This window comes from Hydra vulgaris, chromosome 11, assembly GCF_038396675.1.
Source record: "Hydra vulgaris chromosome 11, alternate assembly HydraT2T_AEP".
In the NCBI taxonomy this organism is placed as follows: domain Eukaryota; kingdom Metazoa; phylum Cnidaria; class Hydrozoa; order Anthoathecata; family Hydridae; genus Hydra; species Hydra vulgaris.
This window is the reverse complement of record NC_088930.1, coordinates 20,297,838-20,369,926: the sequence shown is the minus strand read 5'-3', so window position 1 is coordinate 20,369,926 and position 72,089 is coordinate 20,297,838. Positions and strand designations below refer to the sequence as shown.

The 72,089-nt window shown below is 27.9% G+C and overlaps 2 protein-coding genes and 1 long non-coding RNA gene across 5 annotated transcripts; 2 read left to right on the top strand and 1 right to left on the bottom strand.

The window, feature by feature from the left end:
• Positions 1-23,480: 23,480 nt before the first annotated feature.
• LOC136087509 (uncharacterized) lies at positions 23,481-46,846 on the top strand. Its single transcript, XM_065810400.1, has 3 exons — positions 23,481-23,879; positions 23,961-24,218; positions 46,477-46,846. Exons 1-3 carry the CDS (start codon positions 23,652-23,654, stop codon positions 46,789-46,791), a joined length of 801 nt encoding a protein of 266 aa, XP_065666472.1. The 5' UTR covers positions 23,481-23,651; the 3' UTR covers positions 46,792-46,846.
• A 1,055-nt stretch (positions 46,847-47,901) lies between these two features.
• On the top strand, positions 47,902-54,282 carry LOC136087510 (uncharacterized). Its single transcript, XM_065810401.1, has 2 exons — positions 47,902-48,170; positions 53,916-54,282. Exons 1-2 carry the CDS (start codon positions 48,000-48,002, stop codon positions 54,144-54,146), a joined length of 402 nt encoding a protein of 133 aa, XP_065666473.1. The 5' UTR covers positions 47,902-47,999; the 3' UTR covers positions 54,147-54,282.
• A 7,342-nt stretch (positions 54,283-61,624) lies between these two features.
• Positions 61,625-65,218, bottom strand: LOC136087504 (uncharacterized). Of its 3 annotated transcripts, XR_010641837.1 has the most exons (7): positions 65,067-65,218; positions 64,300-64,357; positions 64,085-64,214; positions 63,184-63,282; positions 62,372-62,528; positions 62,005-62,067; positions 61,625-61,917 (listed from the first exon to the last, which is right to left on the bottom strand). It is a non-coding gene; the product is annotated as an uncharacterized LOC136087504 (long non-coding RNA). The 3 variants fall into 3 exon arrangements; XR_010641838.1 differs by lacking the exon at positions 64,085-64,214 and having other exon boundaries at positions 65,067-65,217; XR_010641839.1 differs by lacking the exons at positions 64,085-64,214; positions 64,300-64,357 and having other exon boundaries at positions 65,067-65,191.
• Positions 65,219-72,089: the final 6,871 nt, after the last annotated feature.

Below are 72,089 nucleotides of genomic sequence, written 5' to 3'. Positions count from 1 at the left end.
TTGCACTACAACAACCAACCGCATTTTTGCCATGTAAATTTAATAAATGAGAAAAGCAGGGTGTGTAAATAGGACATTCACAAACAGATAAAATATGAGTCTAAACACCATTGTAACATCCAGACATACTTGATGCATTATCATACATCTGACAATACAATTGCCAATGTCAACATTACTTTTCAATGCATTTGATAATCCAATTTCAGTATGACTTTTAAACTTAATGAATGTTTAAACGCGCTCAACTTGTTCACCTGTATTTACATAACGAGGTGTCGCAGATAACTGATCAACGTGCAATAAGTCAGGTGTTGAATCAATTGACACACTATAGTACTTTGCTTTTTGTATTCCATCAACAATAAAAAAAAGTATTTTTTGACCCATCAAATTATTTAGTTTATCACAGACAAAAGAAGAAAAGTATGATGTTTCGCCGCGATCTGGGCTGCCATTTTTATTAATTTGTGAAGCTTAAGTTGGATCATAAAAGAGCTTATAGCTCGAGGATGCCCATAAAGTTACCATTGCGTACTGAACCAAATTTCTCTTTATGTCCACAAAGTGGCAAACCATGCTCAGCTATTTTTCTAAAAACTTTACCATATCTACAGTCCGTCAAAGAACAGATAACTAGTACTTAGATTCATTTTAGATTGCTTTTTCCTGTTTCTTATCAACACAACCAATTATACCACGTCGATGTGCAAACGTTAAACAAGCTGATATATGACTTTCACTATTTTTAAGTAGCTCGACATCATATTGTCCATTTTTCAAATGATTAATCCCTTATGTAAAAGGAGAATTATTTTTTATATCCGATAATAAAAGCTTACACTTGAAACAATAAACATGTCCATTTGATGGTGAGTAGCAAAGCAAGGTATGTTCAGAGTTCTCACCAGTTAATTTATGATGTTGAGTGAATAATGAGAGAGTACGATACCGGTTTCAATTTATATCATTGTCCGATAGTTTCGAATGCAAGAGTACTTCGTCTTTGTTGGCATTTAATACCACTGGTGTTGATGAAATAAGATTGCATGTTTGATGAAATTTTATCCCATGAACTTGATTGGTTTAATATTGACAGGTCTACCACTGCTTGTTCTTGTACGTGTTCAGTGTCAACTTCTGTTTCAACTGTAGCTTGGGCTTGTTTTCATTATACAAAGCCTGAGAGGGCTTTTTTTCGCTTTACAATCCCATTCTCATACCTTTCAGATATTGTACAATCAAATCAACAGATATTGTACAATATATTTTAGATATTGTACAATTACAATGTAGAGAGAGACAGTCTACATAAAAAATTATTGCTCTCATTCAATCAATATATACTTCTGAAAACAAAAGTTGTTGCAATTCAAGGTCATTTATAAATAGTAATAAACTAATCTGAAGTAAACACCTGATGTAGATACCTGATATATGATAATGCCAATAATATAGCAATAGATTAAAATGAAAATAATAATAACAATAATAATACCAAGTTTATTATACATAATTAAAGATACTTACTTAATAAGAGTTATGTAACACTAAATAATAATAATTACAAACATACAAATGAAAATTATATATACAACAAATACATAATAGCAGTATTAAATAAATAGTTAACGACAAGAATAATAATTAAATAGTAGTAATACTATAATAATAGTAATTACTAAAATAATAAGATAAATCATAATAATTAAAATAAAACAAAATTAACTTCCATACAATAATTGTTTATACATATATAGTTACAGTTCCGAACAGTAGAAAAAAAAGACAAAATGCAATGATATATAAATATTCCCTTGATAGCGAACTTCGCCATTTTTAATGGAGCCAATTTAATATTACGTAATCCGTTTGAAGGTACTATTAAATCGGGCAGAAAATTTTCAGCGATTCTTGTCAAGTAAAAGAAGATTAGCAATTTTAAAGTCTAAATCAAGGTTAGAATTGAAAATGATTTGTTTAGAGATGATAAATTTGGTGGCCTACAGCCAATATAAATTTGTTTTGGTCAAAGAGGATTGTATAAGCTGAAAAACTAAAACAAACGGCTGTTTTTAAAGCCACAAATTTTAAAAACATATATTTTTAAAAACATGTTTGCATTTAGAACTTTAAACAAAAAAATTGTAATATATTTTAATATGTGATATGAAAAAAATTAAATTCATAAACCCTTGAATAATAGTAACTGATTCGTTTATTGTCTTAAACCTTTCTTAGCAGTTTACTAAAGTCTTAAGTAGTATATTTCTGGGTATATTTAATCAGAATTCTGAAATACACTTATCTTTCTATGTAACTAACATTATTTTTTTTAAATTTTTTTCGCAAATTAACTTTCATGAAAACTAATGCCTCTGTAGCTGGATTATTAGGTTCGCATACAGTAAAATCCTTAGCAAAATCATAAAAACCAATGCAGCGATTCGAACTTTTTTTCGAGGTTAGACTGTTTTTGATTGTTATAGCATCAATTATAAGGGTACAGTATTTAAAATTAACATCAGTTTTCTGTTTATCACCATAATATGAAAAAATATTATGATATAAACCAAAACAAACCGTATCAATTTATAAATGAAGTCTATTGTTCCAATGAACTGATAGCATCAATACATAACATTGGTTGAATTAAGTTATATGCATTTGTCTATCATAAAAAAAGAGGTAAAGTATATGTAAAACAAGTTTTTTTAATTTATCGTTTTAACTGTGACCTTTAAATTTAACATTTTGATAGAAAAATTATATATATATATATATATATATATATATATATATATATATATATATATATATATATATATATATATATATATATATATATATATATATATATATATATATATATATATATATATGTATATATGTATATATTATATATTTATATATATATATATATATATATATATATATATATATGCATTACAAAAAGGTAATAAATGTTGCTAATAAAAAAAATAGACTCAAAAAATGTACTTATTTCTTAATGTTGAAAAATTCAACATCAAAAATTTTCAATTATACAAATTTTTTCAACAACAAGTTCAAATTCTTTTTACTGTTGCTTTATTTGTGAAGTTGCTTTTTAAATAAATATGTTTTGATTTGATTTTTATTTAACTTTTTTTGAAACAGACTCATAAATTAGCCAACTTTTCAAAACTTGGACTGGTCAATTGAATCTAAAAAAAAGTGATAAAAAGTAAATGTAACAAAGTACTTGAATCTATAGTTCTGCAACTTTTTTGATGTATCATAAAGAGGTAAACAAAGTGGAAAAGCTCAAAGATTGTTTATTTTTTGTATTGACTTGTTGAAATTCGTTCAACACGATGTTGACTAAAATCTTTCACTAGATGAATGCATGGTTAAGATATTGATGAAGAAGTACGATGGATAGCACGATTTTAGATTTCTAAATTCCTATAAATCTGTCGAATAGTCAAAGGAACAAACAAGTTTCTAATTCAAATAATTCATAATATTAATTCATAATTATAAAAATAATTCATAAAGCAACTTTCATGATTTATGTTTTAGAGTTATTTTATCTTAGAAGTGTTGCACGCAAGTAGTGTACTTGAAGTTTGCAAGCATTTTTCTCGGATAAGACTTCTGCGCATTAAGATAAGTTTGATTTTATCTTACATTAAGAATACGTTAATTTATGATTATTCGATTTTTCTTAATATTTTTAATTTTTTGAAAATGCAGAATAAATAATTTTGTTTTTTTAAACTTTTACTAAAAATAATTATCTATTTTATTCAAAATAATAAACTCAATTATTATACTTTAAGTATGTTACAAGTTATAGAAGTTTTATCTATACATATAACTGAAAGCAAGTCAATGCTCTCAGCAAACTGACATTCGATTAAAATTAATGTAGATTAAAATTAATTTGTAGGTTATAGACAACTCAGGAAACATTATGTTAATTATTTCTCTATTAAAAATGTACGTATTTCATTTTTAATAAAGAAATAAATTCAAAAAAATGCATACACATAATTGGATGTAAGGCGGGCGCAACTAGGTTTCAATTGGGGAGGGGGTTTCATGCAGCTTTTTGCCGAAAACATTTTTAATACGTAAAAATAAATCTAAATTGCTTCATAATTTTTAAATCAGTTAATTTATAATCTTTTCTTTTTTTTTCTTTAAAACTAAGTTTTTTACCGTTTGCAAAGTCTTTGTAGTTTTATGAACATCTCGACGCGTTGGTTTGACAAGTTAGCGGGAAAAGTCCTTATCATTATTAATATATTATTCAAATAAATCCACAAAACTACAAGGACTATTGTTTAACAGCAAAGCTATTTAATTACAAGTTAGAACCTTTTTTTAACATTGCTGTGGTAGAAATAATTATTCATGATTGAAATGAACCTATAACTTGTGCTAATGCCAAATTTAATGAAAAAACCTAACAGAAAAAATGCTAGCCCTAACCCATCTTCAAGAGTTTTGAATGTTAAACTTCCACAATTTAAGACTGTATTTTCTTTTGTGCTTCTCCAGGACCGAAATTACTAACCAGTGGTTCTTCACCTATAAAATGACAGGATGCAATGAAAAGTTTTTAGGTTTTAGGCTATAATGTAATGGTTATTAAGTATAATACAACGGTAGAATCTTGTTAGATAATATGGTAATTACCTTTTATTATACTATTGTTTTAGTTACAAAATTTAAAAGTAGTTAACTACTTCAATCACAAAACTTTTAAGTAGCTAAAATGTGAAAAATATGAAAATATGACTATTTCACTATGACAAGGTTCAAACTGCATTTTAGGGTATTTATTTTTCAATTAAAGTAAACTTTTTTTAGTTACAACGCACAGTGACTCAGGACGATCAAAAAACGGCAAAAATTAAATAAAATTTGACATAAATTGTAAATAAATAGTGTTAAATATCAAAATAATATTTTTTGGGTCAAAGATTTCAAATTTGTTGATAAATTTTTTTTTTACGCGCAGCTTCAACGCGTATAATACGCATATGCGCGCATTAAAGGTGACTATACGCGTACAAAAAAATTTTTCCTTCAAGTTTTAGAATCTTCAAGACAAACACATTATCTTGATATATTACTCTACTTGATATTAAAAAAGAAAAGGTTTATAATGGATGTTGATACATAGAGAAAATTTAATAAAACCATATTTTGTTTATTTTATTATTTACATTACATTTAATTTAATAACTTCGTCTGGTAACGGTTTTCCTCGATAGGTCTTATGTTTTCTAAAAGATATGCTTGATACTTTTGGATCTGATCTTACTAGAAGGTAGTGCATCTGATTCATCATTGTGTTTAATCTTGATATTTTTGCCGTGTGCTTAAGTCTAGAATTTCTTATCTGTTTATTTAAACTCTCCAATGCATCTTCCGAATATACCCCAATTAGCAAAGGTAATTTATGTGATATAGAAGAACTATGCAGTAGCAGTTTATGTCCAGTAGGAGGCATAACATACCAGTCGTGCAAACTCACTATACGTTTAGCTGTTTCAGTACAGTATAAATCTAATTCATTGATATTAATAGGATACCCACAATATATGGTTATGAGAAAATATGCAATCTTTCAATTATATCACAATCAACTTTAGTAATTTCAGAAAAAACTTCACTATTTTGAAATGCTTTTCTGGCAGTATTGCCGTCATTGGTATTTCCAGACCCAGTTTTAGGCATGTCAACATATAGGCTTAACCGTTCTCTAAAGAGTACCTGAATCTCTTTTTTTTTTAAGTCTACAGATAATTTTTCCTCAATTGTTTTTGGCTTATATTTTTTAATTTCAATTTTATAACTCAAATGGAGAATAAATTCCAAGCATTTTATCCAGCAATGCAAAGCTGAAATTCCGAGCCCAAAGGCTGACTCATTCTCAGTTTTTGCTTTTAATAAATCAATATTGTTCATTTCGTTGGGTTTAGCATCGCACACATTGCAGGATTGAGTGGATTTTGTCTCTGTAAGTGCGTCAACTACTTTATTATCAAACATTGTAAGATCAACTCTATAGCTGATATTAAAGGTCACCTTTCTTCCTGCAATATCAAAAACTTTGCGAAACGTCTTTAAGGTGTTTATTTGATTTTTTAGATCTGATTCTTTTTCTCTTGATAAAGTTGAACTCTCTTTTTTATATTGTAGATAAAGAGGTCTACAAAAGTGACAACTTGAAGGATTTCCATTTTTCCAAATTTCGACATCTTCTACTTTGAGCAATAGAGGCACAAAAGCTGTACTAAAAAGATTTTCTTCACTTTTAAGTTATACACTTTGTGTTGCTTGTCTCGTATTTGTGTTTATAAATACTTTGGCTTGATGCTCCATCAAAACCAATCTTTCCATATAAAACTCCAAATATTTCGTTACCTTGACCACAACTAGCCATATCAATCATTTCAGTTATTCTACTCACAGTGTGATCTAACATGCTTTGAAGAGTACACTTTGCAGAAATTTTAGAAAAGTGTATATTCTCAGGATAGCATTTCAATTTTTCCTCGAAAATATCGTGCAAGGTAGGATAAATATGCACATTGTGTACAAGAGCTGAGTTTTTGATCATTTAATATTGTTTATTGCTGAGATCAGTGTTCATTTTTAACGCAAGAGCTTCCTCTACGCTCATATTAATGGGAAAGGTTTTATTCAAAGTTTCATCGACTTTTTCTATCTCTAAAACATTAGAAATATTGTTTTTTAAAATAGAGGTTTTTTTTTTCTTTCTCCAGCAGCATTTACAATTTTTGCAGAAGCTAAAAACAGAGCTTCATGATGTTCAGTGGCTAGTTCTTTCATTTTTGTTTTTTTGCTGCGCTCTCCAAGAAAACTCCATTGTTAATGGGGCCTTCCAGAACCAAAATGGCTATTTTTATTGTTCATAAAAATATCATAATTTCGTTTACATTGTTTTAGTTTTTTCTTCTCCTTAGAAATATAACTAAAGCAACCTTTACTTTATTTAAGTTTTCTTTGCGAATTTCTTTAGTAATTTTTATTTCATTAAGTAAATCTTTCCATAATCTTAATTTATCCGCTCCTAATTCACGTATATTTGGGATAAGATCTAATCTTTTCATTGCTATTGTTTTTAAGAACCATTAATATAATAAAACTAATATATCAGAAACATTTTAAATTACATTATATATTCTTATACTTTACACTGTTTAAAATTTTATTTTGTTATGGCTTTAACAATTGTCACATTGTTACATCCTGTAAAAACACTCTATTACTAAATTAACTTTATATTACAGGAAATAATAAAGTTGTTCAGTTAAGTTTTTTCAAACATGCTGTACTTATCGAATAATAAATCGATCTTTAAAATTGTCAATAAATATTTTAACAAACTTTTAAATAGTATATAATGACAAAAGCGCGTTTTTTAAAACTATATTTAATATTTATGATTAAAAACTATATTAGAGCAAGTAATACAAGTAAAAAATTAAAATTTAAGTTTCCCGCCATTTTCATTTGTTTGGTTATATAAAAATACTTTCAAAAATGGCGGAAAACAAGGTTTTTAAGTGTTTAACAACACTTGTATTTCTTTAATAACTTCCAATGCCGCAGGAGACCGCAGTAATCCCTTTATATTTTAAAAGTAGATATGTTAATTAACTAGAAAAATATATATATTTTTGGAACTCTGTGGAACATTTCTTTAGCTGATATATAAACCAAAAAAATACAATTACTTTATGCCATTTTTTTCAAAAAGTCTTTAAACTTAAACAAAAAAATCAGACTTTTTTTTTCTTTTTAGTAAATTTTAAATATATAGAGCCAAAAGATTATCTTCGAAATAAATATAAACTTTTATTTAAATTAAAACTACTCTTTTTTAGTTAAATAAGAATCTCACATTTTTCAGATTTTCTTGAAAATAATAACAAATTTTTTCACTTTTTTTACTATAAAATACAATATAAAAGTTTTGTATTTTATAGTAAAAAATTATGTATACTTTTGAAATAAAAAATTATTGCAATTTAATATTATTTAAAAAAGGGCACTTAATTTAGAGAAAAGTAGTGAGGGGTTTATTACCATTTTTTTGTTGTTTTGAGTCACTGTGCAACGTGACTCAAAACAACAAAAATTAAAATTAGGAGGCTCGAGCTATAGCCCCCTTGAGCCCCCGTCTTAAGCCAGCGTACAGACACAGTAGTTTTGATGCACCGAACTATGTTATAAATCCATTAACTGTTTACGTGATGATCCATTAACTGTTTACATGATGATGATTAAAAAAGTATATATTTTAAACAAAACATCTCTGTTTTGTTTTCTGCTATAAATGCTTACAAATTTGTAAACCAGGTTTGTTTGTACATGTTTATAAACAATAAAAATGGAGACCAAAATATATTTTTAACTTTTAGTACTAAGAATGACTCAATATTTTATCTAATGAAAAAATGAGGTTTTTTAGTTTAGTATTAAAAAAACAAAAAGTATTAGGTAATTCAAAATTAAAATTCGGTAAAACAACTTTATTCAAAAGGTGTGGCCATCGATAGGTAATACAAAATTGATTTAAGTTTGTTTGGCGAAAAGGTTCATTCAGTTACTATTTCTCAAAATATTTTTACTGATTAGTTTAAAATTTTATTACCTGATTTTTAATTTTCGCTTAAAATAAACGCAGAACTTTGTAATGAGAAACTTAAATTTTTATAAGCGCCAGTTAACTGAATTAGTTAGCGCGAGCACCCCACACCCTATGCTGAATCCGCCACTGCTAATGAAAATTTATTAAATCTAAAACTTTTCGCTTTCGTTGAACTGAATTTCATGGCCGCCTCCAACTCTACCAAAAAACTAAAGAGTAATAAGCTCGATGTTAGTAACTTCATTTTGAAAAAAACGAAGTTTGTCTTTGTAATCTAATGTAATTATAGAACAAATATAGAAACAAAACTTGAGACGCTTTCCTGTTTTAAAATTTCTCTCAGATTTTTCAAATGAAATTAATATATATTTAGTGTGATCTTGCTTTTAATTAAAAATTTGATAAAGTTTTTCAAAATTTTTGTAGTATTTCAATTATAGAGAAAAATAAACAAGTTTTAAAACTCATTTTAAAGAAATTTTTTTTAAATGTTAAACTTTTTATGTATATAACACTACTTAACATTAGCTTTATATATTTACATTTATAAAAATGCGTCTGTAGAAAAATAGCTGAGACAAGTCTTTTTCCTGTTGTTGCCGTCTTTTTTTTTTAAAACACAAATTTTGTAAGTATTTATGTACAAATAAAAAGTTTATTATAAAAAATGATTTAATCCCATGAATAAAAATTTTAAAAATTTCAATGTTGTTTTAAAAAAAAAAAACTTTATTTCAAATAGATTTTTACAAGATAGTTTTAACATTAAAACTACTTTAAATCAACACACTTACTGTATAGACAGTACACACACACACACACACACACACACACACACAAACACACACACACACACACACACACACACACACACACACACACACACACACACACACACAAACACACACACACATAAACTTCATGAAAATATTACAATTGTTTCAATAAAAAAAAACGTCATGAAAATTTACAATTGTTTCAATCGAAAAAAAAAAGTTGTAATAATACAATACTTGCTAAAGTTATGCCAGTATAAAATAAAACAAAATTTTAAAAACTACAAATTTTGCAAACGCAATTATTACCATACCAATTCCTAATATGTTTTTTGAACATCTTATGATTTTTTGTTGATATTTTTTTTTAATGTTATGCATTTGCCAGTTAGTAAAAAAATTTTACAATCGTAATTAATAAAAGAAAAAATTTACATGACTGGGGCTAGAAGAAGACAAAATTAGTCTTATCATTAAGCCCCGAAAAATTCATCATTATAAAATAACATTTTCCAAGAAAATGCAAAAAATATATAAAATATAAAATGTTTCACAATATTTAGCTTTTAAAATTTCAAAATATTTAGTAATTTAAAGAGTTAAATTTAAGAATTGGTTAGTAAAGTAAGAAATTATAAACTAAAAAATATAATTTTAGCAGGTTCAATTTACAAATAATTATATTTGAGTTAATCTCAATTCTTTATGTTGATGTTGTTTTAATAAGAGTTAACAAGCAGTTATACGTGGAACTCTAAGATTAATAAACACAACAAAAGATAAAAAAATTACAATAATTACAAATTAATCTAAAGTTTGAAAAACTGCAATAACATTTAATTACAAGTTCATTAATTGTTAGTATTGTTCGTAAATAATATAGTAAAAAATATATATAAATATAGTAAAATATAGTAAAAAATTAAAAATTTTAGAAGAAATTTGATTCATTTTCAATTGCCATCAGCAATTGCTTAAGTTTTGTTTTGAATTGGTTTAGAGAATAATTTGTTTTCAGCTTGTTATTTAATATAGTATTCCACAGTTTAGGACCTCGGTTTGCAATTGAGAATTTAGTAACTGAATAATATATTTTGGATTGAATATAATTGTTTTTTGAAAATCTGGTAGGGTATATGTGTCTTATTTTTTTTTAAATCGAATTAAATAAAATTGGGGATATTTTTTTATCAAGTTTGAACATGAAGATAAGAACATGATAGAGGTTTAATTTATATACATTTAGAATATTGAGTTCATTAAATATTGTTCGAGTGTGAGTGAAACGATCTACGTTTAAGATTATCCTTATAGCATGTTTTTGTTTACTCAGCAATTTTTTTACTTTCATTGAGTTAGTGCTGCACCAAGCAATGTTTGCGTAATTTAAGTAGCAGTGAATTAAAGAAAAGTTTAGGTTTTTCAAACAAGATAAATTTAAAAACTGTTTGGCTTTGTACAATATACCCAAATTTTTTGATATTTTATTTTCAATTAGTCTTCTGTGGTCTTTACAGGTTAAATTTTCATCTAATAACACGCCTAAAAACTTTATTGATTGTTCTTTTTTATTAGTTTATTATCAATAAACAGATCCGGTAGTTTTAGAGGAATATATACTTTTTTATGAAGACGATGGAACAAAGTGTATTTAGTTTTATTGATGTTTAAAGACAGTTTGTTTGACTTAAACCATTGGGTTAATTTTTGTAGTTCCTTATTTACAGTTTGAAACAGCTAACTTACATCTTTACTGGAATAAAATAAGTTGGTATCATCAGCAAACAAAATGGAGCTTAAGATCTTAAAATGTTATAGAATTTATTTTAATCGTTTATATAAACAAGAAATAAAAGTGGTCTTAAAATTGATCCTTGAGAGACACCACAGGTAATTGTTTGATAATCAGTTTTTCCTCCGTCATATAATATGTACTGCTTCCTATTAGTCAAATAACTCTCAAACCAGGACAAACTACTATTTATAATACCATAACTTTTGAGATTTGATAGAAGGATTTGAGGATTGACTGTATCATAAGCTTAACTTAAATCAATGAACACCCCTAGGGTATACTTGTCTTCATTAAATGCTTAATACATATCATGAACAAGATGAGTGATTGCATGCTCTGTGGAATGATCAGATTTAAACCCAAACTGTTTATTATAAAGAATATTATTAACTTTTAAAAAAGAATATAGTCTATTATACATAACCCGCTCTAATATTTTAGAAAAACAAGAAAGTATTGAGATTGGTCTATAATTGGCAACATCAGAAGGATCACCTAATTTTAATATTGGAATGACTTTTTCAATTTTTAGGTTATCAGGAAAAACACCTTGCTGTAAAGATAAATTAAAAATGTGCAATAGTGGAATTGTGATATATTTAATTGATTTGATAATGACATTACTACTTATATCATCAAATCCTAAACTTTTATTAGGCTTTAATAAAGAGACTGCGTCTAATAATTCTTTTTCTGTAAATTTGTAATTAGACATAGATCTAGTGTTGGTTGAGGTTAAGTATGAATCAAAACTTACTTGAGTAGTTTTATATTTGATGATAAAGAAGGCCCTATATTTACAAAAAACTGATTTAGAGCTTCAGCTACTAAGGATTTATTTATAATACGATTATTATTTATTTTAAGATTTTCAGGAAGTAAATTTCTGTATAATTTTTTTTTTCCGATTACCTCATTAATAATATTCCACGTTTTTTTGGAATCATTTTTGTGTTTTAATAATTGATCAGAATAGTAATGTTTTTTTGAGCGCTTTAAAATAGATTCAAACAGTCGTTTATAATTTTTATAATTGTTTTCATTTTTAAGAGTTCTTTTTTTAAGATACTTATTAGATAAACGTATATGGTCTTGTTATTTAAAGTGTTCCATAGCGAGGTAGCTTTGTATAACGTAGAGCATGTATTATTATATATGGAGCCTTTAGGTGGTAGAATCAGATTTTTTCCAAAACAAAGTGTGTACGTAAGATTTTTTATAGTGAAAAGATTCTTCATAAATTCTGGATTTAGATAATTAATGGATTTAAAAGTTTTATTCATAAGAAATTGCAAATTTCTTAGATGGATCATTGGGCTGTTTAAAATTTAATAATTCATTTAAAGACAAATCAAATCTTTTATAAACTATGCTCAGAGCTTTTTTATGAATTCTATTAATTAGTTTGCCATCTTTTTTTGAATAAAACATTCAAATTAGAGACAGTAAGAGAAGTTAGACAAATCAGGGTCGACAACACGGGTTTCGAAGTGGAGGAGGGTGTAAGGTAGGGTGGGGGGGGGATAGATTGCTATGGTAAATTGCTAAAAAAAGTCCTCTATATCTAAAAATTTCTAAAAATAAATAAGTTTAGAAAAAAAGTGTGTATATGAGGGGTGAGAAGGAGTGCCCCTGGCCCTCTCCTCCCTCCGATACCACCGTCCCTGAAAATAAAAGCATTAAACAGCAAAATAAATTTATCACGGGATAAAAAATTTTTATGCGTAAAAGAGCAAAACATTTACCATTAGCTTTACTGCATAGCTGTTTAATGTGTTCCCCAAACTTTAGATCTTTATCAATTGTTATTGCAATTAGTTTTACCTTATCAGAGGCAAAAATAAAGAAATTGGAACTTATCTAGATTAACAACCTTAGATAAAGATAGCAAGAGATTAGAACTTTCTTTAGTAAAACCATAGGTATCTAATTTAGCAATTAGTAAGTCATGCAGGATAAAGTTGTACGCTTTTGAGAGCTCCATAAATATTGATCCACCAACATCTCCATTATTAATACATTCATGTCACTTATTAAGTAATGAAAAAAGTGCATGCTGAGTACTATAAAATAATAAACATCATAGTTTGTTCATATAAAATTGTTTCAAAAACTTTAGAGAAGGGCTGGTAGAACACTCATTCGACGGTAGTTCGACTTATCTGTTTGGTCGTTTTTCGTAAAACAAGGTATAACATCAGCCATTTTTAGAAACGACGGGAAATTGTCATTACGAATACTGTTATTTATGAAATCTGTAAGATTGTCCCTAAAGTAAATAATATAAGATTTTAACATTGAAGTTGGTACATCACCACTTGTATTTTTATTATTACTCATAGACTTTATAAATTTTGTAATATCAAGAGGTGTGATTTGACGAAGCTGGAAACTGTGTGTACACATTCTAAATTTTTTCTTTATGTTTATTAAACTGGGATGATCAATAGGGCAGGTCGAATTACAACTTTTTTTGGATTTAAGTGTTTGACATTATGGAGATATTTTCTAAATAGTCCAAAAACACATCCTGGAAAAATTTATGAAATTAAAATAATATCTTCATGAGCGTTTTTAGATTTGAAGTTGGGTCCAAAGGCTTTCTGCTCAACATTTACTGCGGCATTGTATTATAAATTCAGAATCTAACTAATTTATATATAAAATAAAATAAATAAAAAGCAAAAGGACTAACTGTTACTTAGAAATAAAGAAAAACAAAATAAAGTACTTTATATCAAAAAAATATATTTTTTCTAAGTTAGATATTAATACTTTAACATAGTTCTTTTGTAAATTTTGGCCCGAATTTTATAAAAAACGCATATTTTAAAAGAAAATTTGTAATGGTTATATCGGGGGTCAGCAACAAGCGGATCGCGAGTCTCATGCTACTCAGTCATTTAAATTCCGTCTCTCCAGTCTGTCCAAATTACATAATATTTTGATTTAAAACTATGCTTAAAACATCCTGCGGCTCTTTTTTAAATTATTTAAGGAAGATTTATTTTAATTATTTAAGGAAAAATTTCTCTACTTAAAATAGGTTGCCAACGCCTGGGTTATATAATAGAATATTTGTAAAATAGAAAACTATCCTAATTACTTACAGATAAGTTAAATTTACCCAATAAGTTAAATTTTAATAAAGATTATTAAAAACCTTTAAAATAACTGTCAAAAGTTGAAATTATATAATTGAAAGATTCCATTAAAAAAAAAAAATTGCATTAGAAATAAAATCTTTTTATTTATTTAGAAATTTTTTTAAAAATGTTTAACCATGCGAGGTAATGACTAACTCAAAAATTATTATACATTTTTATTAAATTTTATTTTAACATGTATAAGTAGCAATAAATTAGTTTTTAAATTAACAAAAAATATCATCATATGTATCACTGTAATAAAACTCTACTTTCAGTGCTTTCTGCATAGAATATTTGCTAAAATATGCTTATGACGTGCTTCTTTTCTAAAAAAAGTATGAGAAGCCATAGAAACAAGTACAGACCTCTCAACACTCTGTGAATGTGAAGAAAGATCTGGGAGGTCAATTTTTTCTACAGACAATAATTTTTCTACAATCTCTTTATCAGTAAAAGCTTAAGTTGTTGCTGGTTCATCTATGTCTTCATCAAAAATATTAATAGGCTCATACCATATATGAGCTTCAATGGTAATTTATGGAATTTTATTGATTCTGTTTATAGCCTGGCTATCATTTTTACGATTTCTTATACCAATTAATCTCTGCACTGCAAAATATTCTCAGGCAGTAGGCAAAAGGTATTGAACCTTAAGTTTGCTAAGCAAATTTCTTGCACCTCTTTTCCTTGGAGCTTGATTTGGTTAATCAAGCTCCAAGGAAGTTATATTAAAGTATATAATTGACGGAACTTCGTGTAACTTATTACTCTTTTTATGGAGGAACCATGTAGGAACATAGACTTGGATAATATAGATTACCAAAATAATCAATTCAGAATCAGGAACTAGTACTCGGACATATAAAGACATCAACTGTGTTGCCAATGTTAACCAACGGGAATGATTAAGGGACCAATTTTCCAACTTTAATAATAGGCACTCATATTTCCAGTGGCAATTCCAATGCAATATTCATATAAAAGCTCTGGTTACTAATTAAATCATCAAAAATTCCTTTTTATAAAACAATAATTGGAGACTCAATAACATCAAAATTAACGACTAAAATAAGTTCATTATTAGTATTTAAAAATGCTAAACCAATAATGAACTTAAAGTTGATGAAGCAGCTAATTCACCAGCAAAATGGTTTGGTGAATAGTTGCTCCATCAATTTTTTTAAACAAAGATTTAAAGGCAAGCTCATTCTGATGAAGATTGCAGCTTATAGTTTGAATTTTTTGTCCAAGTTTTTTCTCTAACTTCACAACCATTCCTGCTTTATGACCTGTGTTTGTTAAAGTATTGTCTACCAAAACTGCTTTTAAAGTGTTTAAAGAATCATACTCTTCAAAGTATTTTGTATAGACACTGAGCTTGCCTTTATGCCGGTACTCCAACAAGAGGTAAAACTTTGTGAGTAAGATACTCCCCCGTGTAAAGGTCAGGGAGAAGTTCTTTAGTCACAGTCATGTGATGTTCTTTCTCTGTTGATCTCTTTAACACAACCTCACCATCTTCTTTTTTTATTTCTCTTATAATTAAAGTTTCACTATCAATTTTACCATCAACATCATTTTGGAAACTTCCAAAGATTGTAAATTTCTGATGGATTTTTTTCAGGTTCCCATATTTAAAAAATTTCATTAACAAAAAATTTTCATATCAAAAAAGTAATATGTTAAAAAAAGAGAGTAAATTTAAATAATGTAATATAATGAACCAAATTTCAATTTATTAGTGAATTACCTCACTAGAGCTAGAAATGACAGATTCTGAATCAGATTCTGATAACACTATTTCTGGAAGTAAATTAAATTTTTCTTGTTGTAATGATTGTTCCACATTTTTATATTCAGTTTTATGTTTCTTTAAAGATTCTTTTCTAGACCATTCACGATCAACCGAGTCAAGTTAAAATAATCCTTTTGGACCTGACTTTTCTCTCTGGTCATATAAATATAACGTTTCTTCTACAGGAATCTAAATATTATTTGATAATATTGAGCAATTGCGTATGAAATTCATAGTATTAAACTTTATCATACAAGTAATATACAAATGTTCATTTTATTTATCTATTATTAAAAAATAACAGTACTTTTTTATCTGAGCTACATGTACATTAAATAGAAGTGTTGTTTTCTGTTAATACTTTGCATTTACTTTGGTTAATTAACCTGGATATATTTAGAAGTACTCCAACTTATTTTTCTACACAATAAGTGGACAATATGGGTATTCGAGTGTTAACTTTTTTCCATATCATGATTATTTTTTCAGCTATAAGTTTTCCAATTATGCTGAAGCAATAACTCGGATAAGTATTGTTAAGAAAATAAAAACCTTAAATAATCTGTTTGTTTGTAGGTGGTTCTGTATTTGCAAGAGTTAGGACTTCCAGAAATATATTTTGTATTTTTATATTATATTACTGCTTTTTGTGCAATTTTGTGTTTTACGCTAAAAATTGATCGGCCTTCCGACCAATTTTTAGCGGCAAAATGGTCTTTTTTCTGCCTCCAGTGGCTTCCGCCTTTCTATTAGCGGCCGCAGCCAGAGTTCTTTTTTGGAGGCAAAATGTTTTGGAGGCCGACGCCAAAAGAGCGGCGGAAGCCAATGGTGGCCGCATCTAGAAGAAATTTTGGAGGCGAAGCTATTTGGAAGCCGCCTCCAATGGCTTCTGCCTCCTAACTGGCTGCGGTTGTCAAATTGGAGGCGGAAATATTTGCCTCCCGCCGCACAGTGGGACAGAGTGTGTCCAAATACCAAAAAATCAATATCAGCATTGCACGGTGTAAATTTGTCATAATGGTGAAGAAATATTCATTAGAGGAAATATCTAGTTAAAAAAATACTAAATATTAATTTAAGCGTAATTTTATGCGGTTATTTACACGTTAATTTGACATGTGTTCCAATACACTATTTTGCATTTTTTATTTATCAACTTTCTTACGCTACTATTGTTTTAAATTAACTTTATTAACTTTCATTTTTAACTATATTATTTTAATTAAGAATGTTTTTTTCGTTCAGGCTTTTAAAAATAATTTAACGTAAATGTAATCATTAGTTTTTAAGCATCAAAAACAAACAGTTTTCGATATTTTTTTTACTATTAACCTTTACTATTAGGTATCAGATAAACTATCCTCCAATATCCTCCAAACATTTGAAATCTGTAAATATCATGCTAAATGTGTGTAAATAGCCATGCATCATAAATATTTTGCAACTTTTTGCAATAAAAAAAGTTATAACCAAAAATTGGTCTTCTGTTTATGGTCAGTTGATGAGAAATACTGAACATGTAAAAAAGATGTTTTGTACACAAAGAATACCTACAAAATCTTTCATTACTGTTATAATATATAAGTTTTGTAACAGTTTTGTAAATATAAGTTTAAAAATGTTATTTTATGGCAAATATGTATTGAAAAAGTAAAAATATCGAAAAGTAATTATTTAAAAAAATATATTTAATATTATATAAAATATTTTTAATGTTGACACTGATAAAAGTTGTCTTGTCCATTAAAAATATTTCGTATTTTTCACCAAAATAATTAATTTTTTTAATATTATTTTTTATATTATATAATTACATGTTTATTACTTTATTTATGCATTTTATATATAAATATAGCTATTCTAATAAAAAAAACTACGAAAATAATTTTGGCACAAAAAACTCGTTTTTGTCCCACTGTGCGCCGGCGGATGTAATGAAAAATAATTGCTCGTTTGCTTTAAATCAATTAAATATTAACTAGAAACAAATGTTTTAACATTTGTACTGGACATCAATACTCAACATCAAGTTTCATTTTATATGATTGATTTGCAAAAGTTTTGAATATTTAAAATGTTCTATTTTTTTTTTTAAACTAATGCTTTTTTTTTTTAATCAACAAGAATAAATAAGTATTTAAATTATACAAAACAAAAGTTAAATGTTGGAAATTTTACTTCTATGCTATTGGCGAATAAATCTTTTTGACAAAAAAATAAATAATAAAAAGTAATTAAATTGACTGATTTTGGTAAAAGTTTTTTAGAAGTCAGCATGCTTAAATTTTTATCTAATTTATCATTTACCATAACGTTAAATACTCATTTTTAATAATTGTATATTGTAAAAGTTATTAAAAAATATCTGCAAATGTTTATTAAAAATTTGCGACCACGCTGTATTACGCTAATAGTTTTGCCAAATTACAACAACAACAACAAGAAAAAATTATTAACTGACTAATAAAATTCCTAAATTGACTCTATTCTTTTAAAACGTTTAAAAATTTAAAACGTTTAATTGTTTAAAAAGGTAGAATTGAAAATTAAATTTATAAAGTTTTAAAATATTTAAATTGAGTTTATTAAGTATTTTTTTTTTTTTTTTTTTTTGTTATTCACCTCCTCAAGGCCGAGAAGGTCACTACAGATGAGGAGGCTACTTAATAGTGGTTATAACCCTCTCTCAAACTCTATAACTCCGAAACACGAACCTTGACGAACAAGGCCGCTGCGCGCAGAAACAAGTTGAGCGCGGTACTACCAGGGGCGTGGTGGGGATCGAACTCAAAATCTCTCGCTTATGAAGCAAGGGCTTTACCACAACACCACTACCGCATTTTAATTTTAAATAAAAATTTTAATTGCTTCAGCGATGTTTCTTGTTGTACGTTAAAAACTATAAAATGTCTGCAAGCATTATTTGTATATTTGCGCGTTGAATAAATTTTTCTTATTTGTGTACGCTTATTATTACGTACATAAATTATAACCATTTATTTAGGATATTTCATCAAAAAATCTTCTGTAATTTAACTTGGTAACTTTTTTTATAAATTAGATTAATTTATTAACCACAAACCAAATCCTATTTAAATAAAGATTGGAATGCTTTTAGTTTAAAGATGCCTGTCAAAGCCTAAACCCTCTATTTATGTCAGTCAATCTATGTACTACACTGTGACGATATTATTAATATAAAGATATAAATATTAAATTCAATTTAAAATATGAAAATTACTTTAAAAAAATTTTTATAGGAGATTTGTTACCTGGAAGTGAAAGTTTAATATAAGTGGCCGTGGCGCAGTGGTTAGATCGCTTGCTTTATAATATATATATATATATATATATATATATATATATATATATATATATATATATATATATATATATATATATATATATATATATATATATATATATATATATATATATATATATGTTAGTCGATGTATGCATGTGTATGTATTCTGAGAAACTTTGAAAAATAAAAGCTAAGAAATTTTTAATAAACATTAACTATAGGAAAAACAGAAATGTTAAAGTTAAGACGCAAAAAGTAATTTTATTTTTTGTTTTTTAAGGAAGTTGAGTGTAAAAAACACATATCCATAACATATTGATAATTATTATTTATAATGATAATTTATATATTTATAATACAAATAATAACTATTATTATTAATGTTAATAATAATTATAATATGCACAACAGTTATAATAGTTATAATATTTCTCCTGCTTATAAAGCAAGCGCTCTAACCACTGCGCCACGGCCACTTATTTTAAACTTTCATTTCCAGGTAAAAAATCTCCTATAAATTTTTTTAAAGTAAATTTCCTATTTTAAATTGAATTTAATATTTATATCTTTATATAAATTTTGTGCGAGCCATTATTTATAATTTTATGGAACACACACACACACACACACATACACACACACACACATATATATATATATATATATATATATATATATATATATATATATATATATATATATATATATATATATATATATATATATATTCTTTCCGGCCACACGCGCCCTTATTGTTCTTGTCCTGTACAAGTCAACATGTCTTGTACAGGACAACAACCTAGATAAAGTCATTATTCTGTTATTGATTGGACTCTTTAGAATCTTAAGAAATTAGAATTAATTCGAAACAAAAATTTGAACGTAATATTAATGGGTCAAACATAAAACATTTTTTTAAAGAAAAAGTTTTATTTTTCAATTGACATATACTCAAAAGTTTTTTCAAATGACTGTTCCTTAAACGGCGGTTACAAATATATATATATATATTTTAAATGACGGTTACTCGTCATTTAATAATGCTACCGACAGTGACCAATGGGTCACTGTCGGTAGTATTATTAAATGACACTTATATATAAGTTTACAGCTCGCGTTTGACCGACTAACGAAAATTTAATTGAAATTGTGCATTAGTTGCTAACCTTTGACTATTGTAAAAAAAGTTGGGATTTTGTCGCATGTCCAATGATTTTTTTCTGAAACAGTCGAATAAACTAGCATTTTTACATTTACAGCAAACTTTAATGAATATTTATTTAAGTAAAAATGAACTTTATAATTAAAAAATTTTAGAATTCTCTTACGTAACTTTTTTCATTTTATTTTACATTGAATTAATTAAAAATCAATTTGATTAACATTAAAGAAGTTAATTTTACTGGATTTGAAATCAACTTCCGTTAATTAAAGACAAGACTTGTTTTATTATTTAGAAAAAGTAATTGTTTGTTTTACATTTTAGATTAAATAGCGTTACGTACATTCATTTTTTTTTTATTAGGGTAACGTTGTTAAAAGAATTTTATTTTGTTAAGCAAATCCAAATTTTGTCTCGCGGCTAATATCGCGTTTAATGTTTCATCCAAAAGTCGAGTTCTCAAATGAGTGTAGACTATTGCAAAACTACTAAAATCTCGTTCAACTTTAACCTGAGAAAATGCAGCTCCAAAAACAACTTGATAAACCGTATAAAGTTCCTTCCAATTATAATCATCACGTTTTACGATGCGAATATTCAAGAATATTAAAATTTTCAAATCAAAAATTTTTTAATAATTTAATGGTCCAAAAATAGAAGTTTTAGCGTGACCTAAGGGCGACAAAACATGAAACATTGATCAAAAACTGACAATTTAATAATTTGTCAAAAACTTTTTTATTTGACTTTTTTGCTAAAGGCATATTTATATAATATATAAAGGCATATTTATATAATATATAAAGGCATATTTATATTATATATAAAGGCATATTATATAAGGCATACAAAATTTTTTAATTTTTAACATTTGTTTTAAAATAAAAATTACTAATTTATTAGATAGTCCTAGAAAATCAAAATTATTTTTTCAAAAATTTTTTAAATTGTTAAATAAATTATATAAAACAAACTTTTATGTTAAGTATTTAACATTTGTTTCTAGTTAATATTTAATTGCTTAAAAGCAAACGAGCAATTATTCTTCATTACATCCGTTACATGGAGGCGAAAGGCAAATATTCCCACCTCCAATTTGACGGCGGAGGTGAGAAGATTTACGCCGTTTATCACCACTGCATTAGAATTACCTGATTTATCTCAAAGACAAGGATTAGTTAAAATCCAGAGAGATGTATCTGAAATCGAGAGTGTTATGCTTCCCAAAGTAAATTTTCTGTAGTTTACAGTTCAAATTAACCACCCTATTTCTTTGTTTTTTGTACATTGGCGCCGAAATATCAGATTTATCACTGAGCAATTTTTTACATAATGTAGAGCGGAACATAATAAAGATTCAAATCGAAAAAATTTATAGACGTTTCAAGTTTCCAAAGAAGGTTCTGTGTCCACTGGGTAAAGATAAGATAAGACACTGTAAGATAAGTGTCATTGGAATTTTATAGAGTATTATGTTTACAAGTTTAAAGTAAAATAAAATTGTTAAAAATATTAAAATTGATTTTAAAATTAAATTAAATATTAAATTAAAATTAAATATTAAAAATGTTGAACTTCATTATAGTATAATGTTTTGAATTTTAAAAAGTAAAAAAGAACTGTCAAATAATTATTTATTAAATACTTTTACTAGCCGTCAGAAAGTTTCCCTGTAAAATATTGTTTTAAATCGAAGATAAAAGCAAGACGGTAATAAAGTTGAAAACTTGAGAAAGAGTTTTAATTAAAACACTCCCTTCCCAAATGAACCCCCCTCATTCGATGTGTGTACATTTAAGATAATAAAAATGATAAATAAATTGATGATGTATCTATTTTTATTTCAAATTTATCAGTTATATCACAATGCTTTCTATTTATTTATATATCTATTTAGTGGAACAGTTAAAAATAACGTTGCCCGACGAGAAAATTTGATGCGAATCTTATGTCTCTGAATTATAGCCAGACTTGATTTATAGGAAAGCGTTAGTGTAGGCCGTGTCTGGCTATAAGACCCAGATAACGGGTATAAACAGTACCTAAGTACTGTTTATACGCGTTATCTGGGTATAAACAGTACTTAGGTAGTAGCCAGATACGATCCGGATGTAGCTTTATTACTTTTACAACCTCAGTATTAAAAATACCCTACCAAAACCAATACTGCAAATAATACCGTAATCATAGATGGTCCACATCTAAGCCATTCTAGAAATTGAATAAATTGAATTGTGGCCATCACACTTGACTTATCGGATGGCAAGTGATTAATGTATACACCTCACTTTTCTTATTAATTAAACAATTACAATTTTTGCTAACTCCATCTTAAGTAAACAGTTGAAGGTAACATTTTATAAAATTGTCTAAAAAATTCTTTTAAAGAATACTTTATGTTTTTAAAACTTTACTTTGCACCCTACCGTAATAATCACACGGTTCAAGATGGAAAACATAAACCGCTTAAATTATTATTAAATTATTACAGACACTTTTACTTTTATTTTATTTAAAAATAAATTTGTTTGCTTTTGTATATCTGAGAATTAAAGTTGTTCAGAATTAAATCTTCCATAAAATTAAAAAAAACAACTTTTTTTTTATCTAATAATACTCTTGATTAGTAAACATAGGTGTGTAATGACTCAAAAATTTATAAACAGTATAAAAATATATATAAAAAAAAACAGTATTAACAGTATTTGATTTTCTTTGCTATACGAACTGTCGCAGAACAAACAAAATTTTACATTTTGACATCCTGTCATTACAGATTTAAATAACATGAAATAGCATAAAAATATATTTTAAAATGTAAACAGCACAAATAATGATAATTTACAATACGTGTTAAAATAGTTATTTTTGCTTTTTTTATTTTGTTAAGGATTTCATATTTTGGTTTTGTCGCCCACATCTCAATATTATTTTCTACAAGCAGTCTCCGAATCTTTATTATTAAATTTGACTCTAAAACTTTATCGGAGATGTTGCTTAAAGGAACAGTTTTAGTTTTGCTTATCCACGAACTTGTTATTGCAATCGAAATACCGCTTGATTATAAATACAACGAATGTAGTCCCAAAAAGAATGAATGCGAGTTCTGGTTACAGATAAAAGAGAAACTAACAATGATATATAAGAAAGATTTAATTTATTCTTCTGGTGGTTCTTTATTTCTATATAACGAATCTCCTGGCCCGAACGCAACAAAAGTCTATAGTTATAGTTATAAATATATTATAAAGACATATTTATCAAAACCAAAGTCTAATGTTTTGATTTTTGTCATGTAGATACCCCTAGATGATGTGATTTCAGCAGATGGAGAAAACCGAATGGTAATTGTAATTAATGGTACACTACCGGGCCCACCAATTGTTGTTTATGAGCATCAAAATTTAATCATTCACGTTAAAAATATGCTACTAAGTGATGTTACCACCTTGCATTGGCACGGATTGCATCAAAAAGGAACCCCTTTTATGGATGGCGTAGGATGGATATCTCAATGTCCTATTTCTGCTGGCCAAACATTCACCTACAAATTCAAGGTAATAAGTAATAAATTTAATTGGTTTACTCGATCCTTTTTGTTTTTATTTTTTTTTAATATTTTGTTGTTATTACATTTTAAAAAAGCAAGCCGTTATACAATATAAAATATCAAAATATAACAAGAATTTATGAGACTGTTATTAAGAAATAAACGAACGCGGTGACTCGTCAAAAACCTAAGGTCTTGTTGTCAAGGACCACTAAAAAATTTACTTTTAAAAAATTTCATATAATAAAATTTTTGTAGTAAAGCTTCTTTTAAATATCTTCAAACTGTTAACAAAAAAATATTTTAATAGAATTAAATATGATCATTAAATTGTTAACAACAAAATATTTAAATAGAATTAAACATGATCATGAAAACACCAATAAAACACCAGTAGAGTTTTTCTTTGTAAAGAATGCTTTGACTTGTTGACACAAGATTTAAAAAAAAATTACATTTTTGTAAAATGCATTTCAATATTTTAATAAAGACCGTTTATTTTTAAGTAAAGAAGTTGAACTCCTTTTTTAAAGATATGAAAACGAAATTTTAGGATAAATAAAAAGATTGAATACAATACGTTACATTAAAAACTTGAGAAAGACTTTTAACTCGTGCTCGCTTCATAAGCGAGAGGTTCTAAGTTCGATCCCCACGAAGTCCCTGGTAGTACCGCACTCAACTTGTTTCTCCGCGCAGCGGCCTTGTTCGTCAAGGTTCGTGTTTCGGAGTTATTGAGTTGAGGGAGGGTTATAACCACAATTAAGCAGCTTTTTCGTCTGTAGTGGCCTTCTGGGTCTTGGGGAGTTGAATTAACAAAAAAAAAAACAAAAAAAAACTGATAGACTGCCTGCCTAAAATGCGTTTATTAAATAGCGTTTATTATATACCTAACACATAAGCGTGTATTATTTATTGTAAAATCAAAGAAATAATTTTTATTTTGAGCTCATTGAAAACTGTATCAATTGCATTTAAATAAGGAAACTTATTTTTAAATGCTTTTATTTAAGAGCCATCCATAAATGATGTCAGTGATGAGTGAGGTTGGGGTAGGCTCCTGAAACGTTTTTTAATAATTGACAATCGGGAGGAGAGTATTGAGACCAAAACGGCGTTAAGTTTTTATTTACTCTATCTATATGCAGATTTTTAAAAAAATCAATAAAAAAATTAAATATTATACCATTAAAAAACTGATAGTAAACTAAAGTTGTTAACCGGAAGATTTCGTACAATTCCGGAAAAATAAAATTCTTTTGGAAGGATTAGAGTTGATAACGCCTCCCGGCGGCAAAGTAAATTTCTGCCAAAAGGCCAACTTTTTTTGGAGGCCAGAGCCACTGGCGGCCGCCGTCAGAAGATATTTTGGAGGCAAGTTGGTTTAGAGACCGCCTCCAGTGGCTTCTGCCTCCCGATTGACAGCAGCTGCCAGAACTTATTTTTGGAGGTAGGAGTTTTTGATTGCTCACTAACTCTCGATTTTTAAAAGTGATAAAGAATTTGTTAAAACAATCGACAGCAAGTGAAAAAATAGCTTGGTTGTCGTTTGAGGCTGTTGTAAAAAACTCTCTTGGAAATAAAAAAGAAGAAAACTCTGCTGTTTAATTGTTAGAAAGTTGAAAACCTTTTGTGCTCTTCGATGCGAAATAAGTATAAAACGTCGTTTTATAAATAGGCATATTAAACAGTTTCTTGGTCAAGATGATTTTTTAAAGGAGAGCGGTTCCACCAAGATCTTAAGAAAATGGATGATCGTTATCGAGGACGTTTGGAAAAACACATGATGGCAGACTACTGTCTAACAGTACTGCCCAACTTTCTTTTGTCAACTTGCATCAAGCAAAGTTGACAAAAGAAAGAACTACAAGCAAAAGTTTCTTTCCGATTGAATATTTATGAGTAAACAATTTGTTTGAAATCCTTTTCAAAATTAAAACTTTCGTTACTTTTTAAGTTTATAAAAGATTTGACTTTAATAGGATGATGTTTATGCTATAAATTGTTTATTTTAAACGTGTTATTGACTTTTTTTTCATCTTTTAATTTTATAAAAAATAAAATCTTTCAAAATATACCATAGAATTTCCAAATAAGTTTCAATTCAGAAATACTTCGGAAAAAATGTGCTAACTACCTAAAAGTTTCAAAAATTAAAAAATTCTATGCAAAAAGTCTGATGTCAGATTTGAATTCAGCGTATCAAAATTAGGTAAGAACAAGTGTCAAAATTAATGCAATAGATTTTTTGTTTGCCTGTGTATTTCATAACAAAAGTTTTAAGACGAGATTTAGAATTTGGGTTTTCTCTTATACTCCATTTCAAAACAAGTGACATTAAATGGAATCTTTTTTTTATTGCTTTTATTATAATATATTTCAAGCTTATTGGAAGAGTAATATTATTTTGTCAATTTAAAACTTAAGATAGTAAATGAAAACTTTTTTTCGATACTCTCCAATTAGATACTTTAGACTTGATAAGTTTTTTCACCATCCTGACGATACTATACAATTTAGAAAACGATAAAAAATAACGTTCTTCTATAAAAAAAAGAAAACAAGTATAAAATAGTAGTTGTTAATGACCTCAAACACCACAACACACAGTGGGCCAGTAGGTGGACAAAATGGGAAAAATTTAAGTTGTCTAATCTTGAAAACCTATTTAATTTTAGTATCTACATATATTAGGAGAAATCTATTGATAATTTATTTATATTAAATCCCTTAGTTACCAGGACTCTAAGCATTTGAATATTGAGATAAAATAAAAAAAAATAAAAATTATAAATAAGTAATTAACGGTGACATCAACGTTGTGTTATATTTCAATTACATCTACGTTTTTGAAACAAAAAATTAGTACATGTTATTCTAGAGTATTTAGAGATAAGAAAAAACAATGTGTGAAATAAATTTGTCATAGCATGTTATCTCAGTTATACTTTGAAAATCACAGATTAAAAAAAAAATTTCTTAAGAAACTTATTTTTTGCCGCAAAATAACTAATAATTACCACAATTTGCCATGTGTTGTCTTATATTTATTTGAGCTATATGATGCTTCAATCGAGTTTTAATTGATTGCTCGTCCCCTTAAATCCCCGTTCAGATTTTATGTATGTTTTAACTTGGTTGTATGGTACTAAATTTTGCATAGCAACAACTCATTTTTACATTAACGTTGTTTTAACAGTATTTTACTTGCGCTAAATACACAATATTGGGGGTATGTATTAAAATGAGATGCAGAATTCTTATAAGGTTAACTTTTTTTGGTTACTATGGATACCTTACTTTGCATAACATAGCAACAACATATTTTCGGTAGTTGTTAGTAATTTAATTACTAACACTGACAGTAATTTAACTACTTTTAATTTTAATTACTAACACTTGTAGTAACTTAATTACTAACAAGTATTAGTAGTCCAGGCGGCATATATATTATAACATTTTACTTTTAAATACAAAATACTTGTTACAATAATTATTTAGATATGGTTTTGTTAAACTTAGACATTAATAATTTTCTCCAAAAAAACAATCTTAGTATTTCAAAACAAAATATTACTGAAGATATATTAACATTTATTCAGCCAAAATTTGCTGATTTTAAAGACGTTGATTTTAGACATGCTGTTCAACGATTTGTTTACTTGTATAAGAAAAAGTGGAAATCTGCAAACTATACTGTGAAAAATTTTGAAAAGAAGTTTGTGAACTGGCTTAATGAATATTTAATTGTCAGAAAAAAAGACAATGAGCCAACTGCAAGTAGACGTGGTCGAAAACCAGTTGCATTTGATAATAGTTCTAATAAAACTAAAAAACGGCGTGTATCTTGTTTAATTGAATCTCATTCATCCAATGAATTATTTTTTGCTGCTAATAAAAAATTTAGAAATGAATCTGTTGTTATTGCTGCCAAGAATGTTTTAAATATATCAAATACAGATAAAGCAACTAAATATTCAGCAGACGAAGCACTGGCTTTAATAATTGATGCAAGTCTGACAAAAGCTTCCTATCAATTGATTAGAAGCGGAGCCTTGGAGAAAAAATATAACATCTACCCCGCTTACAATGATGTCAGAGATGCAAAATTGAAATGTTATCCTGCAAACATAACAGTGGAGGACTATTCAGCTTCAGTTCCTTTAAAAGATTTAATGACTCATACTTTGCAAAGAATCTTTGCAGTTCAGGAACCTGTGCTAAGGCACTTGATATTGAACGACAAAGCAATAAAAACAATGACACTAACGTGTAAGGCTGGTTTTGATGGTGCTACTGGCCAAAGCATTTATAAACAAGTTTTATCAGAACCCGACATTAACAGAGATTTAAAGCGTGAAGAATCATTATTTATTACTTGTCTTGTCCCATTGGATTTGACTGGATTTAACAACAGCAACGAAAAGGTGCCTATTTGGAGAAATCAAAAGTCGTCCTCCACAGCCTATTGTAGACCCATAAGATTTGCATACAAAATGGAATCCAAGGAATCTGTGATTGAAGAAGATCAGTACATTAAAAGTGAGATAGAAAGCTTGGGTATGATTTTATTAGAGGTTTGCGGATCTTCTATTGAAGTGAATTGTATTATTGAACTTACAATGATTGATGGGAAGGTTCAAACAATATTATCTGAAAATAATAACTCATACCAATGCTGTTCAGTGTGTGGTGTCTCTCCAAAAATATAAATAGCCTTGGTATCCTTAATATAGATTATACTAACAGAGAGTTCAAATATGGTCTTTCCAGTCTTCATGCATGGATTCGATTTTTTGAGATGTTATTGCACATTGCATATAAAAAAGAAACAAGAAAGTGGCAAGCAAGATCTAAAGAACACAAAGAAAAGGCATCTGTAGCTAAACAAAAGATTCAGACTGATTTTATGAACAAAATGGGACTTGTTGTTGATTTCCCTAAAAGTGGTGGTTCTGGAACAAGTAATGATAGCAATACCTCAAGGCGTGCTTTTGCAGCATATGAACAAACAGCTGAAATTCTGGGTATTGACCAAAACCTTATATTCAGATTTTACATTATCTTGGTAACGCTCTCTTCAGGATATGAAATAGACTGCTTAAAGTTCAAGGATAATTGTTTTGACACTTTTAGACTATATGTGTCCCTTGTATCCATGGTATTACATGGCTCAATCAGTTCACAAAGTATTGATACATGGACATGGCATAATTAAAAGCCTTACATTACCCATCGGACTTATGTCAGAGGAAGCTCAAGAGGCTAGAAATAAAGACTTTAAATCTTATCGCGAAAATTTCAGCCGAAAAACATCCAAAAAAGCAACAAATACTGATCTTATCAATAGACTCCTAGTTTCCAGTGATCCTGTTATTTCATCATTGCGTAAATCAACATCACACCAAACAAATCATAAAGCATTTCCTTCAGATGTTTTACAATTACTTAAACAATCTTCAAACGATATTATTGTTTTATAATTTTTTGATGTAGTTTAAAATTGATAACGTTTTCTTGCACTATTTTTTGCTTTTATTATTCCTAAAACATTATTTACCTAAATACTCAATTTTTATTCAATATAGGTGGGTCAAAAATCCGATAAGATATTCAAATATCAATTTACCACTTTGTAACTAAGGAAAGTATCCGGTAACTAAGCAATATAAGTATCCATAACAACTAAATATAAAAAATTATCACTTTTGTAAGAAGTGTGATCTTATATTGGTACTCATGCCAAATTTAGTGAATATAGCACTTATAAAATATCTGCAGATAACAAAAGTAGGTTGTTGCTAAGCAAAATAAAGGTATCCATAGCAACGAAATAAAAAAATATTACCTTCATAAAAAGCGCAGACATCATATTAGTACTCATACTAATTTTAGTGAATATAGCTCTAATATTAAATTAGTTATGAATTTTGTCCAGTAAAAGTGCATTCTGGCCCACTGTGCATCGTGCGGGTAAATCTATAGCGTAAATAATTAGTAAGAAAGCGACAAGGTAAACAGTTTATATATTTATAGTTGTTTAAAATAGTTGCATTGAGTTTCCAATTGTGTGATACTGTGATAGTGGTGCGATACTAGCTTAGTTTGGATGTACTTTTGTATGGTGCAGTTTTAAAAAAATTCAAATTTTTTAAAGAATCTTTTTTTAAATATTTGTTCAGAGAAAAGTTATTTGGTGTAAAGAAGAGCAACACCACATAATTAAGTTTTTGAATGATGCTTAAGATATTTCCAATGAGGCAAATGCATTATCTGGCCGCATAGACATTAATTCAACCACAGAAAATGTTCAAAACTTTTTTGGTAAAGAATGGTAAATTACATTGCCACTTTTGTTTCAGAATGTAATAACTTTCAAAAAGCTGAAAAAAGAACCTTCAAGTGAAAATATTGTTACAAATCGTTTCAGTTCAAAAAGTTAACATAAAGCAAGTTATGATTAATTTGACTCGATTGCCATAAGTAATATGTTATTTTCAAAAAATTTGAATTTTTTTAAGTTAAAAACTGCACCACATAACAAAAGTGCAGGCCAAATTAAGCTAGTATCACACAATTGGTAACATAAAATGAATATAAGTAGTATAATCAACTATAAATATATAAACTGTTTACCTTATCGCCAGATTTACCTAGATAACACAACTCATTATTATTAATTATGAATAGCTTTGTTTTTCTTCGAAAATTCGATTTATCAACATCATTTACTAATAGCTGTCTTTGGATTATATTTTTGTTTAAAAAAATACAAACGTCAACTAATTCAGTATGCGGCGTTAAATTTTTAATAATACAATGCATTTAAAAAACTAAAAGAGAAAATTTTAATGTTATTTGTACGAAATGGAATCGCTTCTTTATTGCTTTTCAAGAAACCATAATCTTTAAAGCGGTTAAAAGTTATGACAAAGTACAACGCGGTCGCAAAATACATGTTACCGCTAAATGCACGTTAGCCGCAAAATACATGTTTGCCGCAAAATATTCTAACTAGGGGATAAATACCTGATGATGACCGTAAATGTTTTATGAGATTTTTACTCGGGAGTTAAAAAAAACGTAGTAGTAAAAATGTTATAGCAAACTGGAAATTTCAACAAGTAAAAAAATCTCCTTAGTATAACATTTGATCCGACGAATGCGCATTTTCCCTTTTCAAAAAAAAAAAAAAAATTAATTTTCATAAAAATTTTGATTATTGGAAAAAAACTCAATTCAAACTGATATTAATTTCTAAAATTTTTAATGAGCATTTAAGAATATTGGGTTTGTCAAGAATTTTAAACAATATCTAATGAGTAAAATTAAGAATTTAATGTTATGGTTGAAAAGTGACAGTTTTTATTCAACTGATGAGCGACTTGTTCAAAAGATCAAACTTTGATCCCATCAAAAACTGATAGTTTATTTTCTATTAATTTTCGGAGAAAAGACTTTTTAGCCAATGGCAGGGACATAAAATTTCCAACTTTTAACTCTTGTTTTGAACATAAAACTTCAAATTTTGTTAATAGGTGTAAAAAAAAAACAACTCTGACAAAATCATCATTTTTTAAAATAGTCAGTTTGGCAATAAATTTCACATAAAACGCAATTTTGATGCCAATTTTTCAATATTTCAATCCAATTAATCTTTAAATTGCTTGTTAATTTAAAAACAAACTTTTTTAAATTAACAAGCAATTAAAAGATTGAATTTTTTTAAATGAAAATTTTGACCCTTTGACATCAACTTCATGCGGCGGGAGGCAAAAATTTCACCTCCAGTTTAACTGCTGCAGCCAACTGGGACCAGAAACCACTGGGGGCGGCCTCAAAATCAACTTGCCTCCAAAATATCTTTTGACAATGGCCGATTTTGCCTCCTGATTGGTGGCGGCCTCCAAAACATTCTGCCTCTTTAAAAAAGTTCTGGCGGCAGCAGTTAATTGGGAGGCCGAAGCCATTATAGGCGGTCTCCAAATCATCTTGCTTCCAAAAAGTGTTCTGACGCCAGCCGCCAGTGACTTCCGCTTCCCGATTGGAGGCAACCTCCAAAACATTCTGCCTCCATAAAAAAGTTCTAGCGGCAGCAGCCTAAAGGAAGGCAAGAGCCACTGGAGGCGGCCTCCAAATTGTCTTGCCTTCAAAATAATTTATGACAACGGCCGTCATTGGTTTCTGCCTCCCGATTGGCGGCAGCCTCCAAAACATTTTGCCTCAATAAAAAAGTTCTGGCGGGCGCAGCCAATTGGAAGCCAGAAGCCACTGGAGACGGCCTCCAAATCATCTTGCCTCCAAAATATCTTCCTACGGCGGCCGCCAGTGGCTTCCGGCTCTCGATTGGCGGTGGCCTCCAAAATATTCTGCCTCCAAATAAAGCTTTTGGTTGCGGCCGCCAAACGAAAGGCAAAAGCCACTGTAGGTAATTTCCAAATCACCTTGCCTCCAAAGTATCTTCCGACGGCGGCCCCCAGTGGCTTTCGCCTTCCGATTGGCGGTGGCATCCAAAAATATCTGCCTCTAAAACAAAGTTCTAACGGTGGCCTCCAATTGGGAGGCGGAAGCATCTGGAGGTGGAAGCCAGAACATTCTGCAGGCAAAAAAGGTTTTGGGAAGCGGCCGCCAATAGCTGCGGAAGAAACGTGGAGGCGAGAAGATTTCTGCCGTTATCATCTCTGGGAAGGATATTGAGAATCAGGAATTTTTATTTCCGTAACGAATTTTACGAAACAAAAAAAATAGTCGATGTTCATTTCGTAAATACTACTTACGAAATGTTGCTATTTTGGAGAGCAGTAAATAACTAGTTGCAAGATTTTGTTGCAAAAAGCGTACACTACAACCCTTCCCCGGGTCTTCGCTCCCGAAAACAATTTTAACATAGAAGCTCACCAGGACTATACAAGCGCTGAAAGTTTCAAAGCTGTAGCTAGTCTGAAAGATAGTGATAAGTTAATTGCAAGATTCAGTAAGAACTGACTACGGCCAAACGACACTTAAAGTTTAATTATGTTATTAACTTAAAGTTTTAATTAAGTTTAATTAAACTTTGTAATGGAACCATATATTTTACTACGTTTTTATATATAGAGAAATAGTAAACCTCCAATTCTGCTAGGCCAAAGGCAATCAACAACCCAAAGTTGGAAGTAAACCAAAGTCGGTACTTGATAAATATAAATATATATAAGCACTGCCATAGTGACTTGTTGCGGAGGGAACGTTGCCCTTTCTCTCAAAACTAACCCAAAGTTTCAGTTTTTTCTATTTAAATTTTAGCTGTGTTAGGCCCCATTAATTTCTGTTTTAGCCTTCTTCCCATTCTAACTTTTTTAACCTTTCTTCTGTGTGTGTGTGTGTGTGTGTGACTATTTATATATATATATATATATATATATATATATATATATATATATATATATATATATATATATATATATATATGTATACATACATATATATATATATATATATATATATATATATATATATATATATATATATATATATATATATATATATACACATATATATATATACACATATATATAAATATATACCAGATATATATATATATATATATATATATTGAAGAATCATTACTATTGAAGAATCATTTAACAACATTATTTTATTTAAATAATAAATAATAACATTTTTTGGATAGGGGAAAGGGGGCTAAATAGTACCCCCTAAGGAAAAAAATTAATGAAAATAAAACTAAATGTAGGAAAAGTTTTATTTTTAGATAGAAACAAGCATTGATAAAACTAAAACAAACAATCATGATTTCAATATGTAAATATTAAAATAAAGAGCACACTAATAAAAACTAAAAATAAACGAGGTGGTACTAATTACCCACAAGAAGGTTCAAATAGTACCACTTGTGAGGCTAATAAGTACCAAAGGGTATGAAGAAAAAAAAAGCTCAGCACTAATAATAAGTAATAAATAAAACAATAACTGGTTCATTCTACACTTGTAAAATATATTTATTGACATAATTCACATATATAACTATCATGTGACCCATTTTGAGACTCAGATGATGAGCATGCAACATGTACCCATGCTCCACAAATTAAACACTGGATCATATCCTCCTCAATGTCCTCATCACACATGAAGCAGTACCAACGCTGCCCTTTGTTATCTTTAGAGGTTGGGGTAAATAGTACCACAGGTACGGTTTACCCCACCATCACAGGTACGATTTACCCTACTATGACTAAACATAGATTTCTACTTCAGTGTTTTAATGGGCAAAGTGAATCGGAAAAAAACGTATTTATTAATGAAGAAGAATGGATGGGCTAACACCATAAAAAAATATAAATAAGTTACGTATATCCAAGCCTGCAAGGTACGACTAGTAGGACAATGTAACTTTTACATCAAATAGTGTAAAAAAAGGGAAACAGACTTACCTCCTTTCTTTAACGTTCGATTCCGCCATTTTTTGGTCAGTATATATATTTCACCTGCTGGCTTGATTTTATCGTGTTTCCGCCAGTTTCAACAAATCAGAAAAAGAACAATGACGCTGGTACGAATTGCACAGCGGTACTAATTACCCCCCTTTCCCCTACCAGTTTAATGAATGCTTTCGAGTCTGTTCCGTAAGCGCACGTTCCAAAACGCTCTTTCTGTAAGGAACTATTTCGCAAGTATTTTTTCACAATGATTTGTTTCGCAAGGTTCTTTTCCTAAAGGGTTATTACGGAATTATTATTATTTATTTTTTTCGTATAATGCGTTATGGAAAGTGAATTTGCGCATGTGCAACTTCCGTACTATAGTAAACACCCATTTTTAATTCATTTTTTTGAGGGTGCGGAGTAAAAAAAACGGACATAATTTTTTATAGGGAATTTCGAAAAAGAGGTGAGGATCGGGAGATGGGGGTCAAAAAACCAGGAAAAATTATTGACATCATTTATGAACGGCCCCTTATGATTTGCTGCCAAAGAACTGAACAAGACTTTGTGCTGACAAGGGAATTTTTTTTAAATAAAAAAAAACAATTCTTTTAAAGTTTTTCAGTTTTTATGCTACTATTAGTTATGTGCAGTACCGTTTTAAGGCGAAGGCTGATAGGGTTGCAAAACATGCCCTCCAGCCTGGGATTTTTTTATTATTAGGTAAACAGATAGCTTTTCTTTTTGCATGTTTCTCAGTTTTTTTTATAACCAGTATTTTTAAAAAAAGTATTGCATTTAGCATAAAAAAATGTAAAAATACAATAAACTTTTAAAGGAAACGATAACGATCAACACGATGTCATATTTGAAAATATGACAATGATGATCAATTTTTCAAACCAAGAAAGGATATCACGTATGAACAATACATTTTCACGAGCACAAAACAAAATGAAGAAAATACTGTAAGTTTTGTCACTCGATTACGAAAACAAACTGAAATATTACCCTTTTCCATGTCGCTACGACAGTAAGGATTAATTCCTATACGCATATTAGGGGAAGTTCGTGTACCTTAGGCCGGATTTTTTCAATGACCCAAATCAAGACTCCGGGCTTTTTTAAAAATGATGAAACTGATATGATCACATATTTATACTAATTAGTTTGTATTAAATTAGGTATAATGACTTAAAATATAAAAGCCCGCTATGTAGAAGGGTTTAAAAATTAGTGGCCCTAGGCACAAAAAGCTTTTTTTTAATTGTACCTAGGACCACCAGCTATTATACCTTTTTTTTTAAGTTTTATTATAAGTTTTCTTTTTTTTCCAATTTTTGTTGCACGTTGAAAAGCAATATCGTTTCTTTCTGGAGTGCAAGTGAGAATTCGACATTTACCTGGTTTTCTCCTCCTCTTTTAGATAAACGAGGTTTTGAATTCGGAAAAGGACAGACCTGTTCTGGCGTTTACATGAAACAGATTTTGATAGAAAAAAGTCTGTTTCCATTGCAGACGAATTGTTGCCTTATACAGTAATATAATTGTTTTGTGAATTTATTGATGAATCTTTGACTAACTCATTTTTTCAGAAATAGAATTATTTGGACAATTTAATACTGGATCTTGTCTGTCGGTTACACTTGAACTCAAATATTCATCATCAGTACATATGTTTTGATTAACTGGTCATACACCAGTCACACGAAAACCTGCTAAAATGTTTAAAGGAGTAAAAGTCAAAGGATAACATTTGCCAATGTTTTCTGCAACGTCATACATGATGATTGGCTTTCCTGGATTAGACAGCATCCAATCACTATAAGCTGTGCTGTAGTATTTCTTTAAAGGTCCAAAAATACCTCTGTCTAATGGCTAAAGCTTATGGCTGGTATGTGGAGGGAAAGTAAGCATTATCATATCATTTTCTTTAGCAAAAGTAATCGCTTCAATACTGGCATGACTTTCATGGTTATCCAATAGTAATAATACTGGCTGATCTACAGAACATTTGATATGGTAAATAAAATGTTTCAAAAACTCTTAAAAATTTTCAGCATTTGACCATCCACTTATATGTGCTGTTGCCTTATTTCCTGGAGGTGCTCCTTTCAGCATATGATTTTTGAAGTTCACTCTTGGAAAAATCATCATAGAGGTATGGAATTTTCGGGGCTACAACCTTATCAGGTGTGTGCACATTTGTAGTACCTGTTTCATCCATATTAAAGATACATTCAGGCAAAAAAATATATTTTGAAAAAAAAAAAAAAAATTTACTTTGTTGAAACTGGTGGCTCTTGCTAAACTTGTGGCTTGCGGCTTCCTCAGTGAAAGAAACTTATTATTTCTTTTCATAAAATAAGTATACCATTGCTAACCGGCTTAACTATTTTTATCCCAGGAGGTTGGATATTTTTTAGCTTTTGCATATTCAAAAGCAAGCTTTTTAAGCTTGGGCTTTGACAGTCCATAATGCATATTGCTTGCAATAACAAGGTACTTAACTTAGGCTTTTTCTTCATCTTTAGAGAATAGATTCCAAACAGAGCATTAGTTAAAATATTGATATTTTGGTTCAGTAGTTTTAGAACTATTCTTCTGACAAAAGTTTATATGTCTTTGGAGTGTTGTTCTGCTGATAGTAAAATGTCGTATTGCAGTCCTAACCGGAAATCCATCCTTCATTACTGCTTCTGCAGCAAGAGTTACACTATCTACATTGGTTTTGAACGCTTTTTTCCATTATCCTTCCTTGGCATCTAAAAAAATAGTTAAAAAAATCTCAAATATTTTTAAAGTGAAGTATAAACAAATTACACATTTTTATAATGTGTAAAGATAATTTAAATAAATACCAAGTTATTATCAAAATAAACAATTTATTTTGATCAAAATACCTGAATGCCTGTGAATTTAAAAAGTAAATATGCAATGTTAAAATAACAACAAAAAGAAATACTTCTTCACTACTACTACTACAACTACTACAACAATAACAACTTCAACAACTACTACTACAACTACTACAACAATAAAAACAACAACAACAATAGCAACAGCTACTACTAAAATATAATAAAAATTACAGAGATTTAATACAAATATATCAATATCAAAAATATTTTAAGATAACAAAAAGTGTGTAGCAAACTTTACAACTCTCATAATTAAAATATAAATATTACATTGATATAAATCACTGTAAAGTATCTGAAAAAAGTAGATAATTATACAAACATTAAGTACACAACTTGATTGAAACACGTATATCAATAACAAAATTGACTAAAAATTCTGAGCAAAATTAACAAACTGTAAGCGTTAAATGGTATTCCGAAAACAGCCGCGAAAAAAAAATGCTCTTCGCCAATTGGAATTTAGCAATCTACCTCGTGATCAAAGAAATTCTTTATCAGAGAAAAAAACATATGGCCCTAGGTACAAGCAAACTATATGGCCCTAGGTACAAGACTTGATAGCCTCATGCAAAACGTCATCTATTAATAAATCCGCATTGAGAGTAAACTTATTTAACATCGCATTTAGTACTTAAGTAACAAACAATATTATCTACTAGAACCTATAGAAAAGCATTTCCTCTAATACTGTAAAACAATATAAGATAAAAGCAGCAAAACCTTACTTAAGACCATCAAGAAGCGTTTTCTTATTATAATTGCCGTGGCAGCGCTCTCTGAGTATCAAAATAGAATTAAAAAATAATTTTTTATTAAACTAATCCCCTAACTGAAAAGCATAACTTTTTAGATTTCAAATAAAGTCGGTTGGCCCTAGGTACAAGGAGGCCCTAGGTACACGACTTCCTCTACTCCATAAAACTAAAACTAAAACTTCTTAAAGATAGAACCATAAACCTCGAAAATGTGTTTAAACCGGTTGCAACGTAGAAATATCAAAACAACCTGCAAAAGAAAGGTCCAAAAAATAAATAGAAGAATTACAGAAGGAATTAGAAAGCAGAAGTTATCATTAAGCTCATATAATAAGCGTAGAGTGTTTTTACTAAAATTTCATTTTATAAAGGGGAAAGTCCCAGCCCAGGACGGCGGGTAACTCCGGAAGCTTAATGTACAGCATAAACTAAATAAGCTATGTGATTTTAAATACTATAAAAGCATTATTTAATTGAAATATGGCATAAGCAAAATATCTATCATAATATGCTGAAGCTATTGGCTGGAAGTTCAAGAAATGGTTTCCCACCTCCAGATGAGCGATGTATTACAATATTTGATTCGCATATTAAAATATCTAATTTTTATGTTAACTAATAACTTTTTATTGATTACAATTTTTATTTACAATATTTATTTAAAAAAAATTCGTTTAATACTTTATTTCACTGGTTTTAAAACTAGTATTTGTGAATGAGGTACGAAAGGGAGGTATCAAGTTTAGAGTTTGGGTTCCAGACAACTTAATCCATTTACATAATAAAAATGAGCAACTTTTTTTATATAGATATTAACCAACTTAATATAATACATAAACCTATATTAGTAATTCAACTAATTCCATTGAAAAGACCTTAGATTTAAAAAAAGTGTTTTTAAAGTGTTTATTTTCATTAGTAAAAAGCTAATGTTTATATTTTTAAATGATGACATTTTCATTCCCATTCCTTATATATCAGAGGCAGTTTTTAAAGACGATTTTTTTTTTAAATGTGTTAAGAACAGGCCAAAGTTAATTTAATATATATTATATTTGAGTCACACGGTAAAAAAAAAGGTAAAATCATGGTTAAAAAAATGTGTTTGGGGCTACCCTCTAATTTTAAAACATGCCTTTTTTTTAACATTTTTTCTTTTATGTTTTGGATATCATTTTTTTGTTGTTATTTCTAATTCAATAGATAAATGCTTATACTTTTGAAAAAGTCTTTTGACGCTTTGTTTTCTGTTAGTATATGGGTACAATCTATTTTTTCCTTAAGTATCCGAGGCTAACCGACTTTACCCTAGATATTTGATAGGTAGACTTTGGCCCAGATATTTACTTTCTGATAGTATAGAATAAAACAGATAAATAGAATATATAAACAAAAATAAAAAAGAACTTAAACAAAAACAAGATTTTATAATATAATAAGTTAAAGAAATAAACAATAAAAACAAAAAAGAAAATTTCAGATTTAGATTTCAGATTTCAGCTCAGTTTGTCAAATTGTCACCACCCAATGATATATATTCTGAAAAATATATGCAGAAAACAATAGTTTAATGCAATATATACTATATAATGGTTTTACATTCCAAACAGTTCTGAAGGCCCTGAAAATTGATTCATCCAAGAACCCTAAGTTCGTTTAAGTCCGTCGGGCTTCATGGATTTGGCAGACATAATTTGATTGCAAAACACAGTGTGGCTTTTTATTTCTAGCTGCAATTATGAAAGTAAATCCAAACTTAAAAAATGTATCACAATATTTTTTAAACTTTCCTAATTCTTGTCTCTCGCTGATTCATTATCATGGGCATGCAATTTTCATCAAAATAAAATTTATAAAAAACTTTTTGTTTAGTTGGCTATATGTAAGAAATAAAATTTCAAAATTATTAAAGTACATTTGCCTCCAAATGCCTTATATTTTTTTCTTCAGAAGGTCTATTAAAGGCTTCTGGCAAATTGTCAAACAATCCTTGTTAGGGTCGCGACCCATAGGCTAGAACCGCTGAGCTAAACAAAGAGTGATGTTCATCGATCAAAGAAGAAAATTTTGTTCAAACTCTTTTTTTTTCTTTGTTTACATGTTTTTTATCATATATATACTTTTTTCCAGACAGGACTAAATCCAAAATTTATAAAAATAATGAAACAGAAAAATACATTACTTGTGGTGTGACCCAAGGTTCAAATTTAGAATCACTACTATTTTTATTGTACTTAAATGATTTATACTCAGCATCAAGCATTTTAAATGTTATATTGTGTACAGATGACTCCAATCTTTTTTATTCCAACAAAGATATAAAAGCTTTCTTTAATATATTTAGTGAAGACTTATTCCAAATAAATAAATGCTTAAGAATTATGACTTGTTTATAAATAAATAAGTCATAGACTCTCTTTAAATGTTGAAAAAGCTTCATTTGTTTTATATTTAAAACGTAATAAATCATGGAACCTCAAATATATTGAAAATAAAATCTTTAAAAGAAATTTTGTTTTTTTGTAGTTTTATCTTTTACTGTAATATTTTATGGGGTATTAAAAATTAAAAAATAACTAAAAAAAAAAAGGAGTAAACAAAATTTTTCGCGCACAAAGTACTGTTAACTGTTAACCTTTCTTAAGGAAACTTAAAGCCTTAAATGTATATAAGCTTAATATACATGTTTAAAGCAAAGCATGAACTTTCTATAAATATATTTTTTAATTAACAACTTTGATATCTCAAAAAATAGTTTAAGAAAAGTTCTTACAAAATCCAATATTGTGGACCGTTTTTATAGAAACCTTTTCACAATTTATTACTAAAATGAATAGGGTAGACCGGTGAATGATGAGATTTTTACTCCCGCATTATTTTTTACTCTCCAGTAAAAATCACATTTGAAGTTTTTACTCCCCGGCAGTGGCGGATTAAGACCCTTCGGAGCCCGGGGTTATTTTATTTTGGAGGCCTTTTTTGAGTGCCACAACGTCGAAAATGTCTTAAAAAAAGATCCTCAAAATTATTTTGGATACCCAAAAATTGCGGGGCCCGGGGCTATAGACCCCTAGGCTTCTCCTTGGTCCAAAACTTATTTTGCCCCCCAGTAAAAATATCAAATTAAAATTTTACTTCCATTATGAGATTTAACTCCAATAAAATAATTTGAGGCAAAATGTATTTTTACAACCAATCCACGTTGTACCTTGTGAATACTTTTTAACGTTTTAATTACTGCGGTTTTACTGAATATTTGAATATGCCAATTCAAACGCATATTTATAAAACTAAAATGCTTGAAGATGCAACATGGGCAACTGAGGCAGAGATAGTTGGATGTGCTTGATTTACAGAAGTAGATATCCAAGTATACAGCAAATATGGAGCGAAAAAAAAAGAATGACCTACCCATGCAATTTACGGCCTAATAGGTAAGTGATTATTGTTTAGTTTTAAATATTGTATTTTTTTTCGGTCCTTATTTACTGTATATATATATATATATATATATATATATATATATATATGGATATCTACTCCCCATAAACAAAGCATAACCATAATTTATTCTCGTCAGTTCCCTATGCCGCATCTTCAAGCAATATATTATCCAAAAACTATTATGCATCTTAATCAATAAATCTTTATGCAATTTTTGAATACCTAATAATTTAACTGTGTATCTCGTTGCGCATACGGTTAGAAAGTTTTGATAAAACTGACTTGTTTTTATCTTCATTGCCAGTTTGATAAAATGGTATGTAGACGCAGTTTATGTAGTTTTTTTGTGTATGCATGGGCGTCCGCAAGAGAGGGGAAAGGATGTACTTGACCCTCTCCCCCTCCCCTCCCCCTCTCCTTCCCATCCTGCATATTTTAAGTTAAAAAAAAAAATTTCTTGCTTCTTACCGATCTGAGTGCCATAAAAGTTGTTACTATTGTACGGTTTTGGTAAAAATAAATTTTTTGATTCTTTTCAACACAAACTTATTTTTTAATGATGTTTCGTTTCGGATTCAGAAAAAAATTAACTACTTGTTTGTACGATTTTGGAAAAAAATATGTCAGTACTATTTAGTTGAAGGGTTGCTCAAGGGTTCAAAAGACAATCGAAGTGAAAATATTGTGAAAAATGTTCCATTTCAACTAAAATAACTGAACTTAATAAAATTAATTTTGACAACAAATTATGCACAAAAATTTGTTGATAAAATAATGAAATAAGTTGATGATAAAATATAGAAAGATCATCAATAAAAAAAAATTTTCGTTTGCTAAAATTTTTTTGCTTTTTTTAAACTTTTCTCTACATAAAACATTTATTCTTCTACTAGTTTTATTTATCATAAAGATAACGCGTTAGGTGGTATTAAACAGAACTTTAAAAGTATATAAAAAGTAGTTTTCAAAAAACTAAATGGTATTTAGGTATATATTAAGGTATTATATCATAAGGAAAAAATTAATAAAAATACTTTGATGGTACTCATACCCCCGATTTTCATTTAATAAAAAACTGCAAAAAGCTGAAAACAGTAGATGTTGCTTGATTATCATCAGCAGCACTATCTCTCGAGCAAGAACCAGACAAACTTCAAGTTTGTCAAATACTAGATTAAATAATGAGATTGATAAAAAGTACTAGGTTAAACAATGAGATTGGACTTTTTGTAAAATGTACTACGAAAATTTCTATATACCTTAAGTATTGTTTGCTAACTAATCTTTACCAGCCTCATCCATTCAACGATTTCAAAGGCGACATTTTTAAATACCTAGTATACTCTATTGCTATCATATTGACACAGATTGTTTTGAGTATTTTGTGTCTAATTTCCAAAACCTATTTAAAAGAATTTGAGTTGTCTTCGTTACTAATTTTTTCACAGAAAAGAAAAAATTTATTAAACGTGCCAAAAACCAGCTCAGCATGGTATCATGGAGCTCAGCGAGATACTGAACATTTGGCATCAACAATAAGAGATAAAGATATTCTTTGTCAGATAGAGAGTTCAGTAAAACAAACCTTTGAAAATAACTGAAAGAAGTTGTATTCTATTATTTTTACGGAAATTTTTTATGATCGCTGCTTCTTGCTGGCTGGAAAAGATAATAATTCAAGCAAAAATTCGAAAGAATTACCCCAAATCCGTTTTTGTTCACTACACTTCTCATAAACTTAATCTCATAGGTAATGATCTAAATGATGTTTTGGTGGTACAAAATACTATTGGCACTATTAAACCAATTATTACATTTTTTCGTGAATGCTCAGAACAGAGATCTTCTGTGACAAATATTCATCTTCTATGTGAGACAAGATGGACAAGCAAGTATAAAAGTGTTTAAGTTTTTTTTAGTAAATTTAATGATATTTATTATCATCTGGAAGAATTTTAATTGCATGCAAATGGATTTAAACGAGAAATGCACTTCAGTTTTAAACAGGGCCGCCCCAAAAGCCATACTTAAACTAGTTAGACTTTTTAAACTAAAAAGACTTTATAGATAAAATTGTTGGTATGTTTGATACTGACATGATATTGGTATACTAAACGACTTCAATTCTTGTTTAAAAAATAAATTTAATTTCAAATATTGTACGTTTTTTGTGAGTACTACGTTTACAATATACATTCACTGTGCTGTTAAAAAAATTGCTTCTACAAAACGTACTAAAGCAGCAATTTTTTTAATGACACATTGAATAAATATAGTAATCGAAGTACTAACAAAAAGTTTATTTTTTAAACAAAAATTAATTTTTAAATTAATTTTTAAACAAACTAAAAATGAGTCGTCTGTTGTCAAAAAAAAAAAAAAAAAAAAAATTACATAACGGCGTTATTTACTACACTCGTTTACTGGGTTAAAGCGTCCAACGGCTACATTTTGTTTATTAATATTGCGTAACATTTGATTTTATCGCTACAAAAATTTTAATTAATGTTTATATTAAACGGGATCGCTTTGTTACTGCTTTTCAAAAAGCCACAATCTTTAAAAATTTAAAAAATATTGTCAAAGTACAACTATGTCGTAAAATGCATTTTGCCGCAAAATATTTTATGGGAGTAAAAATCTCATAATGGGAGTAAAATTTGAAATGAGATTTTGTGGAGTAAAAAAATTGCGAGAGTAAAAATCTCATATACATCGGGTTAGTTAGGCTCTCGTTAGTCGTCTTGTTATCCTCGTCAATTTTATTCAAAAACTATGAGCTGGGAATCCGAAGGTTGAGAGTAGTTCATCTCTTTTTCCAAAAAAAATTATGTTTATTGAATCATAGTTAGAAGTGTGGAGCCGTTTTAGCAAGTTTTGATACATCAAAGTAAATTTTAAATTGTTCGTTTGACGTTATTATGCCCATTGGCGTTCAACAGTAATGCATTATTCGAGTTCTAAATATAAAGCTTAAAATTTAAAGATTATTTTAGGATATAATGTTTGTTAATGGTTTAAAAATAAAAGCAATTATTCTTCAAACATTACGACGGGGCAGGTTGGCCTAATGCAAATGGGCGCGCCGGCCATATGTTAAAACCAATCCTTAACAATTTTTTGTTTGTTTTTAAAAAGCTTGTTTTCTTTTCTGATAATAACATTATGTGTTTTGAAATGGTTTGAAAATAAAAAACCAACTTTGGGTAAGTAATAAAAATTAAACAAATAAGAATTTTATGTATTTTCAATATTTAAAAAGTTTCATGCTAAGGTCCAACTAAAGACGTTTCGACGGAGGGAGGAGTAGGGGGTGAGTAGCGTTAATAACTTAATAATGTTGTTTATTGGGCTTGAGAAGGCGTCAAACACCCCTTACCTCTTGTTTCTAAGCCAGTGGTTCTTACTAAACAATTTAGTTTCTATTTAATAATTCATCACTAAATATCATTGAGATAATTTAGTTTTAAAATTTTTCTAACCCATAATGATAAAAATTTAAAAAAATGAAAATTAAACGATTAAATTAAAACCATTTTATTATTATTTATAAAGTTACGATTTGTATTAATTAAACATAAAATTAGTTGTAATTCCTACAGCTAAAAACTCAATGGAGCGAAACATTAACAAAACAAACAAATAAAACAAACAGCCATATTATTATATATTCCATTTTCTAAAATATTTATCTTTTATTTACTTTTATTTTAAAATTTTTGGCGGAATTATTCTCCAAGGAATTTTAAGTTTTGCAAACCGTTAACGATCGTGTAAACAGAACTTTATAAAACTTTAATAATTGACCATATCAGGGATGCGGAGTTCCAAAAAGAACTCCGGATTTTAAAGTCACAAAAAGACTACTTTTTCCAAGTTTTTGGTATCCAGGAGCTCTAAAAATACAAAAAAGTTTATGGGCTACCAGTAGGAAATAAAATTAGACTTTTAGGTTAGAGGAACAATTATTTTTTTAACCCGGAGACATTAGGTATAATGACTCCTGGTTAAAAAAGGACTCCGGGACTCCAGGACACCGGACTTAAAAACATTAAATTCCAAGTTACTAAATCTCATGAATTTTTTTCTTATAGCAGATCATAAGTCAACAAACATGTTTAGAGGTTCTAGACACTACAGACCTGGGAAGCTGAAACTGATTTGCTTAAAACTGAAGCTGAAATATGAGCATATAACAGATGCTGAAATCCCTACTTTATAGGAAACATAATGGTTTTGATGTAAATTTTTTGTTAAAATACATGTATGTTTTTTTAATACTTTAATAGATAAGAAAATATTTTGATACATTTAGCCCAATATTCTTTAGATAAAAATATACTTTCTTAAAATACTCTAATCATGATAATTAGCAAAGAGAATATTTACGTCAATCATTATATGTATAATCCCCAGTCCCCAAAGTTAAAGCTATTCTACCATATATAAGTCTCGCACTAATTCTAATAAATGAAATTAATTATCATAAGTTTTATTATATTTGAAAAATCCCTGTAGTTCCCAGGGATTTTTCAGTGCATTCACCACCTTTTAAAAGAATTACAATAAATAAAATACATGGTTTATTTGTTTTACAATAAAATAATAGCATATGTATTTTAAACTTAATTGCTCATTTCAGATATTTAGCAAAAAAATAATTTTTAAAATATTTGTCATTGTTTTTATTATGTAGATATTTTTTTCTGTGTTAGGCTGAACCGAAAGGAACATTTTGGTACCATAGTCATGTAAGATCTCAACGCACAAACGGAGCGTATGGTGCATTTATAATTAAGGAACGTGAAAAGGTCAACACTGAAAAAATAACAGATGTTATTATGACAGTTGGTGATTGGCATCATAAAACTTCAGAGGAAGTTTATTTAAAAATGGTGTATGGTAATTTTATTGGAATGAAACCATTCAATGCAACCAAAACTGTTGATGGTGGTTTGTTTTCTGCTGTACCATGGGTTTCAGCTTTAAAAGAAGGAAAAGGAAGATACATATATCCAAATACAAGTTAGGTTTTATAAAAGAAATAAAAAAGGCCCAGTATGAGAAAAAAGAACACAAAAAATTTTTTTCCTCCGAGTTTCTCCTTTCACACCACCATCGAGAAGATAATTTTTAAAATGTATTTTTGCAACAAACAAGGAATAGTGTTGCAATTAATTTAATTAATGAATTTAATTAATAGCGTCAAAAATTAAAAAAGGAACAATGCCGCAAAATAGTTTAATGAACGGCGCCGAAAACTAAACAAACAAAAAAAGGAATAGCGTGACAAACAGTACAGTCGGAATAGTGACAAAAATAAACAAAAAAGGAGTAGTTTCGCAAATGAATTTAATGATTAGTGTCAAATAATAACAATAATAATAATAATAATAATAATAATAACAATAATAATAATAATAATGATAATAGTAACAACTAAAAAAGCAAGTTTAGATAACATGTCTGGTGTCATATTGAAATAGCCTGCTAACGGGGGCTTAGGTACACATACCAACTATCTTATAACCTGCTGCTGCAAAGGAGTGCCGCTACATTGACTAAGGGTTTGGGCTTTGGTAGCATTCTTTTCTTTTATTATTTTTTGTTTTTTCTTTTTTTATCTGTAATAGCCTTTTTAAAATATTCAATAGTATTCCGAAATTCATTTTTCGACACTATTTCTGTCATACAATTCCAAAGCAACAATATGAGAAGAAAAAACTGTGTAAAATATTTTTTGAGCCTATTGGAGTAAAAAGGATGCAAGTTTATTCGACGAGTCACGCAATATTGAGTTTTTGTCGATGGAACAAATGATGAACAATATTCTCTGCTCAAGCAAGCATTCTTTCATTCATTGGTCTGCTCAAGCAAGATACAGCTTGCTTGAGCAGATTAAGTATAGAAATTTGAAATAAAAGTATAAAAAAGTACAATAAAAATTAAAAATTTTATAAAATCATCAAAACATCTTTTTCTAAAACTTTTGATACTTTTGCTTTTACTTAAAAAATTTCATTGCTATTTTTTCATTTCCCTTTTCAATCAGTAATGTGTTAATGACCTTTTTAGTTATTTTGTAATTTGACGTTTTCTATAAAAAAAAAACAAAGTTTTAAACTTGTTTTAACATAACATTCAAGGGTAAGATAATGGTGCTCCGCTAACTTGGTACACAGTAAAACATGGATTAAAGTATCGTTTTCGATCAATCAACGTTGGAAGTAATTACCCAATGCGCATTTCAGTTGATGGACACAAGATTAGCGTTGTTGCATCCGATGGTTATGATATCAAGCCATACTCAGCTGAATCTGTTATCGTTCACCCTGGAGAACGTTTTGATTTTATACTAAATGCTAATAAAACAATAGATAATTATTGGATTAGAGCGGAAAGTATGGAGGTAAAATTATAAACTTTTACTACTACTACTACTACTACTACTACTACTACTACTACTACTACTACTACTACTACTACTACTACTACTACTACTACTACTACTACTACTACTACTACTACTACTACTACTACTACTAATACTACTAATACTACTACTAATACTACATTTGTTTTACCCTCATGTTACCTTTATCAAAATTGCTAAACAATCGAGTCAATATGACTTAATACAAGCAATATTGGTGCTTTTTTTTTAAAGTTTATCGTGGTTTGAGGGTAGTTAAGTTATTTTAATTCATTGGAGCTCTTTCATCTTGGTAAAAACTAATTTATTTATCTCGCATTTGTTGAAGCCGTTATGGACAAGTAGCACTAGGGATCATTTACTGTTTCTCGACTCCCCATTGTACCCGATTAAAAAGCAACAGTTTCAACTTAAAACACTTTTAACTCCCTTCTAATTTACCACAAATATAAAATTTTCCACCACAAACTTTCAATACTAATCCCGTCAAAAAAATATAATTCAGTTTCAGAAAAGTTCATGATAAATATATGAATTTGAATACAGAAATATGTCAATTTTTTCGTTGATTCAATATGACTACACAAAAAATTATTTTTGTAATACGTGAGTAGTAAGAAAAAAGTATGTTATTTTATTGTTCCTTTACATTTAAAAGTTTATTCTTAACATTAGTTTTACAATAAAATAGTAATCGCGTCCCGATAATGACGCTTTAGTACAAAAATTTAGGTAGCATTAGGGTCATAGTTTAGGTAAAAATTAAAAGTATAACTTATTCGGATTTTATTATGTACTTTTCAAAATATATTACTTTTTACTAAAAAAAAGTATTTTGCCTATTAATAAATATAACAAAAATGGTATACTTTGATAATAATAAATAAACTTCAATGAAAAAAACCCGAATCGTAATCAAATTCCTTCGGGTGACTTGAAAAAATGAAGTTAGGTGGAAAATCAATTTAATAGCATCGACCAGAAATGCTTTGATGAAGACTGTCTAAATGATCCATGGTTTTTTTTTTTAATATTTCAAGAACCACCTATTTGATTTTAATTATTGCTTTGATAATAATTTTATACTCCTCTCCTCTCCTCTCTTTCCCCCTCCCCCTCTTCTCCTTATCCATATAACGGTAGTTTTAAAAGTGGATTATAAACAAAGAAAATGGGTTTCAAGTAGATGTGAAACTTATTTTAGACGTGTGGCATAAAAATTCTAAGGTTCCTATTAATTCGCTATCAAGTGAGTATAAAGCTCAAAAGAAAACTGCCAGTTGTATTATCATACCGTTTAATAAAGGTTGTGGATTGGAAAGAAAGTTGAGAAATTATAAAAAATGCTCGTCAATTTTAAAGTTTGATCGAAAAACAATTAGAAGGATTAATGGAAATCCTATGTAATTATAAAGATAAATTTGTGGTAGAATTCAATGTCACATATCTCTTATATTTCGTTGAATTCTTAAAGGACATTTTTTGTAAAACTTTGTAATCTCACATCCTTAAATCTGCCAAATTAGGGATGTGGCATTTTCACAAGAAGTTTTTCAAAAATGCTTTTTGCTTTAAAACTAAGTTTTACAAAAACTTTGTACGGCCACATCATGTTTTCAGATTATAGATATTGGTCGCTTTTTAAAACGTTATTTCACGTAAACTTGGGTTTGCCTGATCACTGTTTTAAAGCGTTGTTTTCAGTCAAAACGAATGTGCAAAATTTCGGAAGATTTGTATAAGCTGTAACTTTTACACATAAAATCTGAAAAAGTAACCTTTTAAAAAATTTAGTAAGCTTTTATATAAATGTCGATATTATTTTAGTTTGTAAATAAAATAGTAATAGTTAACTTCGATGTATACGCAAAGAAATTTTATTTGAAAAAGTTTAGTTTTTCAGCATATTGATACTCAAAAAAAACAAAAACACTGATACGCGCAGAAGAAATTTGACTACTCAATGTACTTAAAGACAAGTCTGTGAAATACGCAGTTTTTTAGGGCAATCGAAAAATAAAATTTCTATTTTAAGAGGCTCTAAACCAAATATTCCAAGTTTTTCAACAAATCTTATCAAAATAGCTTTTCTTAAAATATTTTCCAATATTCGTTTTTGTAACTTATACTAAACATTAGAAACAAGGGACATGTCAAAAAATATGTTAATTATGAACGTATCATAGTTTTAATGATTTTATTTCCCGCTACTTTATGTGAATAACATGGTTATAAATCAAATTTAAACAGCTTATTTAAAAGTTTAAATGACCTTAATTATAGCAAGCTGAAACTATTATTTTAACTCTATAACTTATCGAAAAAAACATTTTTTAGTTTAAAATTGAGGTAGCGAAAAGAAATCTATATATAGGATCTTTCATGACAATATTGTAAAAGGTTCTTATAAAAAAGTTTATAAAATATTTTTTTTCGGCTAGAATTAATTATACATGTTTCCGCGAGTTTTAATATTTGTTTCAATAGTTATTTTTTGATGTTTATAAATTAAGATTAAATAAACTGTAGTAAAATTTGTAAAAAACAGGTTCTCGTTTGGGTAAGAAAAAAAATACTCCTTAATTTTAGTTGTGTTTATGCAAGAAAATTGCAAGCTAACCGGCATTGTATCAAGTATAAAATTAATTGAAATGCATGAAACCCATGATGGAACTTCAAATGCTGATGAGTGGATGCAATGAACAAAAATGATAGCTGAAATGCAGAACAAAAAGCTGGAATTATTTTTTTCGATTCTTCCTCAAAAAGCTGTTTATTCGGTTTAGAACCTATAAACTGTTGATGCAAATAAAGTCAGACAAGTGCTGGCAGCTTTCTTTATGGATGCTTACAGTGCAATGAGCATTTTACAAAACTAAAATTATATGATCTAATGAATTATAAGAAAAAGCTGATCTACTTTTAGCTGATTTGAAATGATTGGCGTAACTTGCTTAATTATCACAAAAGTCAAAAAAGACTAAAATTTATTTAGTATGTTACTGTAGAGGGTTGCACCACATTGCGAAGAATTGTTTATACGCAAAAAAAGTTCATAAACAATACTTAGCAATGTGGTGCAACCATTGCAAATCGTAATCTCCAAACAGCTTTTCAAATATGGTAACAATGGACATGTAAATTTGAGGTACCTAAAGATGCAGGGAAACGAGTGCAGAAGCGAAGAAACTGCGCGACCTCGGTTTTAAACAACAGTGGAATTAGCGGATTATCTTTTGTTCGTTTGAAAGGTAATGGTCTGGTGGCGACAACGGTTTTGACAGCTATGAAAACGGGATGTTCAAAGACAATTTTAAATAACAAGATTTTGTCTTATAAACAAAATAAATGATGAAACCCTTCAAAGGCTTTTGAAGTTATTTTTATAGATTTTTTACCGTTTGGAGTTGATATGAGTCTCGAAATGAATTCCATTTAGTTATTGAGAGAATTTCTTCATCAGAAATGGCGAAGTTTAGGGCTAGCTGATGCGGAACTTTTAATGAAATTAATAAAATTGATTTAATATTCAAATGGAAATGGAAAATTGGGACGAACCCAAACGATTGTTTAATCAAGTTGCTTGATACGAGATACCAAAATAAACTAAAGCGGAATATGAAATTCAGGATTGTGTCAAGCGGAAATGGTTACTTGAGTATGATGAAAACATGATAGGACCGCCCAAACGGAAAATTCCTTTAATGGCTGCGATATGTTTTGCATTTGAGAGAAACTAACCATTTCATTAAGACATATACAAGAGATAAAGATGTGTGCGTTGGTAAATTTAGAGAATGGAGAAGAATGGGAAACAAACTAAAAATCATGGATCAATCTCCACTTGAAAATTTAGGAATACCTTAGGTAGTCCGCACTGTGGTATTTCACAACAAAGTGTATTATTAAAAAAGACTTGATTTTAGATTAAATGCCCCTCTCCCCATCCCCAATTACTATGAAATCCGTTGTGAACGCCATGAAAGACTAAGATGCGTTGATGAAGAATGGAAAATCTCATTACGGGAATGACAACTTTATTAATGAGAGTATGGTGAGTCTTGATTATGTCTAAAGACTTTTTAAAAGTATGGTTTAATGAGCGATAAAGGTGAACGTATTGGTGATGATGGGGTTGCTGTGTTGGAATTATATGTGCAAAAAGTTGGTGACAAATTGATAAAGTTTAGAAACTTGAGAAAATCCCAAAAAATGTTAAGCAGAAAAGAAGTGTTCAATCTGTAGACATTGGTGGGTCATTTACCAGTGTGTTGTTGGTTAAGAGTTGTTAATTGTCTTAGAAAAAAATAGTTGAAGAGTTATGACAATAAAGTTTGTGATAAGAACTTAAAATGTTCATAAGACGTCCCCCGGACGATTCATGCTCACTGGGTATAAACCATCTTAAATTAAGCTCGTACCAAATTCAATATCAAAGACCTTTTGTTTTGAACAATTTTAATTATATTTTTAATAAAAACTTCGTTTTAAACTGCACTTCAGAGATTTTTAAGACTGATTAAAAATGGCATTTACCAAACATGGGCTTCGATATACAAGATTTCAAATCACTTCAAATTATTAAATTTTCTTTAGCTTTTGTTACTAATTGTATTCTTTTTTTGTTTCATGTTTTGTAATCAGCAATAAATACTTATTTATATTGCATTATTTTAATTAAGCTAACACAAATTTTTGTGAATTATAACTTTTATGATTATCTCAGTTTTGTCTTATTTTATATTTTTATTTATTCAGCTGGAAGATTGTGAGCAAAAGTTTATTTTTTTGCTAAAGTTTTGTATGTGCTTATACTGTTTTACATATTGCTTATAAGTAATGTAAATTCTTATGTAACGGGGGTCGGTATTAAGTCAAGTTTGTCTTCTTCTTGCTCCGGTCAGGATTTACAATTACTGTAATATCTTCTTTGTAATTCTTAACAAACGGCAAAACAAAAAATGAATAAAAAATAAGCAGTTTATTGGTACAATAATGACAAAAACAACGTAAGTCCAAGAAAGAAACATATAGTTATCAAACTGCAACTGAGTTTGACTAATTAGTAAAACACAAAGCATTTTTTAAATGCCCTCCATGCTACACTAACAAAAGTAACATAAAGGTACAATGATCCCTCATGCTGCGCAAGTTCTGTAACATTAGGGAGCATTGTTCCCATGTTACGGAGTTTCTGTAACAATAGGCACAATTAAAAAAAGGTAACATGAGGGGCAAAATGTAACACGAGGGTTCGAAACGTAACGCCAGGGTGCATTGAAAGGTAGCATATCACGACTACTACTACTACTACTACTACTACTACTACTACTACTACTACTACTACTACTACTACTACTACTAGATACTCTTAGCCTTTTACATTTAAAGTCACACGATTTCCTCACACCAAATAAACACCAGCCTTATAAGGACAGAAAGATAATAAGAGTACTCGTGTTGTAAGATCTGATTAAAATTAATCAGGGGACTGATTTAGGTGTAAATTTATTCTCAGTGTTGCGATTTATTTACATGCGTTTTAAAAAAGCCTTATAAAAAGTGGCTTGCATCACTTGTCAGGGGTTCATACTTTTTACCATCATCGTTGAGTTTTACATAATATCAGTCATAATTGGAAAGTTATATAAAAGTTTATTTTAATAAAGTCTTTGTAATAGTTAAATAAACACATACTAATATAGCATTGTTTGAAAATAGGACGGCGTCCGAAATCACTCAGTAGAAGCTATTTTACACTACGAGGGTGCATCTAACAATGAACCTACAACCAATAAGCAAGTTTGTTTAAAAGGAAGTTCTTGTAAAGTTGTAAACAGCCCTTTTAAATACTTTCCTGAACATCTCAATCTTGATTGCGTACTGATGTCTGACCTTCACAATGCTGATGATGAAGATCCGTCTCCTTTATTTACGGCTGACAGCAAATAATATTTTTTGAACTTTGCATTTCCAGGTAGCAAAGTAACCCCTGGTGCTGTAAATGGAAGAAAGTTTGAGTTTCGAGGAGTAAACTCTCTTACTCAAGGAGATGAAATTGATGGTTATGATTGTAATAAGCACGATTGTGGGCTTGATAAAGTGTGTTATTGCCATTAGGAGCTAAAATTTCCACGTGATTAAACAATACAAATGACTTTTACAAACATTGGAAGTGGGGCAGGTTTGGGGCATCCAATTCATCTGCATGGTCATAGTTTTTATGTTTTAAAGATGGATTATGCGCCTCAAAATATCACTACAGCTAAACTAATAATCGCAACAGAGAATAAAGATATTGATTGTGGATTCGGCCAAAATTTTTGCAATGAATCAAAATAGAAAAACAAGCAGTGGGAAAGCAATGGAAATATTCCTGGTTTAAATTTGATTAATCCTCCTCGAAAAGATACTCTAATAATACCAACAGGTAAATATTTTATGTATATAGCAAACAATTTTATTAATACTCAATGGTATATATATATATATATATATATATATATATATATATATATATATATATATATATATATATATATATATATATATATATATATATATATATATATATATATATACATATATATATATACGTATATATATACATATAAATACATATATATATACATATATATTCATATATATATATATATATATATATATATATATATATATATATATATATATATATATATATATATATATAACATACAGGGTGTATACTTAATTTCTGACCCCCTATATCTCGGTTTAAGAATACGGTATTTCAACACATACCATTTTATTACTGTCATATCAATTTAATTAGACAAAGAATATATGTTAATAGTCAGTAATCAGTATTTAGTCCATTTCTTTCTATGCTTTGAGTAATTCTCTTTGGCAGGCTTTCTACTAGGCGAAAACACTCTTCTTGCGTAATGGCAGCCCACTCCTGTTCAACACGTCTGATCAACTGTTCACGATTACGAGGTTGAGGATTGTATAAAACACTGTCCTGGAGTCTTGACCAAATATGTTCGATGACATTTAAGTCGGGCGAGTTGCCAGGCCAGTCGGTCCACACTGCTGGAAAGTCTCTGTTGATCACATTCATTGTTGCTCTTGCCGTGTGGCAAGCTGCTCCATCTTGCATCAGAATAACTTTATTTCTCACAGAAAAGATGGTCTTATCATCAGCTGCACGTTTGTACACAAGTAGAATAATATCACGGTAATATTTTCCATCAACAGTTTTATTTTGCTCAACAACAACCAGATCAGTTTTGCCATATCGAGAAATGCCGCCGGCTATCATAATCTTGAGACCGAATTTCGGACGTCGAACATAAGGTATTGAGTCTGGTGTTGCTGTACGTACTCTTTGATTTTGACGGTTTGGAGCCAGATATAATTCAATTGGACTCTCATCAGTCCACAATACGTGAGCTCGTTTCACTTTACCATCCGGTGAGTCATCTGCGAATCCCTCTTCTTGCAAACGAGTACAAAAATTTACGCGATTAGTGATGTTTTTCTGCGACAACATGGGTTTCACTTTCTGTGTATAGGCATGCTTTCCCCATGTGGTCTTGCGCAAGTATTTACTGATAGCACTGTGTGAAATTGTTTTTCCTCTTTCTTTGTAACTGTCTGAAAAATTCAGTTTCTTAGCTACAGTTTTTATTTTTACTTCTAACTTTGTCATTTACTACTTGGACCTTTTCCTTGGTTCTTGGTGAAAACCTTGTTGGCTTTCCAGGTCGCTGAGCATCTGTGCCGTCACCCTCTTGTTTTCTTGCCCACTTCCTAACAGTATTTCGAGAAACTTTACACTGTCTAGTTGATTTCTTTAATGCTTAATCCTTGACTACATAAAACTTGAATTCGGTGACGAAGTAACTGTTTATCAGAACTCATTTTCAGAGTAAATTGCTAAAAAACACATGTTATATAATACATGTTAGTAACATATACATATAATACATATAAATACACACAGAGTAATTAATGTAATTAATGTTAGTTAATGTAGTTAATGTAGTTAATGTAGTTAATGTAAAATAATTAATGTAAATCATAAACAGACACCAAGTATCACTGATATAAATAAGGCAAATAAAAATAATGCTGATTATTTCTTGTTGCCAAAATGCTAAACATTAAAAAGTGTAAACTTAATATCTGACCCCGGTTTCGAAGAGAAGCAATACGTCATAAACAGTAAAGTAAAAATGTGTTATTATTTGGCAAACTAAGATCACATATTAAGGAGTAATAAGGACAATTTACTTAAAAATCGAGCTAAAACTATAGTCATAATGCCAAAGGGCGTGGAAGACAAGGAGAATGAAAATATCATTTTTATGTATGTTAACAAAATGGCACCCATAAACATTTTCTGAGGTCATATCCTATCTGAAGTGAGCGTTTTACGTGCAGAAAGTATAGTTACACCAAAATTCATACTATAGTATTTTTCGGGCTAAAGTAGCATTTAAGAGAGCAACTCGAAATCTTGTGTTTGTAACATGTGGGGGGTCAGAAATTAAGTATACACCCTGTATATGTATATATATATATATATATATATATATATATATATATATATATATATATATATATATATATATATATATATATATAAATATCTATACATATATATATATACGTATATATATATATATATGTACATATATATATGTACATATATATATATGTACATATATATATATATATAAATATATATGTATATACATATATATATATATATATATATATATATATATATATATATATATATATATATATATATATATATATATATTTATGTATATATAAAAAAAAATATATATATATATGTATGTATATATATATAAATATATATATACATATATAAATATATATATATATATATATATATATATATATATATATATATATATATATATATGTATGTATGAATATATATATATAAATATATATATATATACATATAAATATATATATATATAATATATGTGTATATATATATATATAATATATATATATATTATATATATATATATATATATTATAAAATATATATATATATATATGATATATATATAATTAATATATTATATATTATATATATATTATATAATATATATATATATATATATATATATATATATATATATATATTATATAATATATATATATATATATATTATATAATTTATATATATATACGTACATATATATATATATATATATATATATATATATATATATTTATATATATATATTCATACATACATATAAATATATATATATATATATATATATATATATTTATATATATATATATATGTATATATATATATATATATACATATAAACATATATGTATTATATATGTGTATATGTATATATATATATATATACATATAAACATATATATATATATATATATACATATAAATATATATATATATATATATAATATATATATATATATATATATATATATATATATATATATTATGTATATATATATATATATATATATATATATATATATATATATATTATATTATATATATATATTATATAATATATATATATATGATATATTTATACATATATTTAATATATTATGTAACATATATATATTATATAATATATATATATATTTTATATAATAATATATATATTGTATAATATATATATATATATATATATATATATATATATATAAATATTATATAATATATATATATATATATTATATAATAATATATATATATATATATATATATATATATATATATATATATATATATATATATATATATATATATATATATATATATATATATATATATATATTACATAATATATATATATATATATATATATATATATATATATATTATATAATTTATATATATATACATATATACATATATATATATACATATATATATATATATATATTATATAATATATATACATACATATATATATATATATTGTTTATGTATATATATATATATATATATATATATATATATATATATATATATATATATATATATATTTATATATATATTTATATATATATATATATATATATATATATATATATATATATATATATATATATATATATATATATATATATATATATATGTGTACGTATATATATACAAATTATAAATAAATTATAATACAAGTATTGTATAAATATTTTGTATTATAGTTTTAGTGGTCTTAACAATAATATTACAATAAGAATAGAAAAATAAAGAGGATAAAAAAAAACAAAAAGTTCAAGAAAAACAATGAGCTATATTTTATACTTTTACCAGGTGGTTATGCAGTTTTACGTTTTAAATCAGACAACCCTGGGAAATGGTTTTTTCATTGTCATATTGAAGTGCACGCTTTAAATTTCATGGCTATGATTATATCATATATACATAATAATAATAATAATAATAATAAAGAATAGTTAATAATAATATCTAATTTTAAGCCTTATATCAATTTCAGATAAAAAATCTAGAAAAATTTTATTTCAAAAAATAATGATATAAAGAGAAGCTTCCAGTTTCAGAACAGCTGTTTGGTCGGAAATGTTTATTCAATTAAGCAGCTTTATCTCTCAAAGGGCTGTAATTTATGAAGAGCCAGAGTTTAATTTAATTATTGCCTAATTTTGGCATAATACTTGTTTTAGTTTGAAGATTTGAAGAGAAAAAAAGGTTTGCAAGAATAGCTAATAAAAAAACTCTACCTAAGCTTAACGCAAAAAAAAAATTAATTATTCTTTTTTAACAAATTTGTAAACAAAAAATTTGTTAAAGACAAAAATACTTTAAATAATAAACTAAATTTATTTTTAATATTTATAAAATATCAATTACCATATTATATTCAATTATATGGTATTAAAAAGGAATATTAACACATTAAAAATGATCCGCCAAATTTAAAAATTTTGAAAGTATGATGCACCCGAAAGAAATAATTTGTTACAAAATAAATGCAAAAACAACAGAAAATGTTGTGTTGTTTTTTTAAAGTTAGTTTCAGGTTTTAGCTACAATGAAAAGTGAACTTAGCAGATATTTTACAAACGGATAAATAATATAGGAATTTTTACGTCACATAAGCATGAAGTTGCAAATAGGATAAAAAAATAGTCAAAAGTTTTTACATGAAGTCTTAGATTTTTGTATATAAACTTTTAAAGCTTTTTTTACAAACATTATTCAGTAATAATTTTTAAACTATTAAAGTACTTTAGTAAGATTTTTTTGTCTTTTAAAAACTTCCGTTATTTAGAAAAAATGAGTTGCGAACACTGAGTTCGAGTAACCTCCTTCACTTTTCGTAAAAACCTCGTTCATGAAAGGTGAACGAGGTTTTTACGAAAAGTGAAGGAGGTTTATATGGAAGGTGAACAAGGCATTTTTAATGTCACTTTTATTTATTGAAAAATATTGATAACTGATAATTACATTCTAATATTTTGATAAATATTTTATTCAATGTTTTATTTTTTCAAATAAGACTTAAAATATGTAAAAGAAAAAAAAAACCTTGTAATTTAAGTTTAAAGTTTGGTTCGAAAATAATTTTAAAATAAATAATGAAAAAAGCTTTAAATTTTTTGTATTGTCCCTATTTATTAAAAATATTTAATTGCCTTTTTTCATACAGAGTTTACAAATTAGTGACCGTAGAGTTAAGGTTACTCGAACTCAGTGTTCGCAACTCATTTTTTCTAAATAACGGAAGTTTTTAAAAGACAAAAAAATCTTACTAAAGTACTTTAATAGTTTAAAAATTATTACTGAATAATGTTTGTAAAAAAAGCTTTAAAAGTTTATATACAAAAATCTAAGACTTCATGTAAAAACTTTTGACTATTTTTTTATCCTATTTGCAACTTCATGCTTATGTGACGTAAAAATTCCTATATTATTTATCCGTTTGTAAAATATCTGCTAAGTTCACTTTTCATTGTAGCTAAAACCTGAAACTAACTTTAAAAAAACAACACAACATTTTCTGTTGTTTTTGCATTTATTTTGTAACAAATTATTTCTTTCGGGTGCATCATACTTTCAAAATTTTTAAATTTGGCGGATCATTTTTAATGTGTTAATATTCCTTTTTAATACCATATAATTGAATATAATATGGTAATTGATATTTTATAAATATTAAAAATAAATTTAGTTTATTATTTAAAGTATTTTTGTCTTTAACAAATTTTTTGTTTACAAATTTGTTAAAAAAGAATAATTAATTTTTTTTTTGCGTTAAGCTTAGGTAGAGTTTTTTTATTAGCTATTCTTGCAAACCTTTTTTTCTCTTCAAATCTTCAAACTAAAACAAGTATTATGCCAAAATTAGGCAATAATTAAATTAAACTCTGGCTCTTCATAAATTACAGCCCTTTGAGAGATAAAGCTGCTTAATTGAATAAACATTTCCGACCAAACAGCTGTTCTGAAACTGGAAGCTTCTCTTTATATCATTATTTTTTGAAATAAAATTTTTCTAGATTTTTTATCTGAAATTGATATAAGGCTTAAAATTAGATATTATTATTAACTATTCTTTATTATTATTATTATTATTATTATTGTTATTATTGTTATTATTATAATTAACTATTATTATTAGAGTTGGAAGTTACTGAAAGAGAAAAGACGAAGTTCATAAAGCAAGATAACGATTAACAGACAACTTGAAAGATTGCAAATTATAAGAATCAGGAATACAAGACGAAGGAAGCGAATTCTAAAGAACTGATGTTTGTGCAAAAAACAAGATGAATATGAATTTTTGGAGCACTTAGGTGTCACAGTAAAAGGATGAGACTTAATTGATTGACAGTCACAGTAAAAGGATGAGACATAATTGATTGAAGAGTAACACGACAATTTTAGTAGACGACACAAAAGAATCTACCACTTTAGAGCAGTGTCCATACCCAGTAGGCACAGCGACGTGACAAAAACGTGAATTTCACGTTATTTTGGCACGTGACAATTAGGTGACTTTTTGGTCCCCATGAAATGACCAATTCACGTGATTTATGGACGTGTTTTTCACGTTACTTTTGGCACGTGATATTTAGGTGACTTTTTGGTCCTCATGAAATGACCAATTCACGTGATTTATGGACGTGTTTTTCACGTTACTTTTGGCACGTGATATTTAGGTGAAATTTTTGGACCCTTATGAAATGACCAATTCACGTGATTTATGGACGTGTTTTTCACGTTACTTTTGGCACGTGATATTTAGGTGACTTTTTGGTCCCCTTAAACTGTCTAAAAGACGTGCTTTTTATGTTAATTTTGGCACGTAATATTTAAGCAATAACTATGCTTTATAATTACAATTATAAGTGTTTGGATTCGTGTAAGAAAAAAAACTCATCGTCGAGGAAATACTTTAATACGTATTAAAATACATGGTTTTATTAGTCAGTATATTAGTTCTTGACATAAAAATTTTTAATTTGTAATAAAAGCTGCACTTTTGTTAAAATATCCTCCTTATATCCAATAAGTAATAAGTACGAAGTCCTTAGACTGCAACTTACGAAGAGCACGCTTCAAACTTATATATCTATTCTCCCATAAAAGCACGCTTCAAACATAATCTAACGAATCAGTCGATATTTTCTTCTATAAGAGCACGCATCAAACTTCATCTAATGAATCAGATTTAGCTGAAAAGAAACGAATAAAAATCTTAAATAATAATATGATTATTTAATAATTATCTTAAAATCACAAACTTTTAAAACAAATCTTACTTTGAGAGTTGCTAACTACTTTTGGCAACAAGATTTTCTAGTGTGTTATTTGTTTTCTTTTATCTAAATCATTAAATAATTTTAAGAAAACATTACTACATACAGTGTAAAAAAATAAAAGTCATTTGCCTTCTAATTTTATACTCTGATTGCTAAAAAAGTAAATAAGTATTTAATAAAAAAAGATGTAACAAAAAAGTCGACAGATGATTAAAAAAAAGAAGTACATAATAAAAAATACAAGTTTAAAAAAAATTTTTTTATCTATATATATCTATATCTAATATCTATCTATAGATTTATCTATATCTATATCTATATAAAGTTAATAACTGATAGGCGTGATTAGAAAAAGACCTGTACTCACCTTATGTGATAACATCTGTGTACTGTGATAACATGATAATTTGTTTTCTTTGTTTTCCATCTTCTTATATTTGCATCTGTTTCTGCATTAACTTGTTCATACATTAACTCACTAGATGCAAAGGTGACAGCCCACAAAGTTGCTTTAAATGAGTAATCTACAAAGTTTTGAACAGCATTAAATGTCATTTTAGAATGCACACAAAAGTTAAAACAATTTATATAAATGTAATAGTTATCACATAACCACAAAGCATTATAGTGGGGATTTTATATCATGATTTTCCTTATCCATGGTCAGATTTTCACCTTGAGGCGCCTTTTGCTGTGGAAACATTCACCACGGCTAAGGAGCCTCATCTACCCCTAATTATATATAATATATTAAGTATAATACTAAAAATATGTATAATAAAGTATTGTCAAATTAGGTCACCAATAAATACAGAGTGCTGAAAATTCAACTCAGAATCAAGTTGCATTCTCCAACAAGATATGAATTAAATCAAATTCTTACTACAGAGTGCGATCACAATAGTAGACAAAGAGAGGGTAAGGTGAAATTTAAAGTCAAACTTTAAAAGTTAAAAGGTTATTGGGTCTTACTACAGAATGATATTCCTAGGCAATAACATAACAATACCATTGGGTCTTCCTAGTCAATAATATTTTATGCAGAACTTATCATTTGTCATGTAGCCTAATAAATTTAATATTAAATAAGTTATAATAACTTATTTATTATCAAATTAATTACATTGACAAATTTGACAGTCTAAAATAATATACAATATGGTAGAAAAAAAAATATACCTCGTAGTAGGGTTTGATCTTTTGCGTATTGCAATATGATAATTATCTGCCATAACGTTACACAATTTTGAACTAAGCTTTATAATATATTTATTAAACCTAAATTGATAAAACTTAGTTATAAGATAATATGTTTGGATAAAATATTATATATGTGACATTTTATTTTGGTCAAAAATGCATTGCGAAGTTATAAGATATCTTACACCCTACTTTTTAAACTAATTATTATAAAATTACAATGCAAAATAATTACATTATTGTAAAAGTAAAATAAAAAGTAATTACAATAATGAATATATAAACTACATATTTCATGTAATCATTATATTTAAAATATCCGGAAAAAATTTACGGAAAATATCCTGAAAAAATTCAGAATATTTCCCCCCTCATTTTTCCCTTAATTTTGCATTCAGCCAAGTTGTTTCTCAATTTTTTAAAAAATTTTCTTAATTTTTGTATGAATGATGACTAAAACAACATAAAAACAAATAGATGAATAATATATACTTGTTATATGTTGTAATATAAGTTGTATGTATGGAACTTGTAATATAAGTTTTTTTTTTTTTTTTTTTTTTTTTTAGATTATTCACCTCCCCAAGGCCCGAGGGGGGCCACTACAGTCGAGGAGGCTACTCATTTTTTTGTGTTTTGTAGTTGTATGTATAGAAAACTTTTCGGATATTTGGAAAAAGATAAATTTCAGAAAAATATCTGGTATTCCGGGAATATCCCGAATAAGATAATCCCTGAAACTAAATTATAAAAAAATAGTAAATAAAGAATATCTTTCCAAGTTTCTAATCACAGGTTTTTATTATGAATAAAAAAAGTTCCAAAATACACAATATTTTGGCAACGTAACATTCACGTTTTAATCAAGTAAAATTGTCACCTGGACAAGGTCACCTAAAATATACATGATTGAAACATGAAGAAGGAAATGGGGTAAGAGCAGGCATCAAACTTTATCTAATGAATAAGTCAATATTTTCTCCAATAATAGCTCACAACACCAAATTTAGCTCAAAAGAAATAAATAAAAACTTAAATAATAATATTAATATTAAATAATCATCTTAAATCACAAATTTTTAAGACAAATCTTACATGGTGAGTCACCAACTGTTTTGGCAACAAGATTTTCTGGTGTTGCTATTTCTTTGATCTAAATCATTAAACAATTTTTAAAAAAGCAATGCTATACTTGAGAGAAACTTGCTTTACATATTGGAAGGTCGTCAACATTGAAAGATAAGTAAAATGCAGTTTCAAATACAATAGCATCATAATTATCTTTTTGTGGGGAAAACATCGAACAAATCCGCGTTAATAACCTGTTTTATATTGTACATAATAACAATAAAAGTCATATAATATATATAATAATAATTTCATATAACTCGAATATATATAATCATATAATATTCAAATAATATAAAAAAAAGAAATAAATAAGTATTAACCCTTTTTAACAAGTAAAGCACGAGATCAAGATGTCATATATTATAAAAAGATAAAGTATTTAATAATAATATATACATACATCAATAATAAATAACATAACACATTTATTTATTGATATTATCTTGGATAAATTCTTTAACATTGTTGATAAAAACCAAATAAAGAAAGAAAATCTATTTTGGGTTTTTATCTAAAAGACTCTTGAGTAATAATGCAGAAGTTCTAGAGACATTATTATTGCTCAAGAATCAAGAATAAGTTCTGCTAGAACTTATAATTTCTCCATGTAGCTTACTTAATTTGATATTAAATTCGTTATAACATAACTTATTTCGTACTAAATTAAGTAAGGAAAATGGACAAATTCGCCAGTCTAAAATATTATATCATAAAGTAGAAAAAAAGCATACCTTGTATTTGAGTTTAATCTTATTTGTGTGGCAAATAGGGACGGCAAATAGGGTACTAATTTATTTAACTTAATTTGATATAATTTAGATATTAGATATTACAACTTAAATGCATCGCGTTAAAAGATATTATATAGACCAATTTTTTTTTTTTTAATTATGATAATACTACAATAAAAATTAATTATATTATCATAAAAATAAATAATTATAACTAATATAATGAATACAAAAACTATACTATAAAAAAATAATTAATATAATAAAAAATATTATTTCACATTTCTTATGCCAGTTTTTTTTTAAAATAAAAAAAGTTCCGAAAGACGAGATATTTTGGCACGTAACTTTCACGTGACTTTCACGTAAAATAGTAACCTGGACGAAGTCACCTAAAATACACGTGATTGAAACGTGAATAAAACGTTGCGTGCCTACTGGGTAGCATTTATAAAAAAACGAAAGAAAAGCAACTTTACAATGATGTGACAATGGTTGAATGTTGGCTGCAAGTCTAACGATGATTACAATGAGTTTTTGCACCTTGTCTAAAAGAGAAAGAGCATTATTCGAAGACCCTCTCCAGATATGGCAACAAAATTTCATACAAGGACGAATTTGAGATTTATCGAGGTAACGAATAGAATTCGTAGTAAGAAAGTGGCAAGTATGATAAAGAGATGCAACATTAGCAGATGTTAATTTTGCAATGGATTTGATATATGGTTTTCGAGAAAGATCGGAAATAAGAGTTAATCCAAGAAGACGAAGTGTAGATGACTCATCGAGTACATTACCGTTCATTAATATAGAAAGATCTATATTATTGCGATAACGATCAGCTGAGAAAAATGAGTTTTATCTTTTTTTATAATCCAGCAACCACTGAGAGTCCCATGCTGTAGCAGAAGTGAGATCTTTTTCAAGCTCAAATGGCCCAAAATAATAATATTTACCAACTCTATATGACTATGAATAATGAATTTTAAGAAGTATCAAATCGGTTCAAGTGTAACAAATTAACCCTAAACATGAACAAACCAAAATGGATTCTTTTTTGTCCCCACTCCAAAAATTATCCATTACGCAAAAGTATGCCGCAATTTTTTATTGATCAAGTTCAAATAAACAGAGATTTTGTAACAAAAATTTTTTTGGTGTTTTTTTTTTTTTTTTGACGAGAACATCCCACGGAAGCAACATATAAATTAATTACATTTGCATTACAGTGTCTAAAAGTATTTTGATTTTATACCAGGCCAGAATATATTTAAATGAAAATCTTCAACACAACTTTATTGATAATTTGTTCACAGTTATATAAATTATGCAATTACTACCTGGGATAGCACAGTTAAAAGTTATAACGTCTTTACCGTCGTTAGAAACATGCTATGCGTTTATTCAACTTTGCAGATCGATTCTCATATAATTGAATATTGTTTATGGAAATGAGAATACTCAATGTATACAAAGTAAATGTATTAATGTTTTAATTTCCATTTATATGTGGAAAACGATTTAACCTCTTTAGCTTTTAAAAATTTATTTATTTTGAAACCCTTAAACAAATACACCTTAAAAAATGAACCCTTTGTAAAACAAGAATTAATCAATTGCGTATTTCATAGCGTGCACCATATCTCTGGGTTATTTTACCAAATTTTGATTTATTGATTACTTTTCCAGTCAAAATAATTTTGAATACTTTGATAACGTAGTTATACAATTTATAATAAAATTTTATGAGTATATTTATATTTATTATATTGTATATTTATAATTAAATGAAATATAAACATGCAATATGTATATTTATATTTTGAGAATTATTTCTTCCTGGTATGGTAATCACGGCTGGTGCGAGTATATCACGTGGGTGGAGTTGGTGGAGGGGGGAGGGGGACGCTGCCATCAGAGTTTTTACTTGGTAAAAAAAAAATGTCCTCGTTTTTTGAAATTTACCGACTAACTGTTTTACATTTGCTTACTGTCTGTCTAAATTTGCCGACTGATATCACCCTCCTCCCCCTCACACGCACACGCATAAAACCTTCACCCCGGCCTTGAATGTAATAGATGCTGTTTTTGAAAAAAACACTGGCGAATAAATCTTCTTTCAGACCCCTCTGTTTGTGTTTTAATTTTTATCTAGAATTTGAATTTATAGGTCTACGGTTTTTACATGTAGTAAAGGATTTTATAACAAAAAAAAAAAAAAAAAAAGATAAATAATACAAAATAACGTTGAAAAGGAAAATTATTTTGATTACTTATTGATGACATAAACATAAATTATTTTAATTATAATAAACATGCAAGTAACTTATGCAAATAACTTTTTTTGATGATATGATCGAAATTTCATTTTTTTATTACTATAAACAAACCCACCGAAGTTACTTCTGCCTACTTTTCCGCCATTATTGAGTCTTTAAATTTTTGTGAGGAAGGTTTATTTAGTAGCAATTGATAACAGCAATTGACATAATGTTATCAGACTCAATTCAAACATTATATTGACAAACTCAATTCATTTTTAAAATCAGGAATAATAAAAACGGACATATTTGACCACTTCCAAACAAGGGTTGAAAAGATCAACAACCTGAAAATAAAAAATCTTCAAAAGAAGTAGAAAAAGTAAAAACCATCTTCAAAAAAATTTCAAAAATCAATAGCGGCAGAAAATTGGTCATAAATATATCACGAATGTAACCTCGGAAACATTAACTCTGCCTACAATAAATTTATAGAAATATTTCTAACCCAGTAACGACTTTCCAAAAAAAAAAAGAAAAAGAAATAAAAGCAAAATACTTTAGTTGTCTATTGAAAAATTCTTAAAAAGTCAAAAGAAAAAAAAAATGCCGAACATTTATAAAATTAATGCCAAACAAAGCGTTTGTGTACAAGTAATAATAATAGTAAAAGTGTTTTAAAGCCTTTATAATGCTAATGTCAGTAGTTCATGTGCGATATTTTTGATTTGGGCAAACTTTAACCCATTTACTCAAAAAATCAATATAGTTCTAATAAAGCCTAAAATAAACATATAGTTCTAATAAAGCCTAAAATAAAACTAACTTCTTCATTAGTTATCAACAACAAAAAGCAAACATTTTTGAAATTTATTTTTTCAAATTTTATGTCAACCTATTAAACATACATTCTCTAAATTTGAATAATTTTTTATGTAAGATTTATGCATCAGTTCTTCTTAGATTCTACTGATATGATTGGAAGTAAAATCAAAAGTCAAATATTTTTCAAAAATATTTCTATTTTTCATCTCCATATTCGCTACTTTCATATTCATTTTCACTGTCATAGATATTGGTATCGACAAAATCGATAAACCGATATTGCTATTCTTATCGGTGTACCGATATCTTCGTATCTTGTTGGTTCTGTAGAAGTCTTGACACTGTCCGCAGTAGAGATGGTACTTTTACTTATTTTGATGTAAAAACGCGAATTACTTTTACGCGTAAATTACTTTACATAACTCATATAAAAATATATAATTTACTTACATTCAAAAGTAATTCATCTTTTTTTACATAAATTATATAACGTGTAAATCTTAATTACTTAAGTTAAGATTTTAAATGAGCAACTGTCACTTGAAAAAGTGATTTACTTTTACAAGTAAGAGATATTTGCATTTTTACTTGTAAATGGAAATTACATTTAGAGGTCGTGTAAAGTAATGAGGTAATTGAGGTAAGTCGTGTAAAGTAAATTACTTTGAAAAGTAATTTTAGCTATAGTTATGTTTATAGATTTTTTTTTTCACGTTTATTATAAAGGGTAGTTCTATTATAATTAAGGGAAAATAAATAATAAATAATGGTAATAGGACATCGACTGCTAAAAGAGTTTTCAAACATTTTTAAGTACTTAAACTATCTGATATATTTTATATGATTAAAGGAGTGTTTATCAGATATAATCTTTTTATGCGTTTTATAATATATAATCTATTTGAAAAAAGATGGTAAGGAAAGCTAATCAATCTTCTGTTATAGGTACCTTAATAACCATCTTTTTGTTGCTTTGGTGTCCAACCCGCAGAAGGATAATTAGAAAATAAAATCTTGTTCAATCAAAATGGTGCTTTAGAATAAACTTGTAATTTTTTTTCAAACGCTAGTTTGACTTCACAAGATGTTTATCGGTTATCAGTTACTAGATTTTACTTTAATTTTGCTTTATCTTGACAGCATTTGTGTAGTCCCGATGACCATGCATGTTAAGTTTGTCTCCTGGGCAAGGGGGAATGTACCTTTATTTATTTTTCTCTAATATTTTGAAAAAGATGAGGAGGGGGGGGGGGTTGTAAATGTTTTTACAACCCCCCCCCCCTCCTCATCTTTTTCAAAATATTAGAGAAAAATAAATTTTTTTTGACATTAGAGATTAATATCAAAAAAAGTCCTCTATATTTAACATTTGCCAATTATACTTCAAAACTTGCCAAATGAAATGTACAAATGGGCTAACTCAAATGCATATATAACAGCATGGGGTCGGAACAACCACTCTAACAGAAATAAAAATTATTTTCTTTTTCTTTGTTTATTTATTAATAGCTATTCATAAAACTGTTGTCTGGAATGAACTAACTTCAATTAGTCTATTCCAGACAATAATTATGCCTTTAATATTCTATTATCTAACAATTATTCTAGTTAGTCATTTCCAGAAATAATTTTCATTTTGGTTAGATTAGTTTTCAACAACAACCACGCTGAATAAAAGAAGCCAAAAAACAAAACTTAGAATAAAATTGCAAAATACAGAGCCATTTCCAAAGCAAGAACAATAAACCAGACAGTCTTTTAAAAAAAAACTTTTAAATAACTAATGTAAATAACATTAAGATTAGTTTAAAAAAAAAAAAAAATTAAAGTTAAAAAAGTAAAAGTAAATAACTTAAAAAAATTTATATCTTTTCATAACCACAACAACCGCTTATTTTAATAAATTTAATATAGCGAATTGTTTAATGGATGGTTCAAAACAGCACACTTTCAAATTTAAATTCCGTACATAATTAAGTCATTAAAAACTTGTCATTAAAAATTGATGATCATGTGTTTTTCTGAAGTTTAAGTTTAATAAGTTTATTTTAGTACACAATTATAGTTTTGCATTTTTGGGAATACATCTAAAAATTTACATATATGTAGCTGAAAAACCAAATTCTCCTGTTTTAGCATGTTATTTTAAACAAAGAGAAATCTTTTTTTTTAAAATTATACTAAAACAGAAGTAGTATTGTATAAATAACAGAGCTTTTAAACAATTTTATTCTTTCACATATAAATAATATGGTTTAAAAAAATATTAACCATGAAAATATATATTAAACAAAACACAAGATTTAATTTTAAATTGATTTAAATACAAGTATTGCGTGGTATTATACCAGGTCAAAAGTAATGTAAAAAGGTTTCATAATTTGAAAAGGCGGCGATTCCTTTTATCACTAAACCGATTAGAATTACTTAATCAACAGCATCAAAAAAATTTCAGCAATTTTGCTAAAGTAAATTCACGTAAAGCTGAGGAATTACTGAGTAAAAGTAAAGCTTTTTTTAATTACCCTGCCATTGGTTTTTCATAACTAAATTAATAATATTTATTATTAATATAATTATGAAAAACCAATGATTTTGGTTTATAAATATACTTTTGGTTAATAAAACATACTTAAGCGCCAAACTTAAGTATGTTCTTGTTTATATCACATTAGAATGCTTAGGAAAATGTTGAAACAACCACCTTATTTGGTTTAAGTGTAAACTTTATATAATCATAACCTTTGAATTTCGAATTTTAAAACATATCAACTTAAATTAGTGTAAGAATATAAAAAATACAAGTTACTAATTTGTTGCCCTCACCTTTGGGGTAGGGATGATAAATGTTTTAGGATATTTTTTTTTTTCCAACCACCACAAGTTTTATTTTTTTAATTTACGTATAAATCATTGCTTAGCTACATCTCGGGTTATACGTATATTACACTATGACGTAGCAAAGTATTTTTGGTCAGTAGACATACGTGGCCAAGGTGCTCAATTTCTGTTTCTCCAGAATAATAACTTTTTTTAAAAAAACAAAAAAGAAAACTCTTTAAATTTAACTTAGGGCTCCTAAACCTTGCGGCTCTAGGTTCAATTACTTGTGGGACCGTAAGTTTTGCTTATAATGGCCTTGCGGTAACAAGGCCACCGATACTACACGCAGATAAAGATATTTAGTTAAAAAGTTCTAAATTTTTCATGCTCATATAAAAGAACCGTAGTTGTTAAAACCAAGACTTTTAGAGTCAAAGGATATTCCTGAGCAGGTGGACTTTTTTCGTATCAAAGTAGCAAAAATTCTTTACAAAATAAAGCGTCCTCTGAAAAAGTTCGGGGCTTCTTAATCTTCAGGTTTATAGCTCTCATAATTCAGGACAGGTTTAAACTTTCTCTCCTTAGTTTTTAAATAATATTTATATTTAAGCAAAAAACTTGTAAAAAAGAACTAACAATTATGCCAATTGTTTTCCTTTCAAAGAATCTACTCTTTCTGAATCTCCCATGGGTATACGCGCCTTCTGCTAACTGCCTTGCTTTGGCTTTGTCTAAATTACAGACCTTTCGAATGGTTGGCCTGAGAGTGAATATTTTTGAGACGGTTTGATTCAGAGAATGGTTATTATAACGTATAGCCGCGCTAATCAAATGTTGCGGCAAAATAAATGATAGTGAAGTTATACTTTTTTGCATTACTTTTGTACAAGATGCTGTCAAAGTTATTGTAAGATATAAGTAAATTTATTTACTTTCTATAAATTACTTTTAATTTACTTTACAAATTATATAAAATGTAAGCTTATGTAATTTAAATTTTAATTTACATAATTTATTTTTAATAAAGATATGTTATTACTTTTAAAATAAAAAAATCCAACTCAAAAAAATATTATTTTATTTCTAAATTTAATTTACATTTGGTAGCATGTTA

Coding starts and splice junctions, on each gene's coding strand:
- LOC136087509 (XM_065810400.1), top strand. CDS start 23,652: ATGTTGCTTAAAGGAACAGTTTTAGTTTTGCTTATCCACGAACTTGTT. Junction 23,880..23,960: donor CTGGCCCGAACGCAACAAAA/GTCTATAGTTAT, acceptor TTTGTCATGTAG/ATACCCCTAGATGATGTGAT. Junction 24,219..46,476: donor CATTCACCTACAAATTCAAG/GTAATAAGTAAT, acceptor TTTCTGTGTTAG/GCTGAACCGAAAGGAACATT.
- LOC136087510 (XM_065810401.1), top strand. CDS start 48,000: ATGCGCATTTCAGTTGATGGACACAAGATTAGCGTTGTTGCATCCGAT. Junction 48,171..53,915: donor TTAGAGCGGAAAGTATGGAG/GTAAAATTATAA, acceptor GTTTGAAAATAG/GACGGCGTCCGAAATCACTC.